We start from the raw sequence: 72089 nt of genomic DNA on the forward strand, positions 1-72089 counted from the left end.
CGATATATCTCCTGGATCATTGCCTTTGTCAATGTATCCCCAGCGAGTCATCTTTCATTTACCCTTGGTTGGTAATGATCGTTTCTCCCTTTGATTGGTCATCATTTTGTACCTAGTATTCGGTATCCCGATGTCCTTTCCTTTCGGTCGATTTATCCTTTATTAACCCAGTAACCGATTGTGGATAATCTTCCATGCGAGTATATTATCTACGTTCTGACGGTAATAAATAATATATCTCATGCGCTCTTTGGTTGAAGTCTTTTCTTCTTCCTCAGTCGAGTAAGATTCATATTTCCTTATGGAATCGAATGCCCATGCTATAATGGAGTTTGCTTTTTAGCCCTCTTTTCGGATGATGAGTGTCTTGGAAATATTCCCCAATTCACGCTTGGTTGGTCACCTATTATATGCCCGGTAACTGATATCCCTGGTGTTCCTTCTCTTTTGCTCCCTATTATGACTTTTGTCCCCTGTGGAGTCAGAATTTCCTGAGTTGAAATACACCTTTTTAGGTCTTCCTCAGATGTTTTGGATGTTTGATATCTCTCACCCTCATACCGGTCTTAGATATTCATTCTCCCTGAGCGTGTTGTTCTCTCACCCTTATACCGGTGTTGCGATCACATGTCTCCTTGAGCTTATTACCCAGTAATCGGTAATACCTCGTCCTGTTGTTTCCTCAGATGAGTCCTGTTTGGGACATTTTTCAGCGAAGTCCCTTAGTGGATTTCTCCCCGTCTGAGTCCAGATTTTTATCCTAAGTATCCTCTATGGATAATTTTTCTGTATTGGCATATTCCCCAATACATGCACCTTTGAGTCAGCTCGAGTCTTTCCATTGATTTATTTCCATGGAATTCTTCTCGTGTCTCTCACCGAACCTTAAGTCGTGACCTGCTCACGCATTTTTATCCCCATTAGAGTCCCCAGAGTCTCTGTCCCATCGAGTGTATGACTCATATGGATTGTCAGTTTCTCCAGATTTCCTTTCTCTTTGTGGACACATAACCCCACAGAGTATTAACCTTTGCATACATACATTTGCATCATGAGGTCTCTTAGGGACCAAAATTCGTCTCTTTGTTTTTGTTTAAGCCCATTCTACCTCGTCGAGATGAAGATTTTAACCTTCACTTCTCCGGATAGAATAACCTTAAATAGGGGCATCTGTAAGACCCTAATTTTGACCCTAAGATCCCTCATGGCATCACAACATTGCATTTACATTGCCTCAAGGATCATAAGCATCTTAGCTCCTTACCTTTGGGGTGGGATCTCTTGTGAGTTGGTTTGAGATCACCAATCATGTTTGAATTGTATATCATTGCTTTTCTCATTTTTTATTCACTAACCAAAAGCACAAAAATATGTCACTAACATCTCTTGTTGTAGCTTGAGCAGTCACAAGGTCTAAAGCTTCTAGGAGACCCTATGTGCATTGATATAGCCAAGGGAAGTTGAAAGCAAGCATGGCAATGGTTCCTAAAGCTCTCATCCATCAAGTATGCCTCCCAAGTATCTCAATTCATCATTTTGATCAAATCAAATCAAAGGGTTTGAGGCTTGTTTACCAAGGAAACCCTAACTCATCTGTTCATCAACTATGCCTTGCTCATGAAGCAACCTCAACCCATGGTCAAATAAAATCAATGGGAGTTCTTTAATTAATCATTTCATGCATATTTGAACTTATTTGAGCTCCCTCAATCATCAATTCATCAAGATATGAGGTTTGGACTTGAGAAGTTGATCAGTCAATTCATCTGACTATTTTGAAATGCACTGAGACCTAACTTTTTATGTGCTTGTCAAATGGAGATTACCCCAAGAGAAAACATTTTCTTAAGGACTATATGAACAACTTTCATGTTCATCAAAAATTGATTTGAAGCTTGGAAGGTCATCATCCATTCCAAGACATTATAGGTCATTTTGACTGTAACCCTAATTTTGGGTCAACTTCCCAAGGACATAAATCCTTCATTTTTCATGATTTTGAGGTGAGATCAAATTCATTGGAAATTTTAAGATGTCTAATTAAAATGTTATGTTGAGCAAAATTTCAAAATCTCAAAAGAAACACATGTGATAATGCAAAACATTATAGGTCACTTTGGACCAAATGTATTGAAATGTAAAAAAGTCCAACTTCAAGTGCCCATAACTTCTTCATCAAAAATCCACATGATGCAAAATTTGAAACCAAATTGATTGTCTTGAAAATATCTACAACTTTGATATTGAAGATCTTGTCATTTGGAGCTTGTATCATTGAGACGGAAGGGCTTGAACTTTAGCCAATTTTGAAAATCTCACATATGCATGTTTTGCACCCTACATTTCAAGTCCAATTTTCATTAATTTCCAAGGCCCAAATGGAATTTTGATCAATATAACAAATGATCCTTATGCAATAAGCTTTCCAACCATTACTCATGAGGTGGTGTTCCTATTTTTAACATGGCATTTTCGAAGACTTGAATGTTATAGTGCATTTTTGGAAAATCATTTCATTTGCCTTGCATGAGCTAATACAGTCCAATCCGCACGTCCATTTTGCTTTCATCATGCATTAGCTTCCAATTCCAAGTGGAATTGGGCCCTCCATGCGCATGTACAGGCCCATGCATGGAGGCCCTTTCCATTCATGCAAACTTTGGTTCATGCATTCAGCATTGCTTTCTCCTATAAATACAAGGCCAATGCTCTTCATTTCTTCAACCTTAAGGCGCCCCAATTGCTGCTGAACTGAAATCCTAGCCATCACTAAAGGAACTAATTCATTTTTCTTCAAATTTTTCAGATCTGAATTTTGATTTCATTGATCAATCTTCAGATCTCAAAGTTCCTAAACCCTCTCTCCTTGATCCATAGTGTCTACTGTAAGCAAAAGCATCCAAAGATTGTGACTCAAAGCCTTGCAAATCAAAGGTTTACTTCAACTGTTATTTGCTTCGAATCAGCTTGTATAATGCTCTATTTTCTTTGTTGTTGTGTGATCTGAAGTCCTCTGCATAGAGGCAACATTGCTATGCTTTCAATTTTTGAAAATCATGAAGTTCATATGAACACCACAGAACATCCACTTCTGATTTCTCTCAATATAGAGATCTATAATGGAATTGAGTGGTACAGGGGTGATGTACATCACCTCAGCTCTCGATTGATGCCTAGATCATGCCATTTGGTTACCATTTTTATTTCTGCAACTTTGGACCTGGCCGAAAGTTGGCCGGAGAAGACGGTGGCGCTGGCCACCGTCTGGTCTCCAGATTCAATCAGATCCGTCCATTCATGTTTCCAGATTCAATCCCATATGTCCAATGTTATGACTCATTTAATGGCTCAGTGTGATGCGTTTGACTCGCGTGTAGGGTGAGCGTGCGCTTCTTGGCCGCGTGATGATCCACGTCAATTAATGAGACATCATCAGACGGTCCATGCTTTTTCTCTTTTTCTATTTTCTGATTTTTATTTTCATTTTATTATTTTAATTCCATTTCATTTTAAAAATTCATATCTCTCTCATTATTGGTCCAAAAATTATGGGACCAATTTCATTCTTCTCCTTTTAATTTCTACTTTCTAAAAATGATTTTTAATATTTTTTATTTCATCATTTGATATTTTTTAGTAATTTTCTCTTTTCTGGTTATTTTTAATTCATTTAAAATAGTTTTTGATATTCAAAAAATACAAAAATATTTTTCTAACTTCTTTGAATGATGATAGATCTATGAAAAATATTCTCATCAATTTATTAATTGATTTGAGATTTATTTGAGATTTTAGTTCAATTAGGTTATTTTTATGCATTTTTAATTGATTTAAAATAGTTTCTGACTTTTAAAAATGCTGAAATTTTTTTGTCAAACTTTGTTTGACCTTGTTGAACTTGTGATAATTCACTTGGACTTTTCAAAGTCGATTTGAAGTGAATTTGAAGTTTGACCTTTCTTTATTATTTTAATATTAAAAAATGACAAAAATATTTTATTTGTTTCTTGACTTCTAATTTTCATTTTGCTTCTATTTTCTATTGTTTGACCTTGATCTTCTCTATCTTTGGTCAATGCTTGTTGATTATCTCATACCATTTCCATTAATGCACTTTAATTCTTCATCTTCTTCTTCTTCTTCTTCTTCTTCTTCTTTTATCAATGAGTTAAAGATTGGTGGTTAGCATTGATACATGGAGGTTTAATCTTCCTTGATTCAAATCTAATTCATCTTAATCATGGATCAAGTGAATGACTTTGCATTAAGGATAGGTTGCTTCCTAAATCATGCAAAGAACCTAAATCAATACAAGAGCATTTTTCATCTTCTTTTTTGGCATGGCAAGTTGTTAGATTTTGATTCACTAATCAAGACCTCTAACTTGTGTTGTTGCCTACATTACTATTGACCGGCCTTAGATAGTTGTGACTTCTACATAAGTCTAATTATGATTGCTTAACATAGCGCTAAATTTGCCTTATGGCACACTAACTATTAACACTAACCCTTAACCATTAACATTTACTTCATGCTCTTTACATTTATGCAATTTACTATTCGTGTACATATTACTCATTTGCTTTTCCCCCTTTGCTCATTTGAGCACATGTTTATGTTAATGCAATTTTCCTTTTGCTCACTTGAGCACATAATTGTGTATATATTATTGTGCTTGTGTTTTGTTTTGATTGTTGTGGACCAAATGCAAAGAAATGGACAAATAGACTTAGTTTCTAGGACTTTCCCTATGCAAATTGGAGTAAAAGGACCTAAATGTTGAAGATGGATTTAGAAGGACTAAACCTCTAAACTCATTCTTGTCCATTTTTGATTTAATTCATAGAATTCTTTGATGTGTGTGATTTTGTGCTAGGGGATCCTATGTGAGCTCAAATTGAAGAACCTTTGCCATGTTCATCCGAAGTGAAAGATACAAGAGACATTGGGGATCTTCTAAGAGCTTGTTTAATTATGTTGATTGCTTGAGCTTACAATTATTTTGCTTGCATATTCCAAAGGATGGGAGCTACTTGGATCATCAATATGATCTCAAGAGAGGAACTCCATGTATGGTCTTATTTCTTCTCCTTCATCTCTTGTATGCTTAGGACTTAGCCATTCTTCTTCTTCCCTCCACTCTAACCCAAGCCAAAACTTTTGTGCAAACATTTAACACTTCTTTTCAAACATTAGAAACCTAAGCCTTATGCTTTTGATTTTCAAACTTTTTTTTATAACACTTATTTTGAATTGAATCTTTAAATCAACTTTGACCATATTTTGTAAATACTTTTCATTGGTAAATATAACTCATTTAAATACTTTTGTGGTTTCAATGGCCACTTTATTAATCAAAACTTTTCATAACCTTTAGCTATTAGGTTTGAGTTATCCTTGAGGTAGATGTAATACTAACCTATATCCTTAGTGATGGACAATGAGTCTTCCATGCTTATTATAGGGTTAATCCCTCACTAGCATGTTGAAGCTATCCTCACATGGTGGATTTGTGGTCTTTGGTTGAGTTTTCTCCTTTGGATAACAAAAGACCTTAAGGCTTTTGGACCAATCAATTCACCAATTCATTTTGAGATTTTTACCCCGAACTATGAGGTTTTGATCCTAATCTTTTTTAAGATGGTACGTAGGCAATAGGTTTATCCATCCAAACACAAAATGTAAATAACTTGTATATTCTCTTCTCATCTCTTCAATCATGTTTGCACAAACAAATTTTCACAAAATACCAACCTTACAACAAGTGTGAAAAGGGCTCCCTAGGAGTACCTAGGATGTTTTGGGTGCTTAAAACCTTCCCATTGCATAACCAACCCCCTTACCCCGATCTCTGACATTTTTACTAGTTTTTGATTCGATAAAAATTTTAGGTTTTTGTTCGCTTTCTAACCATTCCTTTGGATAAATAGAAGTGCGGTGGCGACTCGACTTGTATGGTTTACCTTGGATTTAGTCAATATCTCTAATGGTAACGAATACCCCGCTACAGTAAGCACAAAGTCAAAATGACAGATGAGTCAAAGTCTATTCAAGGTCACTTGTATCAGATGAAAGGTACATACAAGGATAGCTCAGTCTCAGATAATGGTATTGGCCAAGTCCTTAAAGCATAGGGAAGTTTCCTATCCTAAGTCCAAATGTTCATATCAGATCCAACAGTCCTTCAACATATTTTTTAGGGTTTTTTATTGTTATTAGGTGTTTTAAGGTCCTAAGACCACACAAAAAATCAAAACAAAGTAGACAATATATACAATCACAGGATATGGCTCAAGTGAGCAAAGTGAAAAGAACTGAAACATAAACAAGTTGCATGAAATGTAAACGGCAGATGAATGATAAATGAACTGAAATTTAAATTGCATTAAGAAAATGACTTGAAAGTAATAAAACAAAATGAATAAAAGTTAGTCAAGTGTTACTCAAATGTTAGTGATGAGTTTTAATTAGTTAAGTCATTCTTTGGAGAATACTCAACCATTCATTAACAAGTGTGAATCCTTGAACCAAGACATCATCCATGAGAAGGGATCCAACTTGGATAATTCAACAAGTATGCTGTTAGGGACCAATTAGTACTACTTTTTATACCATTTTATTGGTCCCTTTTACCAAGTTTTGATGTAATTACACACTTTTATTCTCACTATTTTGTATAAATGCAATTAGGTTTAATTTATTTTGTTTTGAATAGTTATTTCACAGTTTTGTTAGTTTTGTAGAATTTTGGGATAAGAAGGCCTTGGATTGCAACACTACATCTTGGAGGAAGCTTGCCAAACAAGGAAGCTGGAGAAGCAACAGTTCGCGCCGCGAACTGCCTTCGCGCCGCGAAGGCTGCGAATCCAGCAAGCTTATTGAGGGTCAAAAGTGCTGTTTTGCAGGAAAAGTTTATTGCCATTTTGATGTCTGCCTGGGAATTGCTTTTCTGCTTTAGATGACAATGACTAATTAGGGAAATGTCAACCTTTTTTGTTAGAAACAAATACATTATTCTAGGGCATTGGAACATTACATTATTATCATTCACATTGATATTGAGAGATTTTGTAAGAGAGAAAAACAGAGTTTTTCTCCTCTAATTTTCTGCTTTGAACAATGATGATGAGGAGCTAAACTCCCCTTTTGTCAAGATTGGAGGTAGTAGCTATTCTCATCTGTTTATGTATTCACTTTGATTTATATATATGATAAAGATTGTTGATGTATTGAATACTGCTTTTGCTCTAAGTTGAAAACCAGATTTGAGTAGTTGTCGAGAGAGATTACTTGAGTTTAGACATAAAACAGATTTTCAAGTAGTGAATAAGTTGTAGAGATAGATTTATTCATTACTCTTCTTTGGTATTAAACATTAAAGATTGCTATATTGATAGTTAGGTGGAGAGATCGTCTAAGGATCAATATAGTGATTATCACGATATCATTTAGACATAAATGACTTTGAGAGGATATTTGAACATCATCAATAATCTTGAATCTATGTATTTATCATAAGGAATCATAAACATTTGAAATAGTGAACTCCAATCTTGCCAAGCTTTTATATTTGACTAAAACCATTTCATACTTTTTGTTAACATTTACTCACAAGATATTTTTCCAAACAAAACAACCCTGTTACTTTCTAAACTTATAACATTCGGATTATAGAACGGCGGTAATATCAACCAATCTCTGTGGATACGATACAAAAATATTTGCCGAAGATATACTTTTCAACAAATTGGCGCCGTTGCCGAGGATTGGTGTCGATATTACAAGCATTGCAATAATTCTTTGTTTTAAGTTGTGCTACAATTATTATTATCTCTCTTTTGTTTCACTTGGTTTGTTAGTTTTGTAGATTCTAGTGCATGCGAGGAAAAGAAACCGAGGAGCAACTTCAATTCGATCCTGAAATTGAAAGAACACTTCGGAAGCTCAATAGCAAAACACGAAGAAGAAGTAAACTAGCCGAAGAGAGGAACCGGAGAGAAGAAGCATCTACTTCCGCACTTGTTCCAATCGAAGAAGTGGTTGTGGAGGCTTGTGACGGAAACATGGCGGATGACAATCGTACCGAAATGTCCGCCAATAGTCCAAGAAGAAATGCTCAATTTGCCCGTGGAGGAAGAAATACGGAGATGAAGACCGGAATCCTCCAACTTCTCTACGCAAATCCATTCACCGGAATGGATCACGAAGATCCGTATACCCATCTCATCAAATTTTATGAGATTGCGGGTTCTACGGGAATAGATGAAACGGGAGAAGAGGCACTATTCAAGAGGATGTTCCCACACTCCTTAGTGGGAAAGGCAAAAGAGTGGTACCTTGATCAAGCACCGAGAGTAATGACGGATTGGAATTTACTTGAGGAAAAATTCCTAGAAAGATATTTCCCGCAACCCCGATTCATGGAAGCCAAAACGGCTATTGCGGTATTCACTCAAGGAGGCAACGAGTCTCTAAATGAAGCTTGGGAAAGATTCAAATCAATGTTGAGAAAATGCAAGGGACATGGTTTTGATGAGCTCACTCAAATCCATATTTTTTAAAATGGGCTCCAATCAACTCACAAGACACTTCTGGACGCCACCGCGGGTGGCTCGCTTATGTCAAAAACTACGGAAGAAGCTAAAGTCATCATTGAACGGATGGCCCTCAATGATCATCAAGGTCAACATGATCGTAGCCCTTCACAACGTAAGCCGGGAGTTCTTGAGTTAAATACCAATGATGCCATCCTTGCTCAAAACAAGCTACTCTCTCAACAAGTGGAGCTTCTCACTCAACAAATGGCCAAGCTTCCACAGTAAATGAAAGAGATTCAAGGGTTTCAAGTTCAGCATCAAGTAGCATGTTGCGAATTATGTCAAGGGGATCACCCTACTGGTTTTTGTCCTCCACCCCAAGAAGAAGTGAGTTATGTGAACAATCAAAATCAGGGCTATCAAAGACAACAGCCTAACAATCAAGGCTACCAACCAAGAAACAATCAAGGCTATCAACCGTCAAGGTTCAACAATCAGAATTTTCAGTAGCAAAGTCCTTACCAACATCCTAATTCTCAAGGACAGCAGTCGCACGGAGGAAATTCCAAGCTAGAAGACACTCTTCAACAATTCATGCAAGCCTCCATGGCAAATCAGAAGAGTAACGAAGCAGCCATTAAAAATCTGGAAAATCAAGTAGGTCAACTTGCGAAGCAACTTTCGGAACAAAACGCAAGGCCTTCTTTCTCTGCTAACACTCAACCAAATCCAAAGGAACATTGTAAAGCAATTGTCACGAGGAGCGGTAAAGGGTTGGTAAGTGAAAAAGGTGAAGAGATTGTAGAAGAGAACAATATGGATGGTATGCTGGAAGAAGAAAACATGGTTGGTGAAAGGGAAAATGATTATGGAAATGCTCATATCGCGCCGCGAACCACCTTCGCGCCGCGAAAAGAGCAGGTTTTGCCCACTGATCAGCAGATTGATTTAGAAGGGAAAAAGGAGGCTGAATCAAAGAAGAAAAAGAAATCCGAGAAGGGAGTGAGTGTCATTCCAACTCAACATCTACCCTATCCCCATGCTCCATCAAGGAAGGACAATGCTAGGCATTATGCACGGTTCATGGACATCTTCAAGCAACTCCAAATCAACATTCCATTTGCTGATGCATTAGAACAAATGCCACGGTATGCTAAATTCATGAAGGACATTCTTACCAAGAAAAGGCGACACGTGGAAGATGAGACCATATTGCTTGATGCACGGTGTAGCGCCATCATCCAAAAGACTCTCCCAAGGAAGGAGTCCGATCCGGGCCGGGTTGTTCTACCGGTAACCATTGGAAGCACATACGTTGGAAATGGTTTGATAGACTTGGGCTCTAGTATAAATTTAATCCCCCTCTCCATTGTCAAAAGATTGGGGAATGTTGAGATTAAATCGACAAGAATGACTCTACAACTAGCCGACAAGTCTACCACCTCACCATACGGAATCGCCCAAGACATGCTTGTGAAAGTGGACAAATTTTTGTTTCCGGTGGACTTTGTAATAGTAGAGATGGATGAGGACCGCGATGTACCCCTAATTCTTGGAAGACCTTTTATGAAAATAGCTCGGATGATGATCGACATAGATGATGGGCTAATGAAGGTGAGAGTGCAAGATGAAGAGGTGACTTTTAATCTTTTCGAAGCTATGAAGCATCCAACCGATAAGCATGATTCCTTCCGAATCGATGCAATTGAAGAGGAAGTAGTGGAGGTCGCGAACCAAATTCACATCTCTAATCCTCTAGAAAGATCCCTTATCGGAGCATACAACGTGTTAACCAACAATGAGGAACGAGAGATCGAAGCAATGTTGCATGAGCTAGAATCTTATGGTGAGCTGTCCTATCAAGAAGAATTAATGGAAGATTTGGATACAAAGAAGAAAACGGAAGAGCAAAAGTTAGAGTTGAAAATGCTTCCGTCACACTTGAAGTATGTGTTTCTTGGAGACGAGTTTACTAAACCCGTGATTATAAGCAACACATTGTCCACGCAAGAGGAAGACAAGTTGATTCAAGTATTGAAAAAGAACAAAGGTGCGATAGGGTGGGTGTTATCCGACTTGAAGGGTATTAGTCCGGCCTATTGCATGCATAAAATCATGATGGAGGAAAATTTCAAACCAGTTGCGCAACCTCAGAGGCGTCTGAATCCATCAATGAAAGAGGTGGTCCGGAAAGAAGTTGTCAAACTATTGGAAGCCGGAATGATTTATCCTATATCTGATAGTGCATGGGTGAGTCTGGTACAAGTGGTCCCCAAGAAAGGCGGAATGACGGTGATCAAAAATGATAAAAATGAGTTGATTCCGACAAGAACAGTGACAGGGTGGAGAATGTGTATCGACTATAGAAGGTTGAACCAAGCCACAAGGAAAGATCATTTCCCACTACCCTTCATGGATCAAATGTTGGAGAGGCTCGCCGGCAAAAATTTCTACTGTTTCTTGGACGGATATTCTGGGTATAATCAAATTTCAGTAAACCCGGCAGATCATGAGAAGACAGCTTTTACGTGTCCTTTTGGCATCTTTGCTTACCGAAGAATGCCTTTTGGATTATGTAATGCACCGGCCACATTTCAACGGTGTATGCAAGCTATATTTTCAGACTTGATAGAAGAATGCATTGAGGTGTTCATGGATGATTTTTCTGTTTATGGATCATCTTTTGAATTGTGCTTAAAACACCTTGATGTAGTTCTGGGGAGATGCGTGGAGACCAACCTAGTGCTCAACTGGGAAAAATGCAATTTTATGGTCACTGAGGGTATAGTACTTGGTCACAAGATTTCTTCTGAAGGGCTAGAGGTGGACAAGGCCAAGGTGGAGGTTATTGAGAAACTGCCACCTCCAACTAACATTAAAGGGATAAGAAGCTTTCTAGGACATGCCGGTTTCTACCGGAGATTCATACAAGATTTTTCAAAGATCGCAAAGCCATTGAGCAATTTGCTCAACAAAGGTACGCCTTTTCTTTTTGATGAGTCATGTCTTAAAGCTTTCTTAGATTTGAAAGAAAAGTTGGTCACCGCACCAATAATCGTAGCACCAAACTGGAACCTTGATTTTGAACTCATGTGTGATGCTAGCGATTATGCAGTTGGTGCGGTGTTAGGACAAAGAAGCGATAAAGTTTTCCATGCCATACACTATGCTAGTAAGGTGCTTAATGAAGCACAAGTTAATTACGCAACAACTGAAAAGGAATTACTAGCCATAGTATATGCATTGGAAAAATTTAGAGCTTATTTGATTGGTTCAAAAGTTGTAATCTACACTGACCACTCAGCGATAAAATATCTTCTTACCAAGCCGGATTCAAAACAAAGGCTTATTCGTTGGATCCTTTTATTACAAGAGTTTGATCTAGAAATTCGGGATAAAAAAGGTTCCGAGAACTTGGTGGCGGATCATTTGTCTCGTTTGGTCAATGTAGAAATTACAAACAAAGAAGAAGAGGTGAGAGAAGAATTTCCAGATGAAAAACTTTATGCGATTCAAGTGAGGCCTTGGTTTGCTGATTTTGCTAATCAAAGAAGGAAATTCTTGGCAGATGCAAAATATTATGTTTGGGATGATCCCTATCTGTTTAAAGTAGGAGCAGACAATATTTTGAGAAGGTGTGTAACAATTGAGGAGTCAAGAGACATTCTTTGGCACTGTCACAACTCTCCGTATGGAGGTCACTATAGTGGTTTGAGAACAGCCACCAAAGTACTCCAATCGGGTTTTTATTGGCCATCTTTATTCAAAGATGCGCACGAACATGCGAAGAGTTGTGATACTTGCCAACGGAGTGGAGGAATAGGAAAACGGGATGAAATGCCTTTAACCAACATGCTAGAAGTGGAAGTTTTTGATTGTTGGGGTATTGACTTCGTTGGCCCATTCCCCTCTTCTTTCTCAAATGAGTACATACTAGTAGCTGTTGATTATGTTTCGAAGTGGGTGGAAGCAATTGCCTCACCTAAGGCCGATGCCAAAACTGTGATTAAATTTTTAAAGAAGAACATATTTTCACGTTTTGGTGTGCCTAGAGTGTTGGTAAGTGATGGAGGCTCACACTTCTGCAATGCACCCTTAGAAAAAGTTCTGCAACATTATGGTGTAAAGCACAAGGTGACCACTCCCTACCACCCACAAGCGAACGGTCAAATTGAGGTTTCAAACCGGGAAGTCAAACGGATCCTTGAGAAAACAGTCTCGAATTCAAGAAAAGATTGGTCCTTAAAACTGGATGAAGCTTTGTGGGCGTATCGTACTGCCTGCAAAGCACCTATTGGGCTGACTCCGTTTCAAATGGTGTATGGGAAGACTTGTCATCTTCCAGTGGAAATGGAGCATAGAGCATTATGGGCTCTTAAGTTCTTGAATTTCGACTCCACTCTAGCTGGAGAAAGAAGGAAAGGTCAACTCCATGAATTGGAGGAACTAAGGAACGATGCATATTATCGCAACCTGAAAAATGGAATGCGAAAAAAACACAACCGGCGAAAGAAAAAGACAGAAGAGTCGCCACCGTGCGTTATTCATCTCAAAGGAGGGAAAGGAAACGCTCGAAGTAAACCTGAAAAAGGAAAGGACAAGACGGGGTCTCGCAACCAAATCTTGGGTTCGGGAGTCGGTTATGCGAAGGGAAGGTATTAGCACCCCTACGCATCCGTAGTACTCTACGGGATCCACTTTTGTAGTTCTTGTCTAAAGGGTGTGGGTTTATCTTGTGCTGTTTACAAAAAAAAAGGGTTAAATAAAAATGACTCGCGCGGATGTCGCATCCACTGCATACGTATCTCATCTGAATATGAGAATCAGAGTCTTCGTAGCTCGGCTGACCTATGGGTTGGGGGATGTGTGCTCGCTAAGACATCGCGTCTTATGCCTACGTATCTCATCTGGCCTGAGAATCAGAGCAAGCCGTAGTTCGGCTAACTACGGGGTTATGGATTGGGTTTTGGGCGAATGACGTCACTACACAATCTACCGGATGCTCGACCTTTGGAGACTTACTCGCCTGTAGTAGAAGGAGTTAACGTGTTGCTTTGGGTTTTAGGGTTTGGGATGCTCGAGGGCAAAAAGGCAGTCCTTGACGAAGGAACCGCGCTACCTACAGGGATATGAATACAAAACACAAAACATGTATCTCAAAGTAAAATGCCACCAAGGGGCTCAAACGTTGCCTCCTATCGAGGTCTTCCAGCTAGGAAAGCAGTAAAATGCGGGAAAAATGTAAAAGTACCACGCGGATAAAGATCCGAAGTAACAGCAATTAGAGGAATGGGAAACCCTGAGATCCTTCCAAGCTAATGCCATCAAAGAAAAGTGAGTCAGTACGGGTAATCGGAATGAACCTCCAGGGGTTATCCCACAAATAAAGTGGGAAACCACGCAAGTTATCCCTGCAAAAGTCATGTGAGCCCTCACAAAAACTCAATAAAAGGGTTAAGGAAACACCATAAGCATTTTTTTCATGAATAATAGTATGGTTTCAGAAACCTCAAACCCTGTGGCATACACTCAAAAATTAAAAGGTTAAACATTCAAGGCATTGTTTATACATTCATATACATATTAAACCCATGGGCGAAAAACCTAATGAAATTCATCCATCATACCTCATACATTCAGAGTATTCAACTTCAAAGCAAAAGGTAATGGGAATAAAGGCAAACCTGATTGGAGAGCTTGATTGAAATTGAGTTGCACCCGTGAGGTTTACAAAACAATCTTCAGGGTTTATGTGACGCAGAGGCGATTCTGTGTAGCTGAGTTCCCTTCGAGGTTTGGAGGCTGCTCTGAACTCCGTTAGGTCTTCTCTCACTATCTTTTTCCTCAGGGTTTTGTTCCAAGGAAACCTCAGAGTATTTTGCTTCTCTCCCTTCTTCTCCTCTTCTGTGTGACCTTTGTTTCAATGAAACTCTAGTATTTATAGGCTAATATTGGTAGCTTAGTGGGCTTTTGAGAAAGGTCCAAGTCCAAGATTTTTTATTATTTATTTATTTATTTAATTATTTATTTATTTAATTAATTAATTAATTAATTAATTAAAATTTTTTTTTCTTTTTTTTTTTCTTTTTTTTTTCTTTTTTTTTTCTTTTTTTCTTTTTTTCTTTTTTTTTTTCGGATCTAATTCTTATTGACATGATGAAATGCAATATGAAATGTTAAATGAATGCATGGATGAGGAGGGCAAATTTTGGGGTGTTACAGTTGCCCCTATTCAAACATCAGCTAACCCGAGTAGGATGAAAGCGAACAGCTTATCAGACAAACGGGGTGAGCTGTGATTGAATACCAAAGATAGACCGAAAATTTGCGCTCCGAGAACACCACAAAAACGCGGAAATACACCGCGTTGTTTATCTTTCTTCCGATCCTCTGGCTTAATCTGGAGTTTCGATCCTCTGGCTGAACCTATACTCAATTTAGTCCTCTGGTTGGATATTAATTTTGATCCTCGGGCTAGGTACGATTTTGATCTTCTGGCTAGATCTTCTTCGATCTTCTGGCTAGATCTTCTTTGTTTCGATTCTCTGGCTGAATCTATTTCCTTTGATTCTCTGGCTGAATCTACTTCGATCTTCTGGCTAGATCTGACTTTGATCTTCTGGCTAGATCTGGAGTGTCGATCCTCTGGCTGAATCTGAACTTAATTTGATTCTCTGGCTGAATCTACTTCGATCTTCTGGCTAGATCTGAATTGTTTCGATTCTCTGGCTGAATCTATTTCTGGTGTTCGGGCTAGACCTGACTTCGATCTTCTGGCTAGATCTTCTTCGATCTTCTGACTAGATCTCCTTTGTTTCGATTCTCTGGCCAAATCTATTTCGATCTTCTGGATAGATCTGAATTGTTGCGATTTTCGATCTTCTGGCTAGATCTTCTTTGTTTCGATTCTCTGGCTGAATATATTTCCTTTGATTCTCTGGCTGAATCTACTTCGATCTTCTGGCTAGATCTAAATTGCTTCGATGATAAATTCCCGTCATTAGGATCCCGCATCTGAGGCATGCGCTGGTTGACCTTGTTTTGAAATCTACACCCAACCTTCATATTAGATATGCAGCTTCGAGAATATTCCACTTTTGGGCTTCGTACATATTCTTCGGGCTAGAACATGTTGTAACGACTCCTCAATTAGACTTGCTGGGGAAATAAAGCTTGTAGGCGACTTCACTGGGGAATCTTCAAATTGAGCCTCAGGCTGACTCTTGGGAAAACGATTCTCAGGCTGAATCTTCAAAATGACCCTCAGGCTGGATCACTGGAACACGATTCTCAGGCTGAATCTTTGAAATGACCCTCAGGCTGGATCACTGGAACACGATTCTCAGGCTGAATCTTCAAAATGACCCTCAGGCTGGATCACTCACGCTTGATCCTCTAGCTGGATCTCATGACCTTGGTTGTAAAGTAATTATTTAGTCTGCTTGGAAGAACCTATTTATCAGCTTATGTGTATGCTTGATATGATATGCATGCAAATGCAAATGTTATGCATGGTGTAAAAAGAAATCTGCTTGGGGAAGCAAACTCCGGTAGGGAACAGATCGCTGTATCAATCCTTGAATGCTCTGTGGGGAATGATCCGTCTGCCGGGACCAATGAGCCACCAAAAACAAATTGGCTACTTGAAAAGTCGACCTTGCGGGGGGAGTATCAACTATGGAAACTTGGTTCGGCGAGGCTCTGTGAGGAGAGTCTGTGGGGAAAACACTTCCTGGGGAAATGTCGTAGGAAACGACCTTTGCTGGGGATATGAACTTGCTAATCGTCCTCTAGCTGGGGATTGGAACAAATCTGTTAGAAATAATCTGCTGGGGATGAGATGAACACTAGGAACACCACCCTCTTGTCCGTTGGTTATGCAACCACTTCGCTGTTGCTAGGAAGATACATTCTGACACCGTCAACTCCGCTGGGGATATATAGTCTGGATACTATCAACTCTACTGGGGATAGACAGTCTGGATACTGTCAACTCTGTTGGGGATAGACAGTCTGGATACTGTCAACTCTGTTGGGGAACATGCTCTGCTGAGGAGAGACTTTGTCAACCGCTTAGGGATGAGGATTCATGACTTGGCATCCGGTTCCTGTGACCTGCAACCAAAAATACACGTATGCCTCGGGGGAATTACTCGGTTTGAATTCACCGTCCGGGATTAAGCACATTCAAAGCAATTTTAAATGTTTTCCTTTGCAAATCATCTGCAAAAGCCACCATTATGTTCATATGCAATATGTTTTATCAAAAATTCGGACATTTCTGCAAACAAACTGATAAATGAAAAATAAAGAAGCTCTTTAACTGAATTATTCGACTCTTAATGGGGAGAAAATTTGTGTCAGGAATAGGCGAGGGTATCAGGAAGCTGATCCCTGAAAAGAGGTGATCGCTATAAAAAAGAGAACTATCCTAATGGCAATGTGGAAACGGGGTCCCACTGAGTTTCGACTCTGCTATGGTTCGTATGTCCTCAAGACGCTCTGCTCATCTTGCTTTCTGAAGTGGATGATTAGTCGATCTTTAACCTTCGAAGATTGCCGGATTGAATGAAACGGTGATATAACACTGATGAACTCAGATCATAGTCATTCGCTTATTCCCTAACTTTTGCCTGGATCGCCCCCTTTTCGGGTTTTCAATCCACCGGGATACCCATTTTTGCCTGAGCCGCCCTTTTGGGTTTTCGACTCACCAGGTGTACTCTTTTTTTTTATATATATCCCTAATTTTTGTCCGAACCTCTTTATTCTTTTTTTTTGGTTCGTCGGGATGCCCCTTTTTGCCTGGACTATTCTTTTTACTGTCCAGCGGGTCTATTTTATGCGAAGTTTTTTTTTTTAACTGCGTCTGAGTTAATAGGGGACGGGAATCCTTCGCCCTCCATGGTTGTTAGCATCAAAGCTCCGCCATAGAAAATCCTTTTAACCACGTACGGACCCTCATAGTTCGGTGTCCATTTGCCCCTGTGATCTGTGTTGGGAGGAAGAAATCTTTTGAGTACCAATTCACCGACTCGATACTCCCGAGAGCGCACTTTCTGACCAAATGCTTTCTTCATTCGTCTCTGACCGAGATACGTCAATTCTGGGTACGTAGTTCCAGCATAGCACCATTTCCCGTTGGTTTGATTGATGACCAAAGCTGAGTCCCCGTATACATCCAGGGATTTAATCTGTATTTTGACGGCTTCCTCAAGTCTTAGGATACAAGCTTCGTATTCGGCTTCATTGTTGGTGCAGGGAAAAGTTATTCTGGCATCGAATGGCATATGAACCCCCTTCCGGTGTAATCAACACTATACCAACTCCGCGACCATTGACGTGGACCGCCCCCATCAAACATCATAACCCATTTGGATTCAGGGTCAGGCCCCTCCTCCGGGAGTGGTTCCTCTCAATCTTTCGATTTGAGAAACATGATGTCCTCATCAGGAAAGTCAAACCTCATAGGTTGGTAATCATCAATCGGTTGCTCTGCAAGATAGTCTGACAAGACACTTCTCTTGATGGCTTTTTGTGAAGTGTATTGGATGTCATACTCTGTCAGTATCATTTGTCACCTAGTAACCTTTCCGGTAAGTGATGGCTTTTCAAAAATATACTTGACTGGATCCATCTTTGATATCAATAGAATCGTGTGAGTCAACATATACTGTCTTAGTCGGCGAGCAGCCCATGCCAAAGCGCGGCAAGTTTTCTCGAGCAATGAGTATCTTTGTTCACAGTCGGTAAACTTTTGCTAAGGTAGTATATTGCATGCTCTTTTCGACCTGACTCGTCATGCTGACCGAGCACACAACCCATTGAATTTTCTAACACAGTCAAGTACATGATCAACAGTCTTTCCTCTCGGCCTGTAGACTGGCCCCGATCTTGATCTCTTTCTTGTCGTCTTCGGTAACAACGTTGATGGTCTCAACCACCTCCTGATAAGGTGTAATAGCTCGGTCCTCCTGTTTCAACAATCTGGCTAACCCTTCAGGCAATTCACAATCTTCCTCAGCCCCTTCTTCGGCTTGATAGATAGGATTGTCGAAGTCATACTTGGCCATAGCAGTGTCGTTAGCAGTGAGATCCGAGTGGTCGGCTCTGCATGATGGAGGATCATGCTTTACCTTAGAATGAGAGATTTTTTTGAAAGAAAGGAAAAACGAAAAAAGAAACATTGCCATTTTTGTAAAAAGTAAAAAAAACTGAAAGAAAGAGAACACAAAATTGTTTGCAAAAGCCGTCCTTTATTGATGATAAAAATAATTGCGAAATGTAACTAAATGGATGGCCCTACAAATGAGTCATTACACCTTGGGCAAAGTGTAAGACTTTATTATGCATGTAATGAAGGAAAACAATAAAAATCACTCTTTCAGCAGAGTAACCCGGACGGTTTTTTCAGACGACCAATTATCGAGCTTTTCTCCCGGGACACACGGGCGAATCCAGCTATCTAAGTCACAGTCGTTGTCAGCCTTGTCTTCATCTGCAGCATTGACGACGTGGGGAGAAACCAAACCCCCGCTGGAGAGAGTACCGGTTTCATTCTTCTGAGATCCCGGAGCATACCCCAATCCAAACTTGTCTTCTTTGATGACTGGCTCCACAAATTTGCCCCAACCTTGGGCATTACCAGCTTCAACCACTTCGACAACATTAATCCCCTGCCCGCCGTGAGCTGGCATCGGGTTCTGGATAACATTAGGCACCGGAGCAAAATTGATAGCCTGGGCATCTCTCAAATCTTGTACCTTTAACTGGAGAGCCTTGCAATTATCTGTAGTATGGCCAGGTGCGTTGGAGTGAAAAGCACATCTGGCGTTGACATCATAACCTCTAGGCAAATTATTCGGATCGATTGGTGGGGCCAGAGTTCTCAGCGTAACCAGATTCATGTCAATCAGCTTGGGAAGTAATACTGAATAAGGCATTGGGATTGGCTCGATGACCCGGTCCGTCTGCCTTGGACGTTGTTGATAGTGTCTCTGCTGACCCGGATTACCTCCTTGTTGTTGATTGTTGTACCTGGGTTGTTGTTGCAGATGATATTGCGGTTGAGGAACAGGTGTTGGAATAGTGACTGCGGCCACTTGATCTTGATAATAATTAGGGCGTCCTTTACTCCTTCCTCTGCCGGCATACACAACGCTTGTCTCGCCTTCTTTTCTTCGCTGACCGTTACCAGCAAACGGTCTCTTGGGACTTGATGAGTTGGAAGCACTATTGTCTTGAATTTGGCCCATCTTCAACAGACTCTCGATTCTTTCTCCAGCAATTACTATCTCTGCAAAGCTGATTGACGGGCAAGCAGCCAATCTCTCAATATAATTGCCTTGAAGAGTGTTCATGAACATGTCTGCCATCTCCCTTTCAGACATAGGGGGTTGGACGGACGCAGCAATCTGTCTCCAACGCTGAGCATACTCTCTAAAGGTTTCCTTGGAAGTCTGAGACATACCTTGCAACAAGGTCCGATTTGGAGCCATGTCCAAGTTGTATTGATATTGCTTGATAAAAGCCTCTGCCAAGTCTTTCCAGCTCTTGATGGTAGTACGAGACAAATGAGAATACCATTCACGAGAAGCTCCAGTTAGACTGTCTTCAAAATAGTACATCCACAGCTTTTCATCTTCCGTGTGAGCTCCCAACCTTCCCAGATAAGATTGGAGATGAGTGCGTGGGCAAGAAGCCCCGTTGTATTTCTCAAAAGTAGGGGGTTTGAACTTGTGAGGAATCCTTACTCCCTGAACCAGACCAAGATTTGTGACACCAAAGCCTAAGGAATTTTGAGACTCCAAAGATTTGAGCTTCTCAGCAAGCTCATCCATACGGCGAGTGGTCTCGAGGGCCTCGTCATGCAAAGAAAATTGATCATACTGATAATCTTCAGTAACGGGGTGCCCGTTAATCCGAATTCCTTGATTCACATTGTACCTTCCGCCAATACCATTTCCAACATTCCCTGTGCTGCCAACATTACCCGGGTTTCCATCAGCATTTGCGTTACCCGCGTTACCAGTGTTCACAGGGTTATCAGCGTTCCCAGGGTTACCAGGGTTTCCCTCAACATTTGGTATCTCCACCTCCGGATCGTGTCTCGGTTGCTCAACCAATTCCCTCAGCTTTTCCTGACCTGCTACCATACCAGTCATCAATGTCATGAACTGATCCATCCTTTCACGCATATCAGCCAGCTCTTTCTGTACTTGGTCCATCGCTAGTCGTGGACGGTTTTCCTTTGTCGGGTATCTGTGAACTTGCTTGGGACCAATAACTGCCTGATACAGGGAACAAACATTAGACACTGCGGTGACACCTGCAAAACAGACAAGGGTTAATATGCATGGTATGCGATGCACTGCTTGTTCAGTTTTAAGGCACCCCCGTTTTGAAAGGGAATACCCTGCAAATGAATAAGCATGAGATGTTGGATGCAAATATGCAGATGATGTTATGCAATGCAAAGGCATGTCAATCAGAATTGATGGATCCGCTTGAACATCTGTCAGGTTGCACTGTCTGGAGAGAAATTAAGAGCACACCAAACAAAGGTCATGGGATGGATCATGTCATCCTTAATATCAACCACCCATTTTGGTGGATTATGGTTTACATCTTATCAACACCCGAGTTCCATTGATATTAAGGATACCTGATCGGATTAACCATGAATCAAGGGTTTGTTGCAAGTCACGAGCATGGAGTTTAGGTTAAGAACCACCCAAAAGGAGTGTACTAAGGTTTAAACCTGCCAAACATGTTCTACAAAAGGTTCCCATAGTCATAATCCCATCTTTCGGATATTATCAGAGGAACGACTACTCGTATTCCAACAATATTCTCAAGAGAGACTCTTATGAGTGTAGTATCGCGTAACAATCGTATCAAATCTTACACTTGAACGACTTTTGCACTACGTCCTACGAATAGGCCAAGATGGGTTTGGTAAACTAAGGTCCTTGGCTTCTTAGGTCTATATTGGAACAAGTAATGTCTAACCACAACTTACTTATGTGACATTATTGATCTCAACATGACCTCCACCAAGTGAATGGGCTTGCAAGTCAACTCGCTAAGGAATACTCCACACAAGTTGACAGGACTATGCCATTCTCCTATCTTAAGTGCACTCGAGTTCGGGTATAGAACTCATCTCACAAAGATCACCAAGCAGCCATAGCCAGCCAACAGATAAAGCAAGGATATGTACACAATGCAATAAGGTAAAGCAGGTAAATAAATAACCGTACAAAAGCATGAACACCCAATAAACAAACTACAAAAGCTAGGAGGGACTCGCTTAGGGAAACCGGGTCCCCAGCAGAGTCGCCAGCTGTCGCAACCTGAAAAATGGAATGCGAAAAAAATACAACCGGCGAAAGAAAAAGACAGAAGAGTCGCCACCGTGCGTTATTCATCCCAAAGGAGGGAAAGGAAACGCTCGAAGTAAACCTGAAAAAGGAAAGGACAAGACGGGGTCTCGCAACCAAATCTTGGGTTCGGGAGTCGGTTATGCGAAGGGAAGGTATTAGCACCCCTACGCATCCGTAGTACTCTACGGGATCCACTTTTGTAGTTCTTGTCTAAAGGGTGTGGGTTTATCTTGTGCTGTTTACAAAAAAAAAAGGGTTAAATAAAAATGACTCGCGCGGATGTCACATCCACTGCATACGTATCTCATCTGAATATGAGAATCAGAGTCTTCGTAGCTCGGCTGACCTATGGGTTGGGGGATGTGTGCTCGCTAAGACATCGCGTCTTATGCCTACGTATCTCATCTGGCCTGAGAATCAGAGCAAGCCGTAGTTCGGCTAACTACGGGGTTATGGATTGGGTTTTGGGTGAATGACGTCACTACGCAATCTACCGGATGCTCGACCTTTGGAGACTTACTCGCCTGTAGTAGAAGGAGTTAACGTGTTGCTTTGGGTTTTAGGGTTTGGGATGCTCGAGGGCAAAAAGGCAGTCCTTGACGAAGGAACCGCGCTACCTGCAGGGATATGAATACAAAACACAAAACATGTATCTCAAAGTAAAATGCCACCAAGGGGCTCAAACGTTGCCTCCTATCGAGGTCTTCCAGCTAGGAAAGCAGTAAAATGCGGGAAAAATGTAAAAGTACCACGCGGATAAAGATCCGAAGTAACAGCAATTAGAGGAATGGGAAACCCTGAGATCCTTCCAAGCTAATGCCATCAAAGAAAAGTGAGTCAGTAGGGGTAATCGGAATGAACCTCCAGGGGTTATCCCACAAATAAAGTGGGAAACCACACAAGTTATCCCTGCAAAAGTCATGTGAGCCCTCACAAAAACTCAATAAAAGGGTTAGTGAAACACCATAAGCATTTTTTTCATGACTAACAGTATGGTTTCAGAAACCTCAAACCCTATGGCATACACTCAAAAATTAAAAGGTTAAACATTCAAGGTATTGTTTATACATTCATATACATATTAAACCCATGGGCGAAAAACCTAATGAAATTCATCCGTCATACCTCATACATTCAGAGTATTCAACTTCAAAGCAAAAGGTAATGGGAATAAAGGCAAACCTGATTGGAGAGCTTGATTGAAATTGAGTTGCACCCGTGAGGTTTACAAAACAATCTTCAGGGTTTATGTGAGGCAGAGGCGATTCTGTGTAGCTGAGTTCCCTTCGAGGTTTGGAGGCTGCTCTGAACTCCGTTAGGTCTTCTCTCACTATCTTTTTCCTCAGGGTTTTGTTCCAAGGAAACCTCAGAGTATTTTGCTTCTCTCCCTTCTTCTCCTCTTCTGTGTGGCCTTTGTTTCAATGAAACTCTAGTATTTATAGGCTAATATTGGTAGCTTAGTGGGCTTTTGAGAAAGGTCCAAGTCCAAGATTTTTTATTATTTATTTAATTAATTAATTAATTAATTAAATTTTTTTTTTCTTTTTTTTTTCTTTTTTTTTTCGGATCTAATTCTGATTGACATGATGAAATGCAATATGAAATGTTAAATGAATGCATGGATGAGGAGGGCAAATTTTGGGGTGTTACACATACCATTCTAATAAGCTGTACAAGGAAAAGGTAAAGGCATACCATGATGGAAAGGTCCGCCATAAGGAGTTTCATGTTGGACAGATGGTATTTCTCTTTAACTCAAGGTTGAAGTTATTTCCTGGTAAGTTGAAGTCGAAGTGGTCAGGACCATTTGTTGTTAAGGAAGTACGGAATTATGGAGCCATTGTGATAGAGGATCCAAAGTCACAAGAGAGTTGGACTGTCAATGGTCAAAGACTGAAAGTCTATCATAGCGGTGACATAAACCGTGATGTGTGTGTCATTTCCTTATCTGGACCAGGCTAATTGAGGTACCGTCGAGCTCTTAACGACGTTAAACAAAGCGCTTGTTGGGAGGCAACCCAACGTTGTTAGTTTGCATTTTATTTTTCTATGTTGTGTGATTTTTAGCTCTGTTAAAGTTTTAGAATTCTTAAGTTCTGTTTTTTGCAGTTCGCGCCGCGACCCCCTGTTCACGCCGCGAACTGAGTGAAAAATTTTTGAGTGGTTCTGTTTTCTGCTGTTCGCGCCGCGAACACTATTCGCCCCGCGAACTCTGCGTGACAGAATCACTTAAATTCTGTTTAGGCACTTCTTTCCTCATTTCAAACCTTTCTCATTTCAAACCAACTTTGCCGCGCTTTCACCCCACTCTCAAAATCCCACCAAATCTTAAAATCCTTCAGTTTCCATTGTTCAAATCTTCATCTTTTAGCAAGCTTTAGTGATTCATAAGGTATGTACTCTTCAATTTCTCTTTTCCAATCCCTCTTTAGGTTTTTCATTAGGGTTGGTTAGAAATCAAATTTTTCTGTTGATTACCGCTTGAAATCGCTTTGCATGTTTGATTTAGAATAGGATTAGGGTAGAGTTGAGAACTTTGACTGATTGGGAGTAGATTACTCCCCAATTGTGGAACCCTAGGAAGCTCTGGGAGATTTCCTGAATTCGCAGAGTTCGCGCCGCGAACTGTGAATTCCAGCACCATATTTTTGTGTTGATTGTTTGCTAATCCTGTTCATATTTGTTCTGTGGTTGTTCTAGTGTTGATTGCAGATGTCCAAAAGAACTAAAACCACGACACCTCCTCAAGCCCGTTCAATCCGAAGGTTCATTAGTGATGAACATGAGGCACGATTCGAGAGCCTCATTAAGAGAACAATTTTGCCTGAGAGGTTTATCCGTCTAGCTCCAACCGGGGTGTATCATAGTGTGGTTGCGGTTTTTGAACAACGAAAATGGATGAAGTTATGCGAACCAGAAGCAGCAATCAACTACGACATCGTTCGGGAATTTTATGTGAATGCTATGCATTGCGAGGAGGGTACGACTTTCATTTACCGATCCAGGGTAAGGGGCAAGATCGTTTCCTTTGGAAGGGATGATATTAATGCTTATCTGGGTAATCCCCTAACTCTTGGAGAGGGAGAGTGTTGCGAGTATGGTACAATGGAGGCGGCTAACAGGTGGAATCTTGATGCGGTTAATACTACCCTATGCATCCACGGGAAATCCTACGAAATGAATGATCAAGGACATCCGAAATTGTGGAAAAGGGAAAATTTCAATTTGGGGGCTAGGGCTTTTTTGGTGCTACTGTTGACTAATATCAGACCAAGAAGCCACACCACCACAATTCCTATGGACGTAGGGTGTCTCTTGTACTGCATCATGGTCGGGAAGTCAGTGGATGTCGCAGCCATCATTGCAGGTGAAATGAGGAAGATGGTTTTAAGCAGAACCAATTTCGGTGGCAAAGCTGGTGTACTCGCATATCCAAGACTTATCATGGGACTGTGCCGTCAGGCAAATGTCCCCATCCCTGAGGAAGTACACTTCTCGATCACCAGTGTGATCAATGATTCATACCTGAACAGGTTTCTGCAAAACCCAAATGATAAGACTGATGCACCCAGTACTTCTTCATTCAGAGCCCGTGCCAGACCCCGACCTCAACCTCAACCTCAACCTCACACTACCCCAGGTTTTGATCAGATGGCGTTTGCCAACTATTGCTGCGAGAACTTTGAGGCCTCCAGGAGGTCTCAATCATTTCTTTTCGATGCCATGCAGCAGCAGTTTCAGAACACGTTTCTGGCACCAGAGGCCCGAACTTTTCCTTCGCAAGCTGACTATGCAGCTTATGCTAATTGGCCTGAGGGCAGGCCAAATTTTATGGGGGGTGCAGGAGGTAGTGCAGACCCAAATGAGGAGATGGAGGATGTTCTTGGAAACGTAGGTGGTGACGAAGAGGAGGAGGATTGAGAATGTGGAGATTTGAGAGTTGTTGTATTTTTGAGTTTCTTTTTACTAATTCTGTTTTTGTTTTTGAATTTGTAATGTACTTTTGGGTGGCTCTAGTTCACCATAACTTTATTTTGGCACTTTATTTTTGTTAGTATTTTGACAATTGCAAGAATGCTAGTTGAGATTTAAGTGTGTTTTAATCAAATTTTAGTTTACCAACATTTTTGTTTAATTGTTCTTATTCTTAAGTCAAGCTTTAAGCAACCGAGAAATGATCACAAAGAAAGAAGCATAGGATACTTCGAGTGGTGATGATAAGAATTAGTGTCGGCATTTCAAGGTACACTTTATCGCTTTCTAGACTCAACATGAAGTAGTTTGATGGTGTGTGCAAATTCCATTTCATAAATTCATTGAAGTATATGTCAGTTTTGAATCAAATTAGGACTTAACCAATTGTGAGGAGGCTTTCCATTGTACACTAAAAAGCGGGAAACCGAGCATTATTTTAACTCATTCTTATCATGCTAAATCATGCATCAATCTATTTTTGTGAAAAAATTTGAAAATGATAGAGGCATTGTTTGTGAGAAAAACCACTTGACCAAAAAGTTTGAATCAACTAACCTTGTGAGGAATAATCCCTAGTTAAACCCCTTTGAGCTTATTTTAGGATTCATTTGATTGATCATTGTAAAATCAATTGAAAATTGTGGAATAAATGAATCCTAATTTCTTTCGTATCAGTCGAATCCTCAAACCGAGCTGTTTGCAAATATTTTGCCTTTTGCTTATGTCTAAGTAGGGAGCATTATTGAATAAATGTGGTTTTGGAATCTAAAGTTGGGGAGAGTAAAGTGAAAAGTTGATTAGAAACTTGGAAAAGTGAGTTTCTATGTAAGGGTAAAAATATGAAAAGAAACAAGAAAAAGAAATCACCCTTGAAACCATAGAGCATTGAAAAAAAAATTAGAAAAAGAAAAGCAAAGGAAATGCTCATGGTTGTGTGGATTTGAAAAGAAAAAGAAAAAGAAAAGATAGGGATCAAAGAAAGGGAAATTGTGTAGAGTGAATCTTTGGGAATGCTCCCTTAGAATAGGCAATTTGGTTGAATTCTCTTAATCATATCCTTTCTTGTAACCTAAGCCACATTACAACCCTTGAAAGACCTCTTGATTCTCATTTTTCACATGATTTGGTACTTGTTGTGATAACCGCATGATTTGAGTTGTTGTTGATTTAAATGCTTGGATGAGTGAAAGTAACCCTTCATGTTATCCATCATTATCATGATGTGTGTGTAAGCTTGATTCAATTTTGACATATATGGCTTTGAATTCCTTGGAATGATTTTTGCACTTTACCATTTCCCTTATTCATGCTTTGTCTAGAATTGAGATAGGTGAATTGAGAAGATGCCAAACACTTTTGAACCATTTGAATGTCCTTGATAAATTCTTGTTTAAATCTTTTGTGTCATGACTTTGGTTGTAAGGGTGGAAACTTTTGTTTAGGGACAAACAAAATGCTAAGTTGGGGAGAGTTGTTAGGGACCAATTAGTACTACTTTTTATACCATTTTATTGGTCCCTTTTACCAAGTTTTGATGTAATTACACACTTTTATTCTCACTATTTTGTATAAATGCAATTAGGTTTAATTTATTTTGTTTTGAATAGTTATTTCACAGTTTTGTTAGTTTTGTAGAATTTTGGGATAAGAAGGCCTTGGATTGCAACACTACATCTTGGAGGAAGCTTGCCAAACAAGGAAGTTGGAGAAGCAATAGTTCACGCCGCGAACTGCCTTCGCGCCGCGAAGGCTGCGAATCCAGCAAGCTTATTGAGGGTCAAAAGTGCTGTTTTGCAGGAAAAGTTTATTGCCATTTTGATGTCTGCCTGGGAATTGCTTTTCTGCTTTAGATGACAATGACCAATTAGGGAAATGTCAACCTTTTTTGTTAGAAACAAATACATTATTCTAGGGCATTGGAACATTACATTATTATCATTCACATTGATATTGAGAGATTTTGTAAGAGAGAAAAACAGAGTTTTTCTCCTCTAATTTTCTGCTTTGAACAATGATGATGAGGAGCTAAACTCCCCTTTTGTCAAGATTGGAGGTAGTAGCTATTCTCATCTGTTTATGTATTCACTTTGATTTATATATATGATAAAGATTGTTGATGTATTGAATACTGCTTTTGCTCTAAGTTGAAAACCAGATTTCAGTAGTTGTCGAGAGAGATTACTTGAGTTTAGACATAAAACAGATTTTCAAGTAGTGAATAAGTTGTAGAGATAAATTTATTCATTACTCTTCTTTGGTATTAAACATTAAAGATTGCTATATTGATAGTTAGGTGGAGAGATCGTCTAAGGATCAATATAGTGATTATCACGATATCATTTAGACATAAATGACTTTGAGAGGATATTTGAACATCATCAATAATCTTGAATCTATGTATTTATCATAAGGAATCATAAACATTTGAAATAGTGAACTCCAATCTTGCCAAGCTTTTATATTTGACTAAAACCATTTCATAGTTTTTGTTAACATTTACTCACAAGATATTTTTCCAAACAAAACAACCCTGTTACTTTCTAAACTTATAACATTCGGATTATAGAACGGCGGTAATATCAACCAATCTCTGTGGATAAGATACAAAAATATTTGCCGAAGATATACTTTTCAACATATGCCACTAACTCTCATGAAAGGAAAAAAGGGAAAGTCCTCACACAATGCCATGAAGAATGGGAGACTTACAATCTCACTTACTAGAATGTTATGCCTTCTTGATCAAATTTAGCTCTATGTTAAGCAATCATAATTGGACTTATATAGAAGTCACAACTATCTGAGGCCGAGCAATAAAAATATATGTGTTAATGCATGTTAGAGATTTGGTACAAAGAACCAAAATCCTAAAACATACCTCACACTAAAAGAAATAGGGGAAAGAGATGTCTCAGCCTGGCTCATGTTGATTCATCTTACACAAGGTCGTTGATGAATCAACTAGTCATTAGACATGAAGAGATCTCATTGGCCAATGATGGATTGGGGAAGAATAGGGATGAAAATGAAAAGGGAAGGGGAAATAGAATCCAAATTGATCACATGACGAATTTCATCGGATCAATACTATCCATTCAATTTTTTTGGAGATGAAATATACATTTCATCAATCCCATAAATCCAATAGTTTTGGTCAAACAAAAGTCAAATCAACCATGATCAAGGCCAAACAGAAAGTCAAACATCACAAGACCATAAAAATGGCTCAACATAATTTTTAAACAATTAAACAATTTAAAATACAATTTAAAATGAATTAAAATGCATTTTTAAAAGGACAAAACCTCAAATCCCTTCAAAACACCAAATAAATGGCCAAGGGATTTATCCAAGGTCAAATAAGGTTAAAGGACCTTAGAAAAAAATTCATGATTTTTGGAAAGTCAGAAGTATTTTAAAACAATTAAAAATAAGTCCAAAAACATTTAATTCATGAAAAATATCAAAATTAATCCAAAAATTAATTTTAATTCAAAACATGACAGATGAAAATATTTAATGATTTTTGGTGAAAGTCCCATATTTTCTGGATTAAAAATGAAATTAATATGAGTTAAATAAAAAAAGGGATTAAAGGAAAAATCAGAAATAAAATAGAAATTCAAAAAAACAAGGGCCATCAGATCTCCCTCATTAATTGAGGTGGCAGATTTGATGGCCACGCGCTAGATTGCACGAAACACCTCAGTCAACACGTGCACACCAATGGTAATCAGAAAGGAGGGTTCATGTTAAAACGTGGACATGAGATCAAAGGGTTCGAACCTTGCCAACACATCATCGGAGCCCTAACTCCGATTGTCTTCTCCGATGGACCTCACCGGACTGGTCCACCATCAATCACCACTACAATAAAAAGTGAGTACACTATTTTGAGCTTGAATTTGGCCTCAATTTCTACCAATTTCAAGTATATTGAAAGATACATGGATTTGAAATTTGAGGTGCATGATCTGAATGGCATCGATTTGACCTCAAAGCAACTCAATCTTGTTGCCTACATTGGTAGGACTTCAGCCAACCAAAAATTAATTAAAATAGTGATGAAGAAGAGAAAACTGAGAAAATTCACCTTATGTTTGGCAGTGATGAAGCTCGATCTGGATCTTAATTGGCTTGGCTTGCTTCTGATTGCTTGTAGGAAGTGAAAAGGAAACTCAAATGGCTTGGACTCTTGGAGTTTCAACTTCAAAATAGAAGTGAATTTGAAACTCGATTTTCAAATGAAAACCTTCAAGATTATCCTTTAATGGAGGTGGGGATTTTTTCAGATCAAAGCTTGGGCCAGGGGTCCTTGATTCTGAGCAAGAGGACATGTATATATATGGTTTTGCATTGCTTTTCACACACTTTCCAAATTTGTCAAAAATAGCAACCTTGGTTGCATGGATGCATGGTCATGAACAAGGCCCATTGAATGATTCCAAAAGGTCCAACATTATGTGTTAATCAACCTGAAACGATATCATGTGATCATGCATTATGGAAATGGAAATTGGACAAAGATCTTACCAAATGAAGCCATGTAAAGAACCCATGTGCAAGTCCCTCAATTATTGTCCAAATGAAGTGATATTGGATGTTTTGGAAAGGTGGCATCAAGGGGAACAACTTTTATGTTGAACATATTTTCAGTTGGAGCTTGGATCATGATGAATTTTGAGGTTGAAGTTTGAGAAATCAAACATGATTGAAAATTTTCTAAGTCCCAAGTCAAATGACCACTTCTTCCACCTTGAATAACTTTTGCTATGAGCTTCAAATGAAAATGGTTCCTTCATCAAAGTTGTATATATTTCATTCTGGTTCCATTTGGTCACAAATTTGACATAATTTGGATTTGAAATGAGGGAGTTATGCATTTTATAAGTTGAGGAAAATTGCTTGTTCAATGGTGATGGCCCAAAATGACCTATAATGTTTCCTCATGGAACATGCCCTTGCAAGTGGAATTTGACATTTATCAAAGAATAAAAGTTGTATAATACATCTTGAAATGGATCATGAAACTTGTATGGCCTTCATATCATAAAAATTGAGCAAGTTATGGTCCTTGGAATTCGACCTCCTAACTAGGGTACAAACAAAATGACCTATAATTTGTCACCATAAGAAATGACTTTACAAGAAACATTAGCTCTTTATGTCAACATGAAAGTTGTTTTTAATGTCATAAGGAGTAACGTTTCTCTTGGAATAATTTTCATATGACAAACATTGTAGGAGATAGCGTCTAGGGAACCCTAGTTTTGACCAGTTGACTTTCTCTCGTTAACTTCTTTGAACCAACTTGCAAACTTGAAGTTATCTTGATCTTTGGGACTCATGGAGGATCATATATGCATAAGGTGGTGTATAATTAAGTATCCCTTGATATATTTGACCAATTGTTGAAGAAACTTGTTGAAGAACACACACAAGATACCCAAATGAATTAGGGCTTCCTTGACAAACAAGCTTCAAACTCTTGATGAATTCTTGATTAAAATGATAAATAATGAACATGGGGATCCATATATGATGCTTAGAACCAATGTGAATCATTGTTGGATTGATCTCTTGCGATGAGGGTCTCAAACCCTAGTTGTGAACATGGTGGGACACAGATGAACACACACACACACACACACACACACACACACACACACACACACACACACACACACACACACAAAGAAACAAAGACATACATAGACATATTTTGGTTATTTTGGTTAATAAACAAAAGAAAACAAAGTATGATACAATCAAATATGCTTGGTGCTCTCTCCCATTGCAAATCCAATGAATGAGGGGTGAGGAGGATGTCAAGGTGTGATCCCAAAGTCAATGCAAATGATGAGATAGCATGAGGGATCTTAAGGTCAAAATTGGGGTCTTAAAACTGCCCCTATTTAAGGACATTCTAGCTGAGGATGCGAAGGTTAAAATCTTTGTATCAACTCAGCAGAATGGACTTAAATAAGAACATCTAGAAACAAATTTTGGTCCCTAAGAGACCTCATGATGCATATGATATGTATGAAAAAAATCTTTATGGGGGAATATATTGCCACAAAGGAAAAGAATCCAGAGAGACCAAAAGTCCACAGAAGTACAATAAGGAAAACTCACTGGGGAGCCAGAGACTCTAAGGATAAAAGTTATGCGTAGACGAGGCTACAACTTGAAAACTGTTGGAGACACGAGGGGTTTTGCATGAAAATAAATCAATGGAAATATTCGGTTGGGGAGAAAGGAAAGCTACATGTATTGGGATAACACCAATACAGCAAGAAACACTTGTTGGGGAAAAGCGTAAATCAGAGAAAAGCTGAAATACTCAAATGCAAAAGGGGACTGCCGACTTCACTGGGGAAGTACGCACTCAAACTCGATTGGGGAAGAAAAACTTCAACACATGAGTAAAAGAGGTGTATTATCTACTACCGGCTACTGGGTAAGAAGATTAATACACTCGGACAGGGGGACATCCATTACCGGTTAGGGTAAACATATAAAGGATGACTCGCTGAGGAAATGAGGCATATTCATTATCGGTTACTGGGTAAGAATGACCTACTGGAAAAGATGTCAAATAGGATTTACAACTACCTGTTAATGGGTAGAAGACCAAAGAGAGAGTCTCCGTCACTGGTTAAAGTGAACATATCAAGGATAAACTCGCAAGGAAGAATATCCGTCACCAGTTAAGATGAACATATCAAGGAAAAACAGCCGGAAAAGTAGGGTTTTCAACTATCCGTGAGGATAAAAGACCAAACAAAGAGAAAATCCGTCACTGGTTAAAGTGGACATATCAAGGATAAACTCTTAGGGGAGAATAAGACTTATATCCATAATTTACTGGGCAGAATACCGCAAATAGGAATTACAATTACCGGTTACTGGGTAGAAGACCGAAGAAAGAGATAATTCGTCACTAGTTAAAGTGAACATATTAAGGATGAACTCTTTTGGGGAAAATAGGAATCGCATATACCTTTTTCCTGGGTAGAATACCAAACAGGAAGTGTCGTACCCCAAATTTTGACCACAATTTCTTTCTTGTTATTGACTTAGAATCTAGGTCATTGACATGCTCAAGGTCCTTTATAAGGCATCTGGTCAATCCCAATGACCTAAAAAGTCAATGAGGGACCATTTTACTTTTTAGTCCCTCCTAGGGATTTGTTTTAATTCAGGGATGTTTATTGGGACCTAATAATTTGAGGAGTTATGCCAGAGGGAAATTACCATTGGTAACTAGGATATTTTGTCTTTCTAAAACACATTAGTAAAAACTAATAATTAGGGGGATTATTTATTTTAATGGCAAGGGTAGAATAAATTATAATAATGTTATTAGTTAAATGGGGATATGTTAATATTAGTATTATTTTTATATTAATATTAAGTTATATTATGGTTAATTAGGAATAGATTAATATTGGGATTAAAGGGTTAAATTAATTTTTTTTTTAAAATTATTAATCAAATTATTATTAATTGATATATTATTTAATTAGGATCATAATGGGGTTATTAGAGAATAATATTAGAATTAATACTATTACTAATATTAATTATTATCATTATATACTCGTTAATGTTATTTTATTTTAAATGAATGAAATAGCACAATTGGTAAAAAAACATGTGTAACGAGTTGTGAGTGGGAGAGGCCATAAGTTCAAATTTTACCTTTCTCACTTTTAGATTATTTTTTCCTTTTATTTGATTTTACTTTATTTCTAACTTTTCTATTTATTTTCAAAACTACAAAAAAATCACAAAAATAGCATTTTTTATTATTTAATTATTAATTTTCGTATTTTTATTTAAAACATATTTTAAAATATTATTTTTCCATTAAAATCATGGTTTTATGAATAAAATCTCAAAGAATTAAAATAAATCAAAAATATCAAAAAATATTATTATTATTAGGTAATTAGCTTATTTTTATTTATTTAAAATATTTTTTTATCTAAATTCACCAAGCCATGAATCCATCTAGATTCATTGACTTGGGCTTTAAGAAATTGAGAAAATCAGGTTAAATTAAAATATTCCTAAACAGTTTAATTTCATTTAATTTTTTAACCTAATTTTATCTATAAATAGTACCCACTTTTCACACTTGTGAGGATCCACAATTTACTAAATCCAGTATTCTAAAGTTGTTGTTCTTCATATTGAGGAACAACAACACCAAAATCCTAAAGTCTCCATCATCATCAATCTTTTTAAAAGGCACGAACAAAGAAGAGTAATTACGAGAAGGCTATGATCAAAAACATAAAGGGCAAGAAAGAATAACAAAAAAAAGTTGAATCTTACTACTTCACCGGAGACAATCTCCTCCCCGTAGGTCGGTTTCCCTTATTCCCTAACTTATACAACTATTTGATATGTTGTTTCTTATTTGATGCCTAATACTTGCTTAGGGTATTGGTTTATTTTTGTTGTTGTGGATCATGTTAATATTGATTATGTTTGAATAATTATAATTATTTTAATATAAACCATTTCTACACACTTTCTCTAAAAAAGACTTATGCCCAAAAACTAATAATATGGGATAAAACCATAGGATTTTAAGGGATAAAAAAATTATGGTATAACTATGGGATAATTTAGGAATAACTTTGGGATAATAAATAGGGATATATTTTTAAGGTTTTAGGGATAAAAAATTAGGGATAAGAGATATAAGCATTGAGTTTATATAATTACCCTTTTAATTTATTTTCTTAAATAAAGTAATAATTATATTTTTGTAAATAATTAATTTGGATAATATGGGATAAGGTTATGGGATAAAGCTCTAGGATTTTAAGGGATAAAAATATATGGGATAACTATAGAATAATTTAGGGATAGTTTGGGATAGTTTGGGATAATTTTTGGGACAATAAATAGGGATAAATTATTAGGGTTTTAGGGATAAAAAATTAGGGATAAGGGATATAAAAATTTATGGGATAACTATGTGATAATTTATGGATACTTTGGGATAATTTTTGGGACAATAAATAGGGATAAATTATTAGGGTTTTAGGGATAAAAAATTAGGGATAAGGGATATAAACCTTAGGTTTATACAATTATCCTTTTGATTTATTTTCTTAAATAAAGTAATAATTATATTTTTGAAAATAATTAATTGGGATAATTTTAGGGATAATATAGGATAAGGTTATGGGATAAAACTCTAGGATTTCAAGTGATAAAAATTTATGGGATAATTTAGGGATAACTTTGGGATAAATTTTGGGACAATAAATGATAATTTTTTAGGGTTTATGGATAAAAAATTAGGGATAAGGGATATAACACTTGAGTTTATATAATTAGCCTTTTAATTTATTTTCTTAAGTAAATTAATTGAAAATAATTAATTTGGATAATTTTGGGATAATATGGATAAGGTTATGGGATAAAACCCTAGGATTTTAAGGGATGAAAATTTATGGGATAACTATGGGATAATTTAGGAGATAACTTTGGGATAATTTTTTGGGACAATAAATAGGGATAAAAATTCAAGGTTTTAGGGTTAATAATTAGGGATAAAAATTCAAGGTTTTAGGGTTAATAATTAGGGATAAGGGATATAATACTTGAGTTTGTATAATTACAAATAATTAATTTGGATAATTTTAGGGATAATATGAGATAATTTTATGGGATAAAACCTCAGGGTTTTAAGGGATAAAAATTTATGGGATAATAAATAGGGATAAATTTTTAGGGTTTTAGGGATAAATAATTAGGCATAAGGGATATAACACTTTGGTTAAGGTTATGAGATAAAATCCTAGGATTTGAAGCGATAAAAATTTATGGAATAGCTATGAGAGAACTTTAGGATAATTTTTTAGATAATAAATATGGATAAATTTTTAGGGTTATAGGGATAAGGGATATGACACATAGGTTTATATAGTTACTCTTTTAATTTATTTTCTTAAATAAACTAATAATTATATATTTACAAATGATTAATTGGAATAATTTTAGTAATTATGGGATAACTATGGGATAATTTAGGGATAACTTTGGGATAATTTTTGAGGAAAATAAATAGGGATAAAATTTTAGGGTTTTAGGGATAAATAATTATGGATAAGGGATATAATACTTGATTTTATATAATTATATTTTAATTTATTTTCTTAAATAAATTAATAATTATATTTTTGTAGATAATCAATTGGGATAAAATCAATTTAAACTCACCTCAAACTATAAGTCCTCTGCCTTAGTGCATTGAGGCATTTTTCAAAATCAATTACTTCTCCGTCCCCAATGCGTGAGAACTTTTAAGGGACAAAAACAATCAACCAATCAACATTTTTAAGATGAACTACGGGGATCTGATCCTTCAATAAATTTGAGGGTACGTAGGCATAGAGTTGTAAGACTCTAGCGAGTATAATAATTTAAAAAAAAATTAGGGTTTCCCTTATTAAAATAATAAACATTTTTTTAAATAAATAAATAATTAAACAACTAATAAATATTAAAGCAAACATTCCTTAGAAACACATTAATCCTAGAATTAAAGGAGGATCCCATTGAGTACAATGGAGGTAGGGGGTGCCTAACACCTTCCCCTTACTTAACTGACTCCCGAACCTAGCATCTCACCTTTAGTTAGTAGGTTTTATCATTATTTCCCTGTTCCTTATGAACGGATAAAGGATGGTGGCGACTCTGTCATTTTTCCAGCCGTGACAGGAAGGATATCCGTCATCGATTATGATGAACATATCAAGGATAAACTTGTCGGGGAAACGAAAAACAAACCCACTAGAGAAAAATAAAATAAGTAAATTACCTTTTATCGGTTACTGTGTAAATTAACACAGGTAAAGTACTCATCATCAAGAAGACTATTACCAATTACTAGGTAATAAATTCTTGGGGACCAAAAAATCTATCTAGGTAAGAACTAGAAAGAAACAGTCAAACAAGACTCATCCCAATGAGGATATAACTCAAGGGGAGTGATTCCATCCAGATAATGAACTGGGGAGTAAACTAAAATAATCATCCACGAGGAAATAACTCAGTGGGGACAGGAGAAAGGATAAACTTTTTTCTGCTTAAGGGGCTAAGACTCTACAGTCGAAGGAGGACAGACACACCAAATCTGCATGGGGAGATAATGTCACTAAGGCAGAGGATCAAAATAAAAACCAAATGTGATAAAATGAACAATGAGATATCTGATGATGTGTTTTATGCATGCATATGCATGAGTATGTGTATGATCATGTTGACAAACAAGCATAAAGAATACAAATAACAAAGATCTAGTTCATCACAACTAGACGTTCGGCTAATCTCAACAAGATGGAGCACCAACTTGAGAACCTGTTAGGGATGAAAATAAATCATCAAAGAAATATAAATCCTCACTGCAAGATGAATTTAACTCTGGTTGGGGAAAGACACGGAGAACCATGCATCCAAACCTTAATGATGAGGATAAAAGGGGTTCTACTGAGGATCCTACCAAGCTAAAGCTGCAGGGGATTTTAAGTCACTACCATATCAAATGGGAAACAACCTTGCAGGGGAGACCACCAATACTGCTCATAATCGAGCGTCACTAGAGAAAGAGCTCCTATCAAAAGATGGAAGTTCACTGGGGTCTTAAGTCATAATCAAGAGATAAAAATCTGAGTGAGGAGAGCCAGATGCTCTACTGCGGATTTCATCAATAAACACTTATGTGGAGCTTTGTTAGGGATGCATTGATCTGTCAAATCAAATCAAAGACCTCACAACTTTCTTCAATCAATAGATTCTTTATGGAGATTGAGAAATAAACCAATTCCAAGGTACAACAATAAAATCAACTGGACCTAACAACTCACGCAAGGGAGAAATTGTCATAGTTATGTAATACAAATAAATGCGTTGGGAATCTGGAGACCAAATAAAGGTTCTGAGATAATCCATGGTTCATTCATCAAGTCACAAACTGGGAAATATAGAAACAATAACATCTCAGCTGGGGAAAGACGAATCGTAAAAGGAACAAATCATCAGCTCAGCTCGAAGAAGAATCGCCCACCAACTCTACTGGATATAATAAATTACTCAGGGAGAAACTTATCAACCATGCTGGGAATGAATAACGAACTATTGGTGAGAATAAAGTCACCAAATGCTTGGGGAAGACCAATAAGTGCTTCACACATCAAGACTTACCGTACTTTATATTGCTATTGACATTCCTTTTTAAAATCAATTGCTCTTAAAATAAATGCTTTATTATTTTAAGAAAAATGATTATTCGTTAATTTATTTATTTCAAAACTATCATCATAAAAATTCAATTTTAAAACAGAAAAAAATAAGAATAAAAATAATTGGATAAAAACTCAACTTTATTTAATAGAATGGTAGTCCACAAATGGCGGGGCTCCATGGATCTTTACAAAGTTTAAAAATGGTAATTTACATGGAAAAGGGCTACATTGAATACAATGACCACTACTCTCCCTACCAATTTCAAAATCCATTGTGCTTGTCTTTGGTTGAGAATGATGAATCAGAACTAAATGACTGCTCAAAACTGCTTCAACAATCAGAACCAACCGAATGCAGTTACTTGCCATAATCCCTAATTTTTGCCTAGATTGCCACAAGGTGGGGTACTCAATCTACAGGGATAAGTTTCCTATTTTATGTCTCTAACATTTTCCTGGATTTCCCTTTCGGGTTTTCAATCCACCGAGACGCTCATTTTTGCATAAGCCTTCCTTTCGGTTTTTCAACTTAGCGAGTTGTTCTTTTCTTTTTAGGCGAAGTATTTCTCTTCACCATCCATAGTTTTAAGACTCAAAGCATCGCCTGAAAAGGCTCTCGTAACAATATATAGGCCTTCATAATTAGGAGTCCATTTGCCCCTAGCATCAAGTTTGAAAGATAAGATCTTCTTGAGCACGAGGTCATCTTCTCTAAACACATTAGGCTTCATCTTATTATTAAAAGCTTTCTTCATTCTCTGTTGATACAACTGACCATGACACATGGTAGTCAATCTCTTCTCTTCAATCAAATTTAGTTGGTCATATCTGGTTTGACACCATTCAGCTTCTGTCAACTTGGCTTCCATCAATACACGTAAAGATGGGATCTCAACCTCCACAGGGAGTACAGCCTCCATGCCATAAACGAGAGAGAAAGGGGTTACCCTTGTTGAAGTACGGATGGATGTACGATACCCGTGCAAAGAAAATGGGAGCTTCTCATGCCAATCTTTGTACGTCACAACCATCTTCTGAATGATCTTCTTAATGTTCTTATTCGCAGCTTCAACAATCCCATTCATCTTGGGTATGTGGGGAGAAGAATTATGATGTGCAATCTTGAAGTCTTTGCAAAGAGCTTCCACCATACTATTGTTCAAGTTCGATCCATTATCAGTAATGATCTTACTTGGCACACCATAACGGCATATGATTTGATTCTTGATAAATCAAACCACCACCTGCTTTGTCACATTTGCATACGATGCCACTTCAACCCACTTTGTGAAGTAATTAATAGCCACCAAAATGAAATGATGTCCGTTTGATGCTTTGGGCTCACTCATGCCAATCATATCAATTTCGCACATGGATAAAGGCCATGTAGAGGAAATGACATTATATCGGAGGAACGTTAATCTTATCTGTATAAATTTGACACTTGTGGCATTTCTTCACAAACTTGCAACATTTAGATTTCATTGTTAGCCAATAGTAACTTGCTCTCAACATCTTCTTTGACATAACATGTCCAATGGAATGAGTACCAAAGGAACCTTCATGGACTTCGGTCATCAACAGCTATGCTTTGTGTCTATCCACGCATCTGACCAAAACCATATCAAAATTTCTCTTATAAAGTACATCACCATTTAGGTAGAAGTTTCCAGCTAATCTTCTCAAACTCTTCTTATCTTTCAAAGATGCTCAAGATGGGTAAATATGACTTTGGAGGAAACATTTGATATCATAATACCATGGCTTTTCATCTTTGACTTCTTCAACAGCAAACAAATGAGTTGGCCTATCAAGACGCGTCACATTCAAATTAGGAACCTCATTCCAAAATTTCACCATAATCATTGAAGCCAACGTTGCAAGAGCATCTTCCATCTGGTTTTCATCTCGAGGGATATGATGAAACTCAACCTTTGTAAAGAAAGTTGAAATCCTCCGCACATAATCATTATATGGTATCAAACCGGGTTGATTCGTCTCTCATTCACCTTTGATCTGATTCACAACCAAAGTTGAATCTCCATAGACATCAAGATATTTGATTCTGAGATCAATGGCCTCTTCAAGCCCCATAATGCAAGCTTCATACTTAACCATATTGTTTGTACACTTGAAGGTCAATCTAGCTGTAAACGAAAAATGAGTGCCTTGAGGAGTAATAATCAATGCCCCAATGTCATTAGCATAAGAATTAACAGCTCCATCAAATACCATGCTCCAATGGGAACCAGGCTTTGGCCCTTCTTCAAGCAATGGTTCATCACAATCTTTCATCTTCAAGTACAAAATCTCTTCGTTAGGAAAATCATATTGTACTGACTAATAATCTTCAATAGGTTGGTGATCCAAATGGTCATCCAAGACACTACCTATAATAGCTTTTTGAGATCAATATTTAATATCATATTCAGACAATAACATCTGCCAACAGGCAATCCTCCCAGTTAAAGCAGGATTCTAAAAAATGTACTTGATTTCATCCATTTTGGATATAAACCAAGTAGTATAATTCAACATATATTGGTACATACGTTTAGCAGCCCAAGCCAAAGCGCAACATGTTTTCTCAAGCAGAGAATATTGAGTCTCACAATCAGTGAACTTCTTACTGAGGTAGTAAATTGCATATTCTTTCTTCCCAGATTCATCTTGCTGACCAAGAACACAACCCATACTCTTTTCGAGCATAGTCAAATACATGACCAAAGGTCTTCCTTCAACAGGTGGAGACAGAATCAGAGGCTCAAGCATATAATCTTTGATACTATCAAAAGCTTTCTGGAAATCTTCGGTCCAATAAAAAAACCGATCTTTCCGAAGGAGCTTGAATATAGGTGCACATATGGAAGTCATGTGTGATATAAATATTGATATATAGTTCAAGCGGACGAGAAAACCTCTGACTTTCTTCTCAATTTTGGGCACAGGCATCTCTTGTATTGCTTTGACCTTGGCAGGATCAACTTTAATATCCTTCTCACTGAAAATAAAGCGTAACAACTTACCAACGAACACCAAAAGTAAACTTATTGGATTCAAGTGAAGTTTATATTTCCTCAAATGCTGGAATAACTTCAACAAATGCTCAATGTGTTCTTCTTTAACACTTGATTTATAAATCATATCATCAATATAAACTTAAATATCTTTATGCATCATGTCATGAAAAAGAGTAGTGATAGCTCTCTAGTACGTTACACCAGCATTCTTTAAACCGAAGGGCATCACTCGATAACAAAATGTTCCCCAAGGTGTAATGAATATGGTCTTCTCCATATCTTCAGGTGCCATCTTTATCTGATTATAACTGGAAAATTCATCCATAAACGAAAAGACTTTGAATTTAGTTGTATTGTCTACCAACATATCAATGTGTGGCAGAGGAAAATCATCTTTCGGATTAGCTTTGTTCAAATTCTATAATCAACACACATACAGACTTTTCCATCTTTCTTAGGAACATGCATAATATTGGCCATCCATTGTGGATATTCGGAGGTAACAAGAAAACCAGCATCAATATGTTTTTGCATTTCCTCTTTGATCTTCACTTCCATATTAGGATGAGTTCTTCTCAACTTCTGCTTGACCGACATGCATTTTGGCTTCAACGATAGTTTATGCTCCACAATCTCAGAATTCAAACCAGGCATGTCTTGATAGGACCAGGTAAACACATTTGAATACTCTCGGAGAAGATCAACCAACCCCTTCTTAGCTTCTGGACACAGTTGAGACCTAATCTTGACTTCCTTTACATCATCATCGGAACCCAAGTTGACTAATTCAATATGCTTTTCAAATGGCTGAATTGCTTTTTCCTCATGCTCAAGAAAATGGGATAACTCATCAGATACTTCTTCATCATCATTCTCTTCCTCATCTTCAAACACAGGGGAATCAAAGTTTGGAGAGGGAGTATGATCATTATATTCAATGGGTTTGAGAACCAACCTGCATAATGATTTGATATTTTGATTTCAGAGAAGTAGAGTGCAAACAAATATTATGCAGATGGAAAGTTCATTATTTATTTATGTTTTGTGTGATTACCATTTTCAGAAGAAAAAAAATCGAAAAGTAAAACAAACATCATAGATGTGGATGAATAAAATTGTATTTTATTAATGATAATAATAAAATGCCCAACAATGTTTCACTTCTCCCTTAGGCATAAGAGAAGTACTTTTCTTAAAAATAATAAAGCAACAAATTACTTCGAGTGGTTCATAACAATAGGAACATCAACAGCAACCCAATTGTTGCAAGTCTGGTCGTGCGTTACAAAGTTGACGCAAGCCTCGTCTTTATCCCCACTGTCTTCAATAATGGCAACTAAGTGTTGATCATCCTTGTGAATGACTCATCCACTGTAGAGAACTTATTACATAGCCTTGACATTAGCATTGAATGGCCCTTGCTGAAATCCCAACCCTGCCTTATTATTGTTTTCAATAGCTTCCACAACGCGGTCCCATCTGTTGGTGCTACCAGTCTGAACAATCTCTTTGGCATCCTTCAAAGAAGACATGGGTGCCCCAGTTTTCTTCAATTCATCAGCAATGGACAGAGCTTGGAACGGCGTTCCCACTTCCTTCCCAGCATCAACATAAGTAAAGGATGACAAATGGCTTACCATCAATGCTTTCTCTCCACCCACAATGACAAGCTTGTCGTTCTTCACAAATTTCAACTTCTGGTGCAGAGTAGACGTCACAGCGCAAACTTCATGAATCCAGGGCCTTCCCAATAAACAACTGTAGCCAGGTGAATATCTATTACCTGAAAAGTAATTTGAAAATCACTCAGACCTATCTTAATTGGAAGGTCCACTTCTCCAATAACGGTTTTCCAAGAACTATCAAATGCTTTAACAATCACGCCATTGTACCTCATTGGGGCACCTTGTTAGGAAAGTCTTGCTAGAGTTGACTTGGGCAACACTGTAACGGTGTATTCGTTACCATTGGAGATATTGACTAAATCCAAGGTAAATCATACAAAGTCGAGTCGCCACCGCACTTCTATTTATCCAAAGGAATGGTTAGAAAGCGAACAAAAACCTAAAAGTTTTACAAACAAAACTAGTAAAAGAAACAGAGATCTGGGTAAGGGGGTTGGTTATGCAATGGGAAGGTGTTAGGCACCCAATGCATCCTAGGTACTCCTAGGGAGCCCTTTTCACGCTTGTTGCAAAGGTTATTGTTTATGAAATATTTTGTGGAAACATGATTGAAGAGATGATAAGAGAATGTACAAGTTATTTACATTTTTGTGTTTGGATGGATAAACCCATTGCCTACGTACCCTCTTATAAAAAGATTAGGATCAAAACCTCGTAGTTCGGGTAAAAAATTTCAAAAAACAAATGAGTGGATTGATTGGTCCAAAAGCCTTAAGGTCTTTTGTTATCAAAGGCAGAAAACTCGACCTGAAAAACCACAAGTCCACCATGTGAGGATAGCTTCGACATGCTAGTGAGGGGTTAGCCCTATAATAAGCATGGAAGACTTATTGTCCACTCACTAACGACAAAGGTGAGTATTACATCTACCATAAAGATAACTCAAACCTAATAGCAAAAGGTTATGAGAAATTTGATTAAGAAAGTGATCATTGAAATCACAAAAGAAGCACATTGAATGGGTTGGATTAACCAATTAGAAGTATGTACAAAATGGTCAAAGTTGACTTAAAGATTCAATTCACAATGAGTGTTTTGAAAAGAAAGTTTAAAAATCAAAAGCATAAGGCTTAGGTTTCTAATGTTGAAAACAAGTCAAATGTTTGCATAAAAGTTTTTTGGTTTTGGGTTAGGATGGAGAAATGAAGGTTAAGGGTGAGAGGTAAGAAAAAAACCACACTAGGAGTTCCTTTCTCGAGATCATAGAGATGATCCAAGTAAGTTCCTTTGGAATGAGCAAGCACAAAGCAAAAGCAAATAACAAGTCTCAAAAGAGAGCCTCAAATGAAAGGAAACAAGCTGCCAATATATGGACTTACACCCAACTCCTGAAAGCAAAACGGAAACAGAATGCCAATATATGGACTTAGATCCGACTCCAAACAACAAAACGGAAACAGAATGCCAATATATGGACTTAGATCCGACTCCAAACAACAAAACGGAAACAGAATGCCAATAAATGGACTTAGATCCGACTCCAAACAAACATGCATCATAAGCAAACATGCAAAAGCAAACAATGCAATCATCACACACTATATACAAACAAGAGGCTTCAAACTAAGGGTGAGCTTTAGTCAAGAGGGGTCATATCAACCTCGACAAACAAGCCAAACTGTACAAGGGTGATTTGTAACTCTTAACCACTAACATTGAGAGTTAGGGTGAAGCTGATCAAATAGGAAATGAGGATAAGACCTCATGCTCTTAACCCTGGCCTGGGTGAGCTCATGATAAAGAAAACGTGGGGATCCAGAAAGAGGGATCCTATTCCACTTGACAGACACTGGACAAAGATCTTGGGTACATGTCCAAGAGCATCAGCATGTAGTGCGAGCGTAATGAACGACTCACTGAATAACGGGGGATTGATTGCTAATCCCTTTATTTCGTCAATTGCCTCTTCACTTAGGAGGACTTATCAAGTAACATGCCTCACTTGGAGGTCTTTGGCACAAATATAAACAATCACAAACAAAGCCTCTTAAGGAGGACTTCAGCCAAATGCCTGCCAAAAAGGTGACAGGACTTCCAGACTACATGGAGTAAGAGAATAGCTACCTAAGTGGTGTATCAACCACACTCTAAAGCTCAAGCAAGATCTAAAAGCAAGCAACTAACGTACCTGTACAAAAGCTAAATAGTTAATATTTCAGACAACCAATCAGAAAACAAACAGACAGACTATCCAACTGTTACACAATTCAATGAGCAATGCTCAAGGAATCATGAGCTCAAGAGCTCAATTAGAACCTACAAAACACACAAGAAGTTAGAACACAATCCAATTTGCATCTCAAAAGGTGAGCAACTCAACCATTAATGCTAAGTGTCCAAACCTGAAATACAAGTCAAGGTTAGTTCATGTACAAAACACTAGTACAAAGACTAGGTTCAAAACCAAACCAAATTGTCATACCCCAAAATTTGCCCATTGATACTACAAAGCATTTCTCAAGACCCTCTGACTTGATCTGCAAGGCACTGATATCAAATGGACAAAAGCCCAGCTCACAACAGGCCTAATCCAAAGTGGCCCAAAATAGCTTGCTCGCTAGGCGAGCAATTCCTTCGCCTAGCGAATATCTCAGCATGCCACTCGCCCAGCGAAGCATCAGGTCCAAAAAAAAAGCCCAGACCTAGCTTGCTCGCTAGGCGAGCAATTCCTTCGCCTAGCGAAGCTTGCGAAAATTGGAAGTTTTGGACCTCATTTTAAGCCCATTAGGTCACCACCACTACTACTATAAATACCAGCTCCTCTGCCACGAAAAAAAAGACACACGGACGGACAGACACATACACAGAGACCCAGAGGGAGAAACACTGAAACCCTGCTGATCCAGAGAATTCGGAAGACGGAAACCCTGAAGGCCGCTCACCCGCTCCGAAGCTACCGCCGCCCAACTCAATCCGGCTCGCCAATTCAAGGTTGCAATTCGATTGCAAACAGGTTTGCATCACTATTATCGCTTTATTTTCTTAATTTGCATGTGATATCGCTTTATATTCTTATTTTGCATGTGGTACAGCTTTAGGTTCTTAATCTGCATGTGATTATTACCTTATGTTCTTATTTTGCATGTGGTACCTCTTTAGCTTCTTAATTTGCATGTGATATCGCTTTGTGTTCTCATTTGGCATGCGGTACCGCTTCATGTTCTTAACTTGTGGATGATATTATAATTGAAATCATAAACATATTTGAAGTTTTGCATGTGAATTTAAGTGTGCCCGAGTATTGTGAATGCTGAACCATATAATTATGTGTTGGATGCCATAAGCCATGCCGCAGGTTGAAGTCATACTGTTCTCAAATTCCAAACCCGTGGCCACTCGCCAGCTCATCGCTAGGCGAGCCTGCAGCGAGTCTTCGCTGCGCCTTCGCTAGGCGAAGCAGAGGCGAACGGGACAGTGGCTGTTTTGTCTCTTAGTTGTCCATTTTATGATCATCTAATCATGATTCTGCATTGTTTGGCTTAAATTCCTGACTGTTATATTTATTTTATGGGGCAATTTCCAATTGTATTTTGCCTCAATGCTCTAATCCGTGTGTTGCATGATGTAAAGGCTAGCATACTTCCAAAGAAATAACCGGCTAGGCATGCCGCTTTAGGTGTGGACATTCTTGAGGAGATGGCTTTTGGATGACCTAAGTTTAATAGGGAGATTCATCTTGAATCACCAAGCTTGATTTTTAATGTATTGATTTCATTGATTTCCTGTGGACCTAATTACCTAACTGATTACGGCTATTTAATTAATTATTAAAATATGGACTTTAAATAAATAATATCGGACCTTTCTTTATTACCCCACGATTACGGTCATGTCCCGCGAACATGGGGATATCCTTAGCAAAGACCCTTCGGTTAAATCATCATAGTCCCTCGGACGTTGCCTTCGAAAATACGATTTTGTCCCTCGATGACCCTTCGGTGTAGCCTACGGTTAAATGATGATCGTCCCTTCGAATGCTAAGGTATCCTTACAACTGTTGCCTTCAATGACCTATCGATGACCCTACGGTGACCCTTAAACATCCAAAGGGTAAGATTACTTACTTCTCAATAGTAAGGACAGTTTTACCCTCATAAGGATAGGAAATGCCCATAACGACCTCAGGAAGGTATAACTCTCAATTACTGGATCATAACCTAAAATATTTTCAACACCTCACACCTTTCAAAACCTCTTTTGGAAAATCACCACTTGGTATACATTCATACTAGAATCATTACCAAGTTACATTTTTCTAAACCGTTTTCAAAATCAAACGAGATAAATACTTTGTATACATTCATACGAGAATCATTACAAAGTTAAACTCTCTTTTCGAAACATTTTTTAAGCAATTCACCGACACTTTTCAGACAAAAATATAAGTGATCCAGCAATTAAGAGCCCATGGATAACCATGGATACAAAGGGTGCTAACACCTTCCCTTTGTATAATGTACCTCCCGAACCCAAAATCTATTGAGGTCTTTCCTGTTCTTTTCTACCTTTCCTTATTGGATAAAAGAAAAGTCGGTGGCGACTCTTGCTATCCGCGACATTGCGATAAAAAGCAAAACACCCCAAGTCAGTTCACCGTATGACAGAACTGGCGACTCTGCTGGGGAATCTTAAAAAGAGAGGTTACCTTAAAAAACAAGATCACTTATTTGAATTGTTTGATTTACTTTTAAGGGATTGCTTGGGTATCCTATGCTTGAGTGAAAGATCCTACATCCGGATCTAGTGTACCTTAGGTAAGTAGCAATAGATCATCGCGACTATCCGGCGTATACTGGAATGGTTAAAATGATGGCTACGGTTAATGTGACACTTTGGTTGTCCTGATGTTCCTCATGTTACTTGGGGAAAAATTTGGCTTCCGCGTGGTGTCATCGAAGCATTAACCAGACCTTTAGAACCCTAATTGACTCATCCTGGCCATTAGAAAGTAGTGAGCTAACTGACTTCGGTTCCGACTGGGGCTTGGTTGAGACTCGATACTACACTCCTTGAGATTGGACTTTAGGGAAGCTTCGGTCAACCACTTGGCGTTGCACTGAAGTGGACTTAAAGGAAAGTCAATGATTGGAGATCCTTTTAGCACCCGGTTACTATTCTAGGACAGGTTGAACCAACTAAACTTCAGTGGGGAGGGTACTTACCTATGGAACTCATGCAAGCCTTAAAACCTAGGAATGATGGTTGTGTGACTTGCTTGTGCTTGTTATTTATTTAACCTCATAACATCATAACATCATAACATCATGACATCATAACATTGTACTAACCATTTCAAGGACTTAGGGATTTAACTTTGCTCTGTTTTGTATGAAAAAAAAACAAAAAAAAAAAACAAAAAAAAAGTTTCCCTTTTCGGTAGTTTATGCAAAGTTAAATTCCAAAAGGCCTTGAAAACATTTCATGCATTGCATAGCATAACATAGCATAACAGGTACTCTAAAGGGATCAGTGTTCTCACGGTTTTCCTCCAAACAGAAAAATGGACCTCGAACAAACTGTCAAGGATCTCCATGCTCAGAATGCTCAACTCCAGGAGATGATCTTGAACTTATCCAGGGGGCAGAAGGAACTGAAGGCTCTCTTGCTCGAGAAGAAAAAAGACAAGAAATCTGTGAGGCACACTAACCCGGGAAGAAGGCAGTTTACGAAGATCAATATGACTTTAGCACAGGCACTGCAGGGTATGCTAAAAGCAAATTTAATTACCCTCAGAGATCCTCCTGCAAAACCCAACACTACTTCTCCTCGTTATAATCCCAATGCCAGGTGTGCATATCACTCCGATAGGGCCGGGCATGATACAAACAATTGTTGGTCGTTGAAGAACAAAATTCAGGATATGATCGACGCCGGAGAATTTGAATTTGATCCGCCTGAGACTCCTAATGTCATCACTGCCCCTCTGCCTAATCATGACGAGACTGTCAATGCTGTGGAAGATACTGATAACGATTATGACTTGGATAGCTGGATTTTCCCAACAATTGGTGACGGACCCAATAATTGGAAGGCTGAAGACACTATCCCGATTTCCTTTAGTCAGGAGTAATTGTTATTGCTATTTTTGTGTTTCAAAGCATTGTGTCTATACCCGGGGCATAATAGCTAATTTTTCAAGGGTTTTGTCATTTCATAAGCATATTCATATTCAATAAATCAATGGACTTTTTGCATTCAAATATTGCGCTCTTTATCTTTCCTGTCATTTTTTTCAAAACAAGCTATGTTTTCTTGCACACACGCACGTAACAGTTTTCCGATCCATATCCACTCTGGATCCTGTTGATAATAGTTCTGCTACTGTTCATTATGACTTTGAAAATCCGATCTACCAAGCCGAGGATGGAAGCGAGGAAGATTGTGAAGTCCCTGGTGAACTTGTCAGACTGTTACTACAAGAAGAAAAGACCATACAGCCGCAGGAGGAATCAATTGAAATTGCAATGGGTACTGAAATAGACGAGAAAGAAGTCAGAGGTTTCTTGGGGCACTCGAATTACATTGCCCGATTCATCCCACATTTGACTGCTACCTGCAAACCCATCTTCAAATTACCAAAAAAGAAAAATCAAGAGATGGTATGGAATGATGAATGACAAAATCAAGAAGCATCTCCAAGAACCTCTAATTCTGATACCACCAGTTGAAGGAAGACCTCTAACTATGTATTCGACCGTGTTAGAAAATTCAATAGGGTGTGCTGGGGCAACATGACGAGTCTGGTCGAAAAGAGCATGTCATACACTGCCTTAGCAAAAGGTACCGACTGTGAAACAAGATACTCACAGCTCGAGAAAGCTTGCTGCGCTTTGGCTTGGGCTGCTCGCCGACTAAGACAGTCTATGTTGAATCATACCACTTTATTGACTTCTAAGATGGATTCTATCAAATATCTATTTGAGAAACCTGCTGTCTCCTGAAAGAGTTATCACTGACAATGGTACTAATCTGAACAACAAGATGAGTACTGAACTCTGCACGCAGGTCAAAATAAAACACCATAACTCTTCTCCGTACCGGCCAAAGACGAACGACGCCGTGGAGGCTGCTAACAATATCAAGAATATAACAGTAACATACAAAGACTGGTATGAGATGTTACCTTTTGCTCTTCATGGTTACCGCACTTCGACAGGGGCAACCCCTTTCTCTTTAGTCTATGGAATGGAAGCCGTTTTACCAGTGGAAGTTCAGATCCCCTCTCTAAGAATTGTGAAAGATGCAGGCTTAGATGAGGATGAATGGATTCAAACTCGACTCGATCAGATAAATTTGATTGATGAAAAGAGACTTGCGGTTGTTTGTCATGGGCAGATATATCAGAAGCGCATGACCCAGGCATTCAACAAAAAGGTCAAGAGACGAGTGTACCAAATCGGCGACTTAGTTATCAAGCGTATCATTCTACCACAAGGTGATCCCAGGGGCAAATGGATTCCCACATACGAAGGGCCATTTGTAGTTAAGAAGGTAGTCTCTGGTGGAGCCATGATACTCGCTACAATGGACGGTGAAGAGTTCCCACATCCTGTGAACGCGGACATAGTTAAAAAAATACTACGCATAGCAGAGACCCGCTAGGTCGATGTACCTAGGCAAAAGTAAGGGCATCCCGGCGAACCAAAAGGGTTCGGGCAAAAATTAGGGATAAACATATAAAATGTACACCCGGCAAGTCGAAAACCTGAAAAGGCGGCTTGGGCAAAAAGGGGTATCCCGGTGGACTGAAAACCTGAAAAGGCGGTCCAGGCAAAAATTAGGGATTAAAGCATATGACTATGCCCCGTTCTCTGTCTGCTTCACCCAAGTTTCAAGGGACCGAACAAGCCAATCACTTCTATCCGACAGCAGGAGATGAGATGCTTGAAGACATAATGACGGTAGTGGATTTAAAATCAACAGGACTTTTCCTGCATAGCTTTTTCTTTGTTTTCTCGGCAATTTCCTCTTACTAGGATTTCGGTCTCCTTGTACTCAAAATGCCTATTTATAGGCCCTCTTTCTAAATCAATACAATTCTGTTTCAAAAAAAATGCTTTTGTTTTACTTTCTCTATTTTGTTTGCATAAACGTCCATTGATTTAACTTGAATTGATATATGCATTTGAATATGATCAATGTTTATCAAAATACATGCATAAAATAACAATGACAATTACTAAAGGACTTCAGGATCGAGGAGAAGGTCTAACCAGGCTTTCCAATGAATCTGTTGCCAATTCTATTCCCCGGCTAAGCCAGTTATGCCCCAGAAGAACTTGGCATCACTAGACTGGTCATCTCTTCTACCCCAGCCAGGCTCTGTTGAATATCTCCGCCATCAGATAAAGGTCAAATACCCCTAGCTAAGGAAGGGTCATCAATACAAATATCTCCGACCAGAAGACTGAGATTTATTTCCCCAGTAGTGTCCCCTGGAAGAATGTTTCAGACGCCTAATGCATTCATTACATCATTTCATATTACATACCTACATACAATTTTCATTCCGCATCATATGCATTACATCATACAATGCTCTCATTTATTCCAGACGCATAATTCACTCATTACATCATTTCACAGCATACGCATGCATACAACATTTGCATCTCATGCATCATGACATGGCATGAAGCTAACTTTATTTTTCAGGTTAACTATCCTCTTGATACAATCAACACAGAGGTCCATTCAGACGGACATCTTTATCAATTACACTCAAGATTTAACTATATCCCTCAGATACTGCCTAGCGTATGGTATATTCCGAGGTGTAGTCTAGCGTACGACTACTTTCTTCTTCAGATACATCTTTCAGATATACTCCATGTCAACATTCATTCTGACATCCTCCTAACGATGGCATCTATAAGCCCATCCCAAATATTCATTGCAAATACAACATATACAAATACTATCAGATATAGCCTAGCATACGGTTCATTCTGATTCAGCTCAACATATAACTCCTTCCACTCAGATACGATCTAACGGACGATCCATTCTGATCTTCAACTACTCCCAACACGGTTTAATGTACGACCCAGTTGGACCTTCACTTCTCAGGTACTGCCTAGCATACGGTCCATCCTGATTCATCTCAACACATGACTCCTTTAACTCAGATACGATCTAGCGTACGATCCATTCTGACCTTCAACCACTCAAAGACAGTCTAATGTACGACCAAGTTAGACCTTCAAATCTTCAAATACCACTCAAATACAGTCTAATGTACGACCAAGTTAGACCTTCAAGTCGGATTCTGCCCAGATACAGTCTAATGTACGACCAAGTTAGACCAGATTCTGCTCAGTGACAGTCTAATGTACGACCAAGTTAGACCGTCAAGTCCTCGGACAACTCAGATAAGGTTTAATGTACGACCAAGTTAGACCTTTATCTCCTCAGATGCTACCTTCGGACAGGTACATTTCTGAATGGTAGTCTAGTATACGACTACTCCCTTACTCAGATGCTACCTTCGGACAGGTACATTTCTGAATGGTAGTCTAGTATACGGCTACTCCCTTGCTCAGGTGCTACCTTCGGACAGGTACATTCCTGAATGGTAGTCTGGTATACGGCTACTCCCTTACTCAGGTGCTACCTTCGGACAGGTACATTCCTGAATGGTAGTCTGGTATACGGCTACTCCCTTACTCAGGTGCTACCTTCGGATAGGTACATTCCTGAATGGTAGTCTGGTATACAGCTACTCCCTTGCTCAGGTGCTACCTTCGGACAGGTACATTCCTGAATGGTAGTCTGGTATACGGCTACTCCCTTGCTCAGGTGCTACCTTCGGACAGGTACATTTCTGAATAGTAGTCTGGTATACGACTACTCCCTTGCTCAGGTGCTACCTTCGGACAGGTACATTCCTGAATGGTAGTCTGGTATACGACTACTCCCTTGCTCAGGTGCTACCTTCGGACAGGTACATTCCTGAATGGTAGTCTGGTATACGACTACTCCCTTGCTCAGGTGCTACCTTCGGACAGGTACATTCCTGAATGGTAGTCCGGTATACGACTACTCCCCTGCTCAGATGCTACCTTCGGACAGGTACATTTCTGAATGGTAGTCCAGTATACGACTACTCCCTTGCTCAGGTGCTACCTTCGGACAGGTACATTCCTGAATGGTAGTTTGGTATACGACTACTCCCTTGCTCAGGTGCTACCTTCGGACAGGTACATTCCTGAATGGTAGTCTGGTATACAGCTACTCCCTTGCTCAGGTGCTACCTTCGGACAGGTACATTCCTGAATGGTAGTCTGGTATACGGCTACTCCCTTACTCAGGTGCTACCTTCGGACAGGTACATTCCTGAATGGTAGTCTGGTATACAACTACTCCCCTGCTCAGATGCTACCTTCGGACAGGTACATTTCTGAATGGTAGTCCAGTATACGACTACTCCCTTACTCAGATGCTACCTTCGGACAGGTACATATCTGAATGGTAGTCTAGTATACGACTACTCCCTTTTCAGCAAATTCAGCCTAACGGACGACTCATTCTGCTCAGATATGGTTTAATGTACGACCAAGTTAGACCTTCATCCCCTCGGATGCTACCTTCGGACAGATACGATCTAGCGTACGATCCATTCTGATCTTTCATCCCCAGCAAAGTCATCCGCCTAATGAATAACCCACTCCGGTATTCAGACACGGTCTAATATACGACCCATTCTGATCCCTTATCCCCAGCAGTGTATAACATACTCGGACTCCCCAGCGAAGTCAACAGCATGATGGATGATTCACTATACGGTCTGAGGTACGACCCGGTGTGACACCCATGTCTTCAGATATCGTCTAACGTACGACACAATCGGGAAATCTCCTCATCAAGTTTCCTGGATGACATCTCTAAGCCCATCTCCATCAAGGCTAGCTCCTAATGGACAAGCGCAAATTTTTGGGGCATTCTAGTGTTCAATAATCTTTCATCTCCAGATCACGAACGGCACATACCATTCTATTCTCTCGGTCCAAGAATATTGAACAGGGGCAGCTGTCATACCCCAAAATTTGCCCATTGATACTACAAAGCATTTCTCAAGACCCTCTGACTTGATCTGCAAGGCACTGATATCAAATGGACAAAAGCCCAGCTCACGACAGGCCTAATCCAAAGTGGCCCAAAATAGCTTGCTCGCTAGGCGAGCAATTCCTTCGCCTAGCGAATATCTCAGCATGCCACTCGCCCAGCGAAGCATCAGGTCCAAAAAAAAAGCCCAGACCTAGCTTGCTCGCTAGGCGAGCAATTCCTTCGCCTAGTGAAGCTTGCGAAAATTGGAAGTTTTGGACCTCATTTTAAGCCCATTAGGTCACCACCACTACTACTATAAATACCAGCTCCTCTGCCACGAAAAAAAAGACACACGGACGGACAGACACATACACAGAGACCCAGAGGGAGAAACACTGAAACCCTGCTGATCCAGAGAATTCGGAAGACGGAAACCCTGAAGGCCGCTCACCCGCTCCGAAGCTACCGCCGCCCAACTCAATCCGGCTCGCCAATTCAAGGTTGCAATTCGATTGCAAACAGGTTTGCATCACTATTATCGCTTTATTTTCTTAATTTGCATGTGATATCGCTTTATATTCTTATTTTGCATGTGGTACAGCTTTAGGTTCTTAATCTGCATGTGATTATTACCTTATGTTCTTATTTTGCATGTGGTACCTCTTTAGCTTCTTAATTTGCATGTGATATCGCTTTGTGTTCTCATTTGGCATGCGGTACCGCTTCATGTTCTTAACTTGTGGATGATATTATAATTGAAATCATAAACATATTTGAAGTTTTGCATGTGAATTTAAGTGTGCCCGAGTATTGTGAATGCTGAACCATATAATTATGTGTTGGATGCCATAAGCCATGCCGCAGGTTGAAGTCATACTGTTCTCAAATTCCAAACCCGTGGCCACTCGCCAGCTCATCGCTAGGCGAGCCTGCAGCGAGTCTTCGCTGCGCCTTCGCTAGGCGAAGCAGAGGCGAACGGGACAGTGGCTGTTTTGTCTCTTAGTTGTCCATTTTATGATCATCTAATCATGATTCTGCATTGTTTGGCTTAAATTCCTGACTGTTATATTTATTTTATGGGGCAATTTCCAATTGTATTTTGCCTCAATGCTCTAATCCGTGTGTTGCATGATGTAAAGGCTAGCATACTTCCAAAGAAATAACCGGCTAGGCATGCCGCTTTAGGTGTGGACATTCTTGAGGAGATGGTTTTTGGATGACCTAAGTTTAATAGGGAGATTCATCTTGAATCACCAAGCTTGATTTTTAATGTATTGATTTCATTGATTTCCTGTGGACCTAATTACCTAACTGATTACGGCTATTTAATTAATTATTAAAATATGGACTTTAAATAAATAATATCGGACCTTTCTTTATTACCCCACGATTACGGTCATGTCCCGCGAACATGGGGATATCCTTAGCAAAGACCCTTCGGTTAAATCATCATAGTCCCTCGGACGTTGCCTTCGAAAATACGATTTTGTCCCTCGATGACCCTTCGGTGTAGCCTACGGTTAAATGATGATCGTCCCTTCGAATGCTAAGGTATCCTTACAACTGTTGCCTTCAATGACCTATCGATGACCCTACGGTGACCCTTAAACATCCAAAGGGTAAGATTACTTACTTCTCAATAGTAAGGACAGTTTTACCCTCATAAGGATAGGAAATGCCCATAACGACCTCAGGAAGGTATAACTCTCAATTACTGGATCATAACCTAAAATATTTTCAACACCTCACACCTTTCAAAACCTCTTTTGGAAAATCACCACTTGGTATACATTCATACTAGAATCATTACCAAGTTACATTTTTCTAAACCGTTTTCAAAATCAAACGAGATAAATACTTTGTATACATTCATACGAGAATCATTACAAAGTTAAACTCTCTTTTCGAAACATTTTTTAAGCAATTCACCGACACTTTTCAGACAAAAATATAAGTGATCCAGCAATTAAGAGCCCATGGATAACCATGGATACAAAGGGTGCTAACACCTTCCCTTTGTATAATGTACCTCCCGAACCCAAAATCTATTGAGGTCTTTCCTGTTCTTTTCCACCTTTCCTTATTGGATAAAAGAAAAGTCGGTGGCGACTCTTGCTATCCGCGACATTGCGATAAAAAGCAAAACACCCCAAGTCAGTTCACCGTATGACACAAATGATCAAAACAGAAGTCAATCTTCCACATATTTCACATTCAAACAATCAATAAAATGTCCTCAAAAGGACCCACATCAATTCATAAGGCAAGTAGTTCAAATGATCAATGTAAAGCAAAGGCAAGCAAATGTGCACAAAGTGGATACCCAAATTAGAAAATCCAAATCCAAACAGAAAAGCATCCAATGGCCATGAAATTTTTTATGCAAGCTTTTAATGTCATGAATAAGCAATGTGCAAATAATCAGATCCAGAAGAGCTCAAATGATAGGTAAACAAAAATGCACAAATGCAATGCCCAAAATGTGACACAAATTGTCACACTAAATCTACATGTGTCAAAAATAGTGATAGCATATGAGAAAAATTCCAAACCAATTATCAAAAATTCATATCACATGTGAAGATTAAGCACACAAAAAATCAGATCAATTGGATCAACACATAGCATTTCACAAAGCAATGAATGTAACATGTCAATTTAGCATAAGGTGCAATCAAAAATTCCAAAATAAAAATCCAGAAACAAACAATTCATGAAAATAATCCTATAAAAAACTAGAGATTAAAACAAGAACGTGAAAAAAAAATTGGAGTGAATTTGGAGCATTTTACTATTTTTTATGATTTTTTAAAGATGAGCAAATAAAATGAAATAACATGGCAATTTGGAGGGAAAGCAATTATTCAAATAAAATCCAGAATTAATCAAGGCCATACGATTAGGCGCGAGAAACACATCAAGCGGTCCATATTTGAACAGGCAAAACGCAGCACATCACTAATCTACTCAGCATACACCTCATCAGGTCAAACACACGCAAGCAGAGTCAAAGGCATCCGCACCAATGGAACAGACATGCAAGCAATACACATGGCATACACATCACCTAAATGAAACACATCGTTTCATTTAATACGTGGCGTACCACATCATCAGTCAAACATGTGTGGCATGGGTCAATGCTAGCACAGCCAAACAAAAGTCCAAGCAGGCACATACGTGGAAGCACAAGTGGACAAAAACCCTAGCAATAACCAGACGGCGGAAGCAACCGTCTTCTCCGGCCAACCAGGCGGCGGAGCTAACAGAATTTTTCCAGAAATTGGCAAATGATACACCGTTCGAAAGATCCTTCAACGTACAATCCGAATCCATAATCAAATCATCTTAAATCATGCTAGGTTTTACAAATCGATCAAAAATATTTTCAAGATCCAAACTGAATGTTCATCATACATCTTCAATATTCATCCGTTTTCAAAATTAAACATATCAGCATGCTCAGCGATGCAAGATCTACACAATCATGTACATAAAACAGCAAAATATGAGGATCGAATTTTCACCTACTTGAAATGCAGTGCTATGAACTCGTGTCCTCAGGCTCTCACAACTTCCAGATCTCTTCCTATGCTTATGTCTTGAAGCTTTATGCACAAAAAATCACTTGAAATCACTCGAATCCAGCTCAATTTCAGAAATCCATCAACATGTTCATGTGCTCGATCTGCTTGATTCTGGACAGAATTCTTCAAACCAAACGTTGATTCTTGCTCAGTGATGCTCCATGATCATGATTATGCAAAGAAATTGAAGAATTATGTGAAGAAATTTGAGTTTCGAAGAGAGAGAAAATTGGAGGGAATTTGGAAATTTTGATCTGAAATTCTGTTATCCCCTTCAAAACAGTTAGGGTTTTCCTTTTATATGGTGTGTTAATCATGTTGTTAATCCAATTAGGCTTGGTTAATCAAGATTAAGGAGAATTGGAATATTTTGCAAAATTTGCAAATGAGCTTAGCATGCACATGCCACACGTGAACAGTACCCATGCAAGGCTTGAATCCACTTGAAATCAACCAATAATCAACATGGAATTGATAATTTGCTTGAATCTTGAACCAAATTTGAATTGTTGAATTTCCCTCCAAAATGCATACTTGAGGAATGATGATCATACACACTTTTTCCATGCATGGAAATGATTCATTTGAGAAGTATTGGTCATGAGGAGTATTTTGCAAAAAGAATGGACCAATTTGGAGTTTTGAATCAAAAGTTATGTCACTTTGAACTTCCATGCACACCTTGTGATCATTTGGCCATAACTTCTCAACCAATCATCAGATGGACATGAATTAGGACTTTTTAGAAATGGGAGAGAAAGATATACAACTTTAATGTTCACCAGAAATCAATTTTAAGCTTATTTGATGTTGATAAGTCAAGTTGAATATGGACCAGAAACTTGCTATTTTTGGAAACTTGAAATTACAGGTCACTTTCCATTTTTGGAAACTTTTGCCATGACTTCAAAATCTTCAAGATAGATGTTTAAAATGACAAATGGACTTTGTTTGAACATGATTGAGGTATTTAAATTCATCTCCCCAACCTCAAAGTCCTCAGTTGACTGTTCAGTTGGTTTCTTGGTCTTCAGATGATCATGGAATGTATGACTGAATTTGGGCCTTTATCTCTTGATGAAATGGCTTCAAAATGAAACCTTAGCTCATGTAAGCTTAAAGTAATGATCATGTGGTCTTTATACCAAGGAAAATATCTCAGCTCTTGCACAAAGGATGCTCTTGAAGGTGCTTGACCTGTGCTTGCTTGAGCTACAAAACAAAAATGTTAATGACATATTTTTGTGCTTTTGGTTAGTGATTAAAACAAGAAAAGCAAATGATATACAATGCAAGCATGCCTGGTGATCTCAAACCACACACAAGGAGGTCCCACCCAAAGGGAAAGAAAGCCAAGATGCTCAATGATCCTTGAGGTTATGCAATGCAATGCTTATGATGCCATGAGGGATCTTAGGGACAAAATTGGGGTCTTACAGATGCCCCTATTTAAGGTCATTCTAGCCGGAGATATGAAGGTTAAAATCTTCGTCTCGGCGAGATAGAATGGGCTTAAATAATAACAAAGAGACAAATTTTGGTCCCTGAGAGACCTCATGATGCAAACGTATGTATGCAAAACAGACAAATTCTTGTGGGGATATGTGTCCACAAAGAAGGAAAGACATCAGGAGAAAAAAGACAATCCATAGGAGTAAAACACTCACTAGGGAACATAGACTCTAACGGGACTCTTATGGGGATAGAAAAGAAATGCGTGAGCAGATCACGACTCAAAACTGGGGAGTGAAGGACTAACACCGCGTGAGCAAGTCACGACTCAACACAGGGCAAAAGAGTTTCCAAAGGGAATAAATCCAATGGAAAGACTCAAGCTGACTCAAAATGCATGTATTGGGGAAAACGCCAACACAGCAAAACTATCCGCAAAAGGATACTTCGGATAAAAATCCGGACTCATGCTGGGGAAAGATTTGAACAAAACCTCCCTACCAGGGAAAATGCATGTATTGGGGAAAACGCCAACACAACAAAAGGATATCCACAACAGATACTCCGCTGGGGAAATCTAAAAAGATTTTCCAGGGGAAGCAAGGGCATGAGGTGTTACCGGTTACTGGGTAACAAGCTCAGGAAGAATGAATATCTAAGACCGGTATACGGGTGAGAGATATCAATCAACCAAATCATCTGAGGAGGACCTAACAAAGGTATATCTCAACTCAGGAATATCTGACTCCACAGGGGACCAAGGTCATAATAGGGAGCAGAAAGGAAGGAACACCAGGGATACCGGTTACTGGGTATATAATAGGTGACCAACCAAAGCGTGAATTGGTGTGTGTGCCAAAACACTCATCATCCTGAAGAAAGCAGAAACGCAAACTTGTTTATAGGATGGACATTCGATTCCACAAGGAATACGAATCTTACTCGACTTGAGAAGAACAAAAGACTTCGACCAAAGAGCGCATGAGATATATTACCTATTGCCGTCAAAACGTAGATAATATACTCGCATGGAAGATTATCCACAACCGGGTTGTAGGTTAACAGAGGATAAATCGACCGAGGCGTGAATTGGTGTGTGTGCCAAAACACTTATCATCCTGAAGAAGGCTGGAAAAGCAATCTTGTTTATAGGATGGACATTCGATTCCGCAAAAAGAAATACGAATCCTACTCGACTGAGGAAGGACAAAAGACTTCGACTGAAGAGCGCATGAGATATATTATCTAATGCCGTCAAAACGTAGATAATATACTCGAAAGGAAGGAACACCAAGGATACCAGTTAGTGAGCATATAATAGGTGACCAACCAACGCGTGAATTGGGGTTTACTTCCAAGACACTCATCATCCTGAAGAGAGCAAAACGCAAACTTGTTTATAGGATGGACATTCGATTCCACAAGGAATACGAATCTTACTCGACTGAGGAAGGACAAAAAGCTTCGACCGAAGAGCGCATGAGATATATTATCTATTACCGTCAGAACGTAGATAATATACTCGTATGGAAGATTATCCACAACCGGTTACTGGGTTAATAAAGGATAAATCAACCGAAAAGAAAGGCATCGGGATACCAAAACTAGGTATATAATGATGACCAATCAAGGGGAAGCAACAAACATTACCGGTAAACGGTAAATGAGAGAGGACCCGCTGGGGATAAAATTGCTTACTCAGAGCAATTATCCGCAAGAAGGAGGGAATATCAGTATCGAATACTGGATAATGATAACCGTCAAAGAGGGGATTACATCTACCGGATACTGGGTAGAAAACCACAGAAGAGTAACCGTCATCAACTAGGATGAACAACAAGGTTAACTCTGCAAGGGGAAAAATAGGATTTACAACTATCAGATACTGGGTAGAAGACCAAAGACTCAGCTGAGGATAAGGATAGGGTTTACAACTACCGAATATTGGGTAGAAAACCACAAATTCCGCTAGGGATAAGATGAATGATTGCCAATTACTGAGCGATTATTCATTTATACCGCGGGGAAACACAGACTCTGATAGGGAGGGAAAATAATAGGATTTACAACTACCGACCACTGGGTAGAAGACCACAAAATCTGCCATCAACACGGATGAACCACAAAGGTTACCTCTGCTAGGGGATGAAAGTAGGGTTTATAACTGTAAGACCCCAATTTTGTCCCTAAGATCCCTCATGGCATCATATCATATCATACCATTGCCTCAAGGATCTTTGTGCACCTTTGCTTGCCTCCTAGTGGGTGGGTTATCTTGTGAGTGTGGTTCTTGATCACCAAGCATGTATTGAATTTGTATATCATTGCTTTTCATCTGTCTATTAACCAAAAGTACAAAAATATTGTCATCTAACCATGTTACTTGCAGCTGAAGCAAACTAGGTCAAACAGTCAAAATCATTCATTGAGCAATGGATGGTGGCCATTCCTGAAGAATTTGGGCACCATGATCACTCATCAAGAGTTCATATGAGTTGTGACATCATTTGGAATCAAGATCTCAGGTGATTAGGGTTTGGAATTCATCAGAACATGGTTCAGTCAACCAAAACCCTAGCAAAGTCAACTGTGGTCAACTGTGCATTTAATCAGTGATTTGATGGTGGGAATTGGTCTGAGAGGTCTCATTCATGTCCATATAAGCCTCATATAACATGTCAAACATCCACAGTGAAGAAATTGAAGTCAGACAAGAAGTTGCCAAAAATAGAAAGTTGACCTGTAATTGGAATTTGCCAAAAATGGAAAGTCTTGCTCCTCAAAATTACATCATGATAAAAGCTTCAAATGAATTTTTGTCCAACATGAAAGTTGAAGATCTTGTTCTCCCATTTCCAAAAAGTCCAAGAACACTCATTTCTCATGTGTGGTTGGCAAGTTATGATCAAATCATTCTCAAAAAATTTTGAACTTCAAAGTGGCATATCTTCCAAACCATTTGGCCAAATTGAGTGAGGTTTTTTGCTACAAGTCATATTTGATGTGCTCTATCCAAATCCTTCATCATAATTCACCAAAAATCAACCAATCAAAATGGCATTTTTTAGTTGACTTGAATTAAAAAGGAAAGGTAAAAAAGTTGACTTTCAAAATAACCATTTCCAACACATTTCACCAATTAAAAGTGTTCAGAATTCATGTTTTGGATGTGGTTTAGGCCCATTTTCGCAGCTGTAGTGCCATGCCCTTATCACCTGAGTGGATTTTCACTAATTACCAAAACACTTCATTTTAAGTTAATCCCATTATCATTTGCATTAACCAACTTAAGCTCCACTAAACACAGTATATATGCTTCATTTTCTGCTGCAGAAGCCCTAGCCACACTTCACTAAACAGATCAAAAAACTCATTTGCTCTCAAAAACCTTTTTTCTTCATTTTGAACTTTTGGCTGAAAATCTTCAAAGACCTCGAGCTTGGTTTGTTTGTTTCATCACATGCCACCATTTTGGAACCTTTTGCAAGCCTGTATCATAACTGTATGCAAGGAATCTGCAACTGTCCCATTGAAACTCTTCCATGGCAGATCTTGATTGGAGCATTTTCAAAGGTTGCTGAGCTAAAACCCTTCATTCATTCATCATCTGGAACTTGAAGAAGCATCTGTTTCTACACAACACAGCCAAATCACCACTGTTCCATCCCTGCCTTCCAAATCAAGTAAAATTTCGAATCTCTCCATTCTTAAAATCATGCTATGCTTCTTGTAGACCATTTCATGCTGATTTTGTTGAACTTTGAATCGTGTAAAATGATTGTGTATTGAGTGAGAAACATGGATTTAAAGCTTGATACTCAAGTATGTTTTTGCTTGGTTCTTTCATGATAGCTTGAGTTAATGAAAATGGATGTTGTAATGTTGATGTGCATGGTTTGCTGGTTTGAATGGTATGTCGATTTTTGAGTTTTGTTGCATTTTGTTCTTGCTGCAAATTGGAAATGATGAACATGAGTACTGTAGCGCATAAACCCTAATTTCCATTGCCCAGAATTTGTTTTACTTGCTGGAACCCGTGCCTTGCATGTTTACACTGTTACATCGCCATGTGACCACTTGCTGCACGCCACCTCACTAAGTGAAACGCAGCGTTTCACTTAGTGAGCCCCATATTTACATTTTTGCCATCGCCGGTTTAATCATTTATTTAAATCATTTTCTATTTCAATTTTTATTTCATTTTATATACCAATCTTCCAAAAATCATAAGTGCTTCAATTTTCATCCAAATTTCATGGGATTTTTTGTGGATTGCTCCTCTTGATCTCTAGTTTTTTATGATGATTTTTCCAGATTTTTTGCATGTGTGGATTTTAAAATGTGCTAGGGTTTGTCATATGTTGTCCATTTTATGTATGTCTTACCAAATTGATTGTGAAATGATGATACATTATCCAATGCTTCCCAATTTTTTTGTGCTTAAACTAGACATGTTCATGGTGATTTTGGTGTAGAGTTTGTGAATTCATCATTGATGGTTGGTGAGTTATGATTTTTTGATTAGGGGTGTGACAATTTGTGTCACACCATTCATGTCCAACTTCATGATTTTAATTACCATGCTTCTTGAACTCAAATTGGTTTGAATTTTTGCATGAATGTACTTATGGATGTCTAGTTTACATGTGATTTTTTCTGGAATTATTGATGGCATTTCCTATTTGTTTGGGATTTTCTCCCCTGTTTGGTCATATGTTGACTTTTTGTGACACATGTTCTCATATGATTTGTGAAATTCTCATACTTAATTGGATGGACTTGAAATTTGACATGTGATTAGTAGACATCTTAAAGTTTGTCATGGTTTTGATCCCATTCATTTCTCATATGTTGCCACTGATTTATGATTTATTGAAGTTGGTGCATGTTTGGTTGACTTCTTTGAGCATGCTTGAACTTGCCTTGCCTTTCTGATTTTCATTGACCTACTTCCCTTGATCCAAATGATCTGAAATTTGATATGCGTATCATGTTATGGATGATGTTTGATCATGAATTATTTGATAATTTATTGAAATGTTTGAGATTGGTTTTGAGCTAAATCATTCTGTTGACTTCTTTGAACTTCTATATGCCATGCTTTGACCTAATTTGCTTATGAAATGATGATGATGATTGATATGAGCATGAAACCAATTGAGTTTGTTTCTTGATTGTTTGAACTTGATTTTGGACACTTGTCACTTGCTGTTTTGATTTTCTTATCTCTTTTTGACCCTAGGCTTGTCCTAGTGGTCATGTTGCTCATGTTTAAGTTTGTTGTTTCAGGTTAAGCAACAAATGTTTCAAAGAGATCATTACAAATTGAATGAGCTTGATTGATTATCATGAACTAACTTATTTGTTTTGTAGGTTGCTTGGCTCACATGCTTTGAGCTTTGTGCATTGCACATTTAACTGATTGTGTTGACTGTTGATCTCTATCTCATTTTGATTTAACTTTGAATTGTATACTGATGTTGTCTGACTGGTTTCAGGTACCTTTAGTTGCTTATAGTTCTTTAAGAACTTGCTTTGCTTTGCTTAATAGCAATTTGCATTGAGGTATAACTTCTTATCTTCATGTAGTCTGGAAGACCTGGCCTGTTACTTGGCCAGGCAACTGTCTGAAGTCCTCCTTAAGAGGCAATGCTTGTGTGTGTTTACATTTGTCCCAAGCAGGAAAAGTCCTTTGAGTAAGGAAATTGGTAGAATCCAAGAGATATGCAACCTATCTCCTACTATTCTGTGTGTCATTCACCTTGCTCACACTACTTGTGTTGATGCATAGTGAGTAAAAACCCAAGATCTATCGAGTCTAACTTGTGGAGAGAGTTCCATCTTTCTGAACTCCCACACCTTCTGATATTCAATAGCTCTCCCTGACCAAGGATAAGAGCATGAGGCACACCCCTCATATCCTTTCATCAGCTTCACTTTGGCTCTCAATGTCAAGGTTAAGAGCACCATTAACCCTATTCCAGTTGGCTTCAATGCCTAACCCTTTGTATGAGCCTCATTGTTTGGTTATAGAGTGTGCTGAATGCCTTTGATTGATTAATTACTTGGTTCATTTATACATGTTTGCTTGTATGCTTTGTGCATTTATCATCATTAATTGCTCATTAATGCATGATCATTTCATCTGTCTTTGTGACATATCTTTGTTGTTTGCCCATTGAGGACAATTGTAAGACCATTCATTGGCCATTGTTCCTATGATATGGAAGTGAGTATAGGACCATTTCATTGGCCATTCATCATCTCTTTGCTTGATGCATTTGTTGGATTTATGTGAGGATGCAATTGTAAGTCCGTGTAATTTGGCATTTGCTTTCCTATGATCATATGTTGGAGGTTAGAGTAAGCCCAGATAGATTGGCATCTGACATCCAAATGTTTGCTTTGTTTTTGTTGGAGATTGGTATAAGTCCAGATAGATTGGCATCCGGTATCCACTTTTCATTTCTTTGTTGAGGAGATTAGTGTAAGTCCATTGAGTGGCCTCTGATATCCAGTTCTGTTTTAGGAGATTGGTATAAGTCCAGTAATTGGCATCCAGTATCCGCTTTTGTTGACTTTTGTTTTGCTTGTTTGTTATTGCTCATTGCCTATTCCAAAGGACACACTTGAGTCATCTTCCATATGATTTCAAGAGGTGAACCTTCTAGGAAGTTTTACACTCCATCTTCATCCATTCATCCATTTTGTCCTAAACCTTTTCACACATTACTTTCAAAACTTGAGATAAATATTGTGCAAACATCTTCATGCTTTTTAAATTAAAAACCTGGACCCCAAGTCCTTGACTTTTTCAAACTCCATTTCATAGTACTTCTCTTGAATCAATCTTAATCATACTTTGACCCTCCTTTTGTGAATAATCATAATCAATTAACTTCACCCATTCAATTGTTTTGTGGCTTTGTCCATTCTTGTTAAGTTTTCATACATTAGCCTTAGGTTTGATTTATCCTAGTTGGTTGATGTCAATCTCACCTATTTGTCCTTAGTTGATTGAATTGTAAGTCTTCCTTGCTTATTATAGGGTTAACCCCTCACTAGCAAGTTGAAGTTGTTCTCACATGGTGGACTTGTTGTTTGTATAAGGTTGAGTTTTCTCCCGTGGATAACGTAAGACTTTAGGGCTTGTGTTTAAAATTGAATCCACTAACTTTTGGAAATCTTTTAGCCGAACTACGGCGTTTTGATCCTTACCTTTGATGGAAGGTACGTAGGCAACGGGTTCATCCGTTCGAACACAAAAACAATAAAAATTGTATATTCTTTTCTCGTCATCCCAATCATGTTTGCACAGTAAATATTTCATAACAAATAACAATTTTATACAACAAGTGTGAAAAGGGCTCCCTAGGAGTACCTAGGACGTGATGGGTGCCTAACACCTTCCCATTGGGTAATTTACCCCTTACCCAGACTCTCTGATCTTTTTATTAGTTTTCTACGCGTAAAACTTCTTAGGCTTTTGTTCGCTTTTTAGCCAGTCCTTTGGATAAATAAAAGTGCGGTGGCGACTCGAATTCATTGTATGCTTTGCTTATGGTTTAATCGATAAATCATATAGCGACGAATACACCGCTACAATAACTACCGAATACTGGGTAGAAAACCACAAACTCTGATGAGGATAAGGTGAATAATATTGGTGACCTTACTGGAAATAAGGTGAACACCAAAGACAGTCACAAAAAGGGCCAATTTAGGATCGAACCAAAAAGGCAAACTGAATCAAGACTCATCCTATCGAGGATATAACTCAATAGGGAAACCCATCCCAATATATGTGTTGGGAGGAAACGGAAACAACCGTCATCCACGAGGATAGAACTCAATGGGTAAATGGCAGGAAAGATAAACACTTTCTGCTTAAGGGGCTGACTCTACATTGAGGGATCAGACACCAACCTCTGCTTGGGGAGATATACCACCAGATAGCAGGAGACAACAAACAATAGATATATGGCTAAAATGAAACATGAATATCTGAATGTTATAAGTATGCATGTATATGCGTGGTTTATGTATGACGAATGCTGACAAACATACGTATCTAACACAAACAGGCCCAAGAATCAAACACCCGGTACTACATCTCAAGAGAGAAAGCCAGAAACTCCAATGGAGTGTATCCAATCTGCTGGAGATCCAAGATGCTAGGAAGCAAAGATCTTGCAGGAGAAATCAGAGATATCAGGAAATCACAAAAATCTCTGATGATGAATCATCAATCAATCCGGCTAGGGAAAAGAGTCATCGCACAGGCAGGAACTGCCACAAAAGCAACTCTACTGGAGAAACCATCAACAACTCTACTAGGGAATTCCACTGAGAGATAAAAGAGGAAATTGGTGATCAACCACCAAGTACCAAACTCACCAAGGAGATCACACCCGTCTGTTGGGGAAGCAATGAAATCACAAAATCATCGCAGGGATGAATCATCAGTCTCAGCTGGGGAGAAGTGCTTAATTCCACAAGTAGAAACTGGCACAAAAGCAAATCTGGTTGGGGAAACTGTCATCACAGATAAGATCCACCACCAAAAACTCTGTTGTGGATCAGAGATACCAGGAAACAGCAATATCTCTGCTGGAGATAACATCATAAAAGATAAGATTTAACATACCAACCACTCTTGCTGGGGATTTAGATATGCCAGGAAACAACAATATCTCAGCAGGGGATAACATCACAAAAGATAAGATCCGACACACCAACAAATCCGTTGAGGATCTATCTGAGGAAATGAAGTAAATCTGGGGAGCAACCACCAAATACTGAACCTTCCAACGAGGGCACACCTGCTGAAGAGGGAAGTACCACTGCTCTTCTACTAGGAGAGGAATCAATGAACATTCCAACCGGGGATAGGAGTTAACATAAGACCACTTCTACCACATGAGCAGCTCTACTGGCGAGTATATCCGATGGATAAAGGGATTCTGGGGCCCACTACCAAAACAGATCTTCCAGGGATAACACATCCGAGGAGAGAAAATATTGCTCTGCTGAAGTGAAAAGGGATGAATCCTCCCAACACTTGGTAGGGGAAGAAGCCAAGAAAGGCACCTTGCTCGAGAGAAAAACCACAGAAAGTTCCAGAGGAAAAGGATACGATCAAATGCCCGGGATATGAACAAATGTCTTACCCTGTTGGGAATCATACCACCCTTGGGAGAGCACTAAGGATCTCCTAAGTATCTTTTTATCATCGTAAATGTTCACTTTGTTTAAAAACAGTTTTGTGAAAATTTTGTTTATTCAAAACAATGATATTTCTATCAATTAAAACATGCAAAACATTTGTTGAATAGAAACAAATAAGAGTGCAAATAATTGGATAAAAGCTCAAATTCATTTGATGGAATGGTAGCCCGCGAATGGCAAGACCCCATAGATCTTTACAAGTTTGAAATTGGTGATATATATTGGAAAAGAGCTACATTGAACATAATGACCATTTCTCCACCAATTCCGGATTCAACGTATTCGAAGCTTCAGTTGACGACGAATGAACAGGATTCTCTGACGGATGACAGATGTAGAACACAGTCTTGTCAGGATGCAGTTACTTGCCAAATCCCTAATTTTTGCCTAGATTGCCCCAGGATGAGGTACTCAATCTAGCGGGATGCAAATATTCATTTTTTTCATGTCTCTAACTTTTTCCTGGATCGCCCTTTCGGGTTTTCAATCCACCGAGACGCTCATTTTTGCCTAAGCTGCCCTTTCGGGTATTCAACTTAGCGAGCTATTCTGTTTTTATTTAGGCAAAGTATTTCTTGATTGCATCTGAATTCACAGGACGAGTGAAATCCTCCCCATCCATAGTTGTAAGTATCAAAGCACCGCTTGAAAAGGCTCTCTTGACAACATATGGACCCTCGTAGTTTGGAGTCCACTTGCCCCTGGAATCGGGCGTGAAAGACAAGACTTTCTTGAGTACAAGGTCACCTTCTCGGAACACGCGAGGCTTGACCTTCTTATCAAAAGCTTTCTTCATTCTTTGTTGATACAACTGACCATGACACATGGCAGTTAATCTCTTCTCTTCGATCAAATTCAGCTGGTCGTAACGACTCTGAACCCATTCAGCATCAGTCAACTTGGAGTCTGAGGGCGCCATTTTTTCTTTTATTTTTCTCTACATTTATTCTTTCTTTTTTTTTATTTTGATTTTTTTTTTATTTTTCTTTTCACCCCCTTTTTTTATTACATCTGTAAAACCCCAATTTGATTGTTTCCAGGTTCTCAAGATGCGGCTGAACGATCTTCTTTTCATGCTCAAGAAGACGGGTAATCTCGTCATAAATCTCGTCAACATCATCTTCCTCTGCCTCGAATACAGGGGATTCAAGATTGGGAGATGGCGTTGGATCATTATGTTCAATGGGTTTAGAAATCAACCTGCATAATGATTTTGGATATGAAAAGCTTTTAGAAATCAAACAAGGCAATCATTATGCAGATGAAAAGATTGATTTTATTCTTGTTTAGGGTTTTTTGTGATCACCAATTTCATGCAAAAAGCAAAAAGTGAAAATAATTGGAAAAACAAACATTTAACATGAATTTATTGAATGAAAATATCATTGTATTAAATGTTGCCAACAATGTCATCACTTCTCCTTTTGGCATGGGAGAAGGGTTTTTAAACAAAGTAATTATTACTCTGGCTTATGGATAACTGTAGGAATATCCACAGCGACCCAATTGTTGCAGATCCCACCAGGGATGACAAAATTGTCAGAATCCTCTGCATCCTCTTCCAAGACAGCAACAACTTCTTCACTCTGACCGGTGTGGATAAAACCTCCACTCTTGAACAGCCCTTTCTCGTTGAAGACCCCAGAAGAAAAGCCAATGCCAGCCCGAGACTTGTTGTCTTCTAGCTCGATTATCTTTCCTAGACCAGCAACTGCACCACATTCAATGGCCAGTTTCGCATCTCGATAGGAAGCAAATGAAGGAGTTCTCTTCTCAACAGGCTCGGCTATAGATAAAGCTTGGAAAGGAGTTCCAACTTCATCCTCAACATCTATGTATGAGAAAGAAGACAAATGGCTAACCAGGAGAGCCTTTTCTCCCCCTATCACTACCAGTTTCTTGTTCTTCACAAATTTCAGCTTCTGGTGTAGGGTGGATGTCACGGCGCCAGCCTCGTGAATCCATGGTCTGCCTAAGAGACAGCTATAGGATGGGTGGATATCCATAACCTGGAAGGTAATCTAGAAATCACTTGGTCCAATCTTGATTGGGAGATCAACTTCCCCAATCACAGTCTTACGCGACCCATCAAAAGCTTTCACAACAACTCCACTCTGCCTTATAGGAGGCCCTTGAAATGACAATCTAGAGAGAGTGGATTTTGGCAATACATTCAGGGATGACCCAGTGTCCACCAGCACATTGGACATGGCGTCGTATTTGCAATTCATGGAAATATGTAATGCCAGGTTGTGGTCTCTTCCCTCCTCAGGGAGATCAGAGTCACAGAAACTCAAAATGTTACAAGCAGTAATGTTTGCAACAATGCTATCGAACTGTTCTATTGTGACATCATGATCGACATATGCCACATCCAAGACTTTCTGCAGAGCCTCTCTATGCGGTTCTGAATTCAGAAGCAACGATAACACGGAAATCTTGGATGGTGTTTGTAGAAGCTGATCTACAACACTGTACTCACTCTTCTTGATGAGCTTCAGCATCTTATCACAGTCTTCTTTCAAATTGCCACTAGGGCCAACAGAAGCAGGAGTCTTTTGTACAGATGAGGGTTTAACAACAGGTGTCGGGTTCGGAGAATTCACCGCATTCCCAACTGGACGCTCAACAGAGTCAGCAACAGCCTGAGGCTTCGGGGGTGCAGAAAACACACGACCGCTATGGGTCAACCCACTGACATCAGCAATATTCACAACAGAGGAGGATGGCAGAGTCACCTCTTTCCCATCTTCCACAGCAACAACATTGTATCGGAATGGGATTGCCTTGTCAGAAGAATAAGGCACAGGACCGGCAGGTTTGATAATCAGCGAAGGAGAAACCTTCTGCTTGCTACCATCATATCTAATGATAACAGGCTTGGGTATCCGAAACACCGGAGAAATCACATTGACTTCTGGTTCATTTTCGTCAACATTCCTGTTTTGAAGGATCTCAATGACTCCTTCATCCAGCAATTCTTGAAGGTCTTTGCGCACCTGGCAACAACCCAATCGGTTAACAGAGCAGATTCGGCATTTATCATGATCGTGCTCCAGATGACTGTAATCACACAACAAACTATGCAACTCGACCAATGATTGTCGAATGTGACTGACATATTTGACTTTGTACTTGTCAGGGCAGCCCTGGACCATGTTGACAAACTTCCCATGCTCGGGCAGTGGGTTCTTCTTAACATTAGGACCTGCGTCCTCAAAGCTCAAAATGCCGCACCTCATAAGGTCTTGAACCTTAGTCTTCAACTGAAAGCAGTTCTCCACATCATGGCCGGGAGCACCAGAATGATAGACGCAATTGTAAGACCCCAATTTTGGCCCTAAGATCCCTCATGGCCCATAACATCTCATATCATGGCCTCAAGGATCATTGCATACCCTAGCTTCCCTCCTAATGGGTGGGTTACCTTGTGAGTGTGATTCTTGATCACGAAGCATGTATTGCATTTGTATATCATTGCTTTTCATATGTTTACTAACCAAAAGTACAAAAATATTGTCATCTAACCTTGTTCTTGCAGCTGAAGCAATCATCAGTCAATCAGTCAAAGGCAAGTCATTGAGCTAGATGGTGACCATTCTTGAAGAATTTGGGCACCATGATCATTCCTAAAGAGTTCCTATAACTTGTGATATCATTTGGAGTCAAGATCTCAATTGAAAGAGGCTTGGAATTCATCAGAACATGGCCCAGTCATCCAAAACCATAGAAAAGTCAACTATGGTCAACTGTGCATTTAATCAGGGATTGGAAGGTGTGAGATGGTTAGAAAGACCTCATTCATGTCTATATGAGCCCCATTTGACATTTCAAAGATCAAGGTTGAAGGATTTGATGTCAGACAAAAAGTTTCCCAAAATGGAAATGACCTGTAATTCTCACCT

Source organism: Lathyrus oleraceus, chromosome 1 (genome assembly GCF_024323335.1).
Source record: "Lathyrus oleraceus cultivar Zhongwan6 chromosome 1, CAAS_Psat_ZW6_1.0, whole genome shotgun sequence".
Taxonomy (NCBI): Eukaryota; Viridiplantae; Streptophyta; class Magnoliopsida; order Fabales; family Fabaceae; genus Lathyrus; species Lathyrus oleraceus.